General features: G+C 34.9%; 6 protein-coding genes across 21 annotated transcripts in view; 3 read left to right on the forward strand and 3 right to left on the reverse strand.

Annotated features, from left to right (window-relative positions):
- The first annotated feature begins 5,393 nt into the window (after nt 1-5,393).
- LOC18447063 (chorismate mutase 1, chloroplastic) lies at nt 5,394-10,055 on the forward strand. 2 transcript variants are annotated; one of them, XM_088854654.1, is made up of 6 exons: nt 5,394-5,775; nt 6,304-6,619; nt 8,724-8,810; nt 8,892-9,035; nt 9,212-9,304; nt 9,605-10,055. In XM_088854654.1, the coding sequence occupies exons 2-6, from the start codon at nt 6,587-6,589 to the stop codon at nt 9,833-9,835; spliced, it is 588 nt and encodes a 195-aa protein (XP_088710780.1). In that variant the 5' UTR covers nt 5,394-5,775; nt 6,304-6,586; the 3' UTR covers nt 9,836-10,055. The 2 variants fall into 2 exon arrangements, with proteins under 2 accessions (XP_088710780.1, XP_006857227.2); XM_006857165.4 differs by having other exon boundaries at nt 6,400-6,619.
- Nucleotides 10,056-12,959: 2,904 nt separating this feature from the next.
- Nucleotides 12,960-20,331, reverse strand: PUP5 (purine permease 5). Of its 4 annotated transcripts, none has more exons than XM_088854656.1 (3): nt 20,276-20,331; nt 19,791-19,858; nt 12,960-14,102 (listed from the first exon to the last, which is right to left on the reverse strand). In XM_088854656.1, the coding sequence occupies exon 3, from the start codon at nt 13,960-13,962 to the stop codon at nt 13,036-13,038; it is 927 nt and encodes a 308-aa protein (XP_088710782.1). In that variant the 5' UTR covers nt 13,963-14,102; nt 19,791-19,858; nt 20,276-20,331; the 3' UTR covers nt 12,960-13,035. The 4 variants fall into 4 exon arrangements, with proteins under 4 accessions (XP_088710782.1, XP_088710783.1, XP_020530891.1 ...); XM_088854657.1 differs by having other exon boundaries at nt 12,960-14,114; XM_020675232.2 differs by lacking the exon at nt 19,791-19,858.
- A 9,093-nt stretch (nt 20,332-29,424) lies between these two features.
- On the forward strand, nt 29,425-37,175 carry LOC18447065 (putative serine/threonine-protein kinase At1g54610). 5 transcript variants are annotated; one of them, XR_016046554.1, is made up of 8 exons: nt 29,425-29,646; nt 32,579-32,863; nt 33,261-33,578; nt 34,418-34,645; nt 36,275-36,360; nt 36,523-36,569; nt 36,686-36,836; nt 36,928-37,175. XR_016046554.1 is itself a non-coding variant. In XM_020675178.2 (7 exons), the coding sequence occupies exons 1-6, from the start codon at nt 29,614-29,616 to the stop codon at nt 36,548-36,550; spliced, it is 978 nt and encodes a 325-aa protein (XP_020530837.2). In that variant the 5' UTR covers nt 29,425-29,613; the 3' UTR covers nt 36,551-36,569; nt 36,686-37,175. The 5 variants fall into 5 exon arrangements, 1 of the variants encoding a protein (XP_020530837.2); XR_002283167.2 differs by having other exon boundaries at nt 36,686-36,777; nt 36,862-37,175; XR_002283168.2 differs by having other exon boundaries at nt 36,686-36,777; nt 36,883-37,175.
- Nucleotides 37,176-38,019: 844 nt separating this feature from the next.
- On the reverse strand, nt 38,020-46,027 carry LOC18447066 (uncharacterized). Its single transcript, XM_006857168.4, has 5 exons — nt 44,389-46,027; nt 39,330-39,387; nt 39,118-39,201; nt 38,899-39,040; nt 38,020-38,656 (listed from the first exon to the last, which is right to left on the reverse strand). Exons 1-5 carry the CDS (start codon nt 44,876-44,878, stop codon nt 38,237-38,239), a joined length of 1,194 nt encoding a protein of 397 aa, XP_006857230.1. The 5' UTR covers nt 44,879-46,027; the 3' UTR covers nt 38,020-38,236.
- Nucleotides 46,028-49,570: 3,543 nt separating this feature from the next.
- LOC18447068 (26S proteasome regulatory subunit) lies at nt 49,571-59,063 on the reverse strand. 8 transcript variants are annotated; one of them, XR_016046556.1, is made up of 5 exons: nt 58,697-59,050; nt 58,031-58,091; nt 57,050-57,157; nt 53,520-53,870; nt 49,571-49,816 (listed from the first exon to the last, which is right to left on the reverse strand). XR_016046556.1 is itself a non-coding variant. In XM_011629747.3 (5 exons), exons 1-5 carry the CDS (start codon nt 58,835-58,837, stop codon nt 49,795-49,797), a joined length of 702 nt encoding a protein of 233 aa, XP_011628049.1. In that variant the 5' UTR covers nt 58,838-59,063; the 3' UTR covers nt 49,571-49,794. The 8 variants fall into 8 exon arrangements, 7 of the variants coding, with proteins under 7 accessions (XP_011628049.1, XP_011628050.1, XP_011628051.1 ...); XM_011629747.3 differs by having other exon boundaries at nt 53,520-53,889; nt 58,697-59,063; XM_011629748.3 differs by having other exon boundaries at nt 53,520-53,889; nt 57,050-57,127.
- A 9,956-nt stretch (nt 59,064-69,019) lies between these two features.
- Nucleotides 69,020-71,169, forward strand: part of LAP1 (Cytosol aminopeptidase family protein) — a 6,942-nt gene continuing 4,792 nt past the window's right edge. Inside the window, exons 1-4 of the mRNA XM_006857171.4 lie at nt 69,020-69,245; nt 69,776-70,190; nt 70,487-70,681; nt 71,055-71,169. The exon at nt 71,055-71,169 is cut by the window's right edge and continues 111 nt beyond it. Of these exons, the coding sequence (XP_006857233.3) occupies nt 69,183-69,245; nt 69,776-70,190; nt 70,487-70,681; nt 71,055-71,169 (788 nt within the window). The 5' untranslated portion in view covers nt 69,020-69,182. The remainder of the gene's footprint in view (nt 69,246-69,775; nt 70,191-70,486; nt 70,682-71,054) is intronic.

The following is a 71,169-nucleotide window of genomic DNA, read 5'->3' on the forward strand; positions in this document are numbered from 1 at the left end:
TACAAATATTATATAATATTGCATAAATATTAAAATAATAACAATACATGATATAATAAATCTATACTATATAGGATTATATTGAATCAGCAGAAGTATTTCAAATACTGTCTATATGTTTATTATATTTGAATCATACTACAAAATTAATTGTAATAAAATATTATATCTTATTACTTACGCAAAATAATTATAACTATTTAAAATTATAACTAAAAATTATAGCTCTCTCCAAAATTAGCACGCACAAATTTTAGGAGGCAGCTCCTAAAATTAGAATGCACAAACTTTAGGGGGCTTCTTGTAGCGCCTAAGACATCTATTGGAATAGAGGAATAGATTATCATAAAGGAAGATGTAATTTTTATTTAAAATTAAAAAGAACATACCCATTTAAGAAAGATAAATATTCAATTATCTCTCTCTCTTTGATTTTCTCTCTATCTCATTCTCTCATGTACTCATATCTCTCTCTTCCCAAAATATGGAAATCTATTTTTATCCTCGATTTTTTCTATCTATCTTTATATTATAATTTCCTCCCTGTGTACTCTCTCCCTTTCTCCATATTCTCCTCGCAGCAGGGGCCTTTGGAAGATGATTTTCCTCCCTATTCAATATCTTTTTGGTGCCATCACTTTCTTATACTTCATTCCCATTCTATTTTCCAATCTTCCTCCTAGGTTGCTTCATCTCCTCCTCTCCCTTTTCACTGCTCAAAGACTCTGCTCTCCAAAAGGTGCTGAGAAATTTTCGGATGCGGCGAACAAGAGTGAAGGGGTAAACAGAACCCTCAGAAAGAAAAAAAGTGTAACGGAAATCGGAGCGATGAACCGCTGAGGCCAAGGCTGGTTTGGAAGATGATCTGTTGTGACTGCAATGCTTTCTAATAGGTTTTGAGAAACAGTCGGATGGGGCCCCGGAAAATAGAAATTTGATCTTTGATCCACTAGCCATTGCCAAGGTTCTATGTAGTCATGTCGAAAATAGAAATTTGATAATTGATCCACTAGCCATTGCCAAGGTTCATAGTTATGTTGAAGCTAATGTACTGTGGTTTCAAAGGTTTCAAAGAGGTGTTGAGGTGTTATCAGATTGGGCCAATAGTGAAAGTTTAAATGATAAATTGAAGGTTAAGCGACTAGCCATGATTGAATACAGTGTGGATTCAATGAGATCAAATATGGAGGTTCTTGTTAATGTCTTTCAGAATCTCGAAGCGCAAGGTTCTCCGATGGATGATCAGATATCTATCTTTTTTTCTCATATCGAGAATTTTAGTATGGAATGAATGTAACAGGATTCACCAAGTCATCTATGGTGTTGGAGCTCCTTCCTTTTGTGAGAAATACACTGAAAGCGTTGAGTTATGCCCAATTTGCTATGAAGAAACAAATGAGAATGAGAAACGCTTCAAGTTTATGCTGCGATGCCCGACATGTCGGTCCTCAAATTGCAAACCAGCCCTATGCCAAATTCGCTGATTATCTGGTAGCGATTTATGTGTCGAACTCTTCCAATGAACTCATATTTTTTTTTTTTATAAAGAGATCATTTCCCTTAAACGATTCAAACCCTCGTTTATTAGTTGAGATGTTGTGCAATGAGTTCCTGCCTTTTGCAATGCCATCACGGTATTTTAAGTGCCGTGGTGCCTCGGAAACATTAGGACCATCATGGCATCTATTCTACTATGATGTATTATAGTAAATGTCATCACGGTATTTTAAGTGCCATGATGCTTGTAAATAAAACATTAAGACCATCACGGTATTAAATCTATCATGATGTTGTTAAGTCTACTATGATGCATTTACTGTAATATGATTACCGTAAAGTTTATTTTGGTTCATGAAGGCTATTTTGGTTTTAAAAAAATAAGAAAGTGAAAAAAATGGGTATGGACGAGATTTTGGAAAATATGTGATTTATTTTTAATAAGCAAAAAATTAAGGTATATTTTTTATAATTTCCCTATATCTTTTAATCCCCAAGACCAACTTTACTTTATTTGACCCCACATTTTATCCCAAACAAAAGTCAAAAAAAAAAAAAAAAATCATTTTCTATTCTTTTCTAACCCTCTCACCCTCTATCTTCTAGATTTTTCTTCTTCTTCTTTTTTACTTATTTTGCGGAGTTTTATTTTGGGGAGATTAGAAAAGAATAGCAAATAATGTTTTCTACTTTTTTACTTATTTTGCGGAGTTTTATTTTGGGGAGATTAGAAAAGAATAGCAAATAATGTTTTCTACTTTTATTTGAGCAAAAAATGTGAGTTAAAAAAGGATAAATTTGGTCTAGGGGGCCAGCAAGAAATCTCTATACTGCCATATTTGAGAAATAGATCCTAAAAAGAAATATATGGTGATATTTTCCCTTGAAATAATCTCTTTGAAAATTTGAACGTTACATTCATAATTGTTTTTTATGTTATTTTGTTTTTATCAAAATTATCCTTACTTTGGATTGCCAAATTTGAAATTTCCACATAAAATTCATTGCCTCCAGCAAGCAAGGCCACACTGCAAGCCTGTAGGCTTTGTAGAATTTGTTTGACCCTAAAAGTCGCGCACACTCCCTATTTATCCTAATAATCATTCTAAAAAACTAAAATTCAATTTGCACTTTAGATATAGTCAAAATGAATCCCTTGCAACAATAAATCTAGACATCCATTTGGTAAAATTTCAAGATATAGAATTTAAGGAATTCAAAATCATTTATTTCTTTCTCAACCTTGTTCATCTAATATAAAACTTATCTAAGAAATTTGGAAAAGAAAAAAGTTTTAATAAGGCTTAGGCATCTCAATTGATCAAAATACCCCTAACAATTTATAGGGTTATTTTGGTCAATTTATATTTTTCGAAATTTTTTTTTTATATTTTTATTAGGTGTGCCTCACTAAGATGTATATATATATATATATATATATATATATATATATATATATATATATATGAAAAAGTTGGGGTTAGCCCACTAGCTCATATGAACATATGAGCCCAACGGCATCTGAGCCGATTTGACGATCACGGATGTCTGGTAGTGCTTGAATTTTATTTATTTTTTTACAAATCCAAATCACTTGAAAATTTAAGCTTGTGTTCATAAAAAATAGGTGAAACTTCAAAAAATATCAAAAAAATATTTTACATGAAATAAATTGACCAAACTACCCCCAAAAAGCTTCGGGGAGGTATTTTGATCATTTTTTTTCGTAAATAATTATTTTTATATTTTTATTAAGTGTGCCTTGATGAGAAGAATACACGCCTAATATTTCAAGTAATTTGAATTTATAAAAAATAAAATAAAATTCAAACACTACAAGACATCTGAGATCATCAGATCGGCCCAGATTCAATCTGGACCGTTGGACTCATATGTTCATATGAGCTAGTGGGCTAACCCCAGCTTTTTCTACACACACACACACATACACACACACATATATATATATATATATATATATATATATATATATATATATATATATATATATATATATATATGTATATATGAGCCCAACGGCTCTGATTGAATCTGGGCCGATCTGATGATCATGGATGTCCAGTAGTATTTGAATTTTTTTTTTTTTTTACAAATCCAAATCACTTGAAATTTTATGCGTGTATTTATCAAAAATAGGTGAATTTTTTAAAACTATCAAAAAAATATTTTACATGAAATAAATTGACCAAAATACCCCTGAAAAGTTTCAGGGGTATTTTGGTTCTTTTAATTTTCACGAATAAATTTTTTTTTATATTTTTATTAGGTGCACCTTGATGAGGGTAGGTGAAATCACGAATAATTTTTTTTATATTTCTATTAGGTGCGCCTTTATAATTTTTTTATATTTTACTTTTCATGAATAAAATTTTTTTTCTACAAATATGAATGATTTGAAATTTGGACCGTATGTACATCTTAGTGAGGCGCAACTAATAAAAATATATAAAAAATAATTCGTAAAAAATATATTGATCAAAATACCCCTAAAACATTTCGGGGGTATTTTGATCGATTTATTTCATGTAAAATATTTTTTTGATATTTTCCGTAGATTCTTCTATTTTTTATGAACACACATTCCAAATTTAAGATCATTTCAATTTGTAGAAAAAAAAATGAAAAATAAAATACTACCAGACAATCATGACCATGCAATGAACTTTGGGCAATGATGAGGATAAGCGAAATCATGTTTCATTTTCACCTATGCATTTTGTAGTATCTTATATATATATATATATGGGAAAATATCTTGTCAGCCCACGGGCTGATAGCTACAGTGTCAACCAATGACCCATATTGAATCTGGATCGATCTAATGGTCACGACCTCATTTTATGTTTGAATTTTTATTTATTTTTCTATATATCCAAATCACTTGAAATTTGAAGAATCTATTCTTCAAAAATAGAAGAATCTAATAAAAATATAAAAATAAAACTTCAAAAAATATAAATTGACCAAAATATAAAAAAAACTTAAGAGACTCTAAGTTTTCTCTAGGTTTTGCCTAGAGTGAATAACCTATCAAAATACAAAGGTTAATGTTAGAATGAATTGTATTGAGTGTATTTATAAAAACATCATTAAATTTTGTTTAAAAATTATTTTAACAGATAACTTAATTATTAAGTAATGACAAATTTGAAATTTTCGTAAAAATACAACACTATTTTAGAAATGGAAAAAGTTTATATAAGGTTGCAAGCTTAAAATGTAGAATTGCATATGCACCTCAAAAATTCGTCGAAAAATATTATTTTAATGTTGAGAAAAACCTCTAATTGATCATCTCGACATCGAGATATATGAATAGAAAAAACAAAAAGATTTTGAGTCTAAAAAATAGTGCATCTTGCAATACATTATCTAGATTATCTATTTTCAAGATTTTCATATATTTATAGATCTACTTGATTTTAACCAATTTTGGAGTTTAAAGTTTTATAATTAGATTTGAAAATAGATTTTGAGATAATCTTAATTATATTCTACATCAAAATTATACATTGTGATAAAATTTGAAAGTACGTCTTAAATGGATTGTTTTAGGTTGTAACTTTATGGAAACAACGCCTTTATAAAATTAAATAAAATGATATTTTTAAAATATTAAATTGTTAATCTCTCGTGAGTAATTGGATGATTTTTTTTTTTATATTTTTTAGATCAATTCAAGCGTATCTAGATTGCATGTCCAACAATCCCATTATAAGAGATCCGCCCTAGGCTTTGAAACACATGTAAATTGGAGGGACGGTGTCTCGTAGCAAATGGCAGCACATGTAAATTGGAGGGAGGGCAGCGTCTCGTTGTAAATCGCAAATGAAGCGTGGAATCAAACCGAAGCGTGGCGCACGTGAAAACTTGTTGCGTTTGCGGTACGATCTCTCTCAACTGTGAGACCTGCAGTCTCAGGTCGTTTTTTAGAGAGAGAGAGAACGAAGTCTTTTTAGAGAGAGAAAAAGAGAATCGCAGAGAGACAAAAATAAGCTGCCCTGAATAGGAAACGCAGCAGGCTTTCCCACGAAGGAACCTGCAAATGTATAGTTGTCTCTGTAGCTCTTAAATGGAACTGGGATTGAGCCTCCATAAAAGTATTTGTATTGAACCCAAAACCCATTTCTTTACTCGAACCTCCGTTTCCAGGATGCCCAAATTTATGGCCCCTTCTTGGGCTCCAATTTTGAACCACACTTCATCACTGCGCTTGCAACCCCTTCCCCCCTCTGCCGTTTCCATGGATTCTTCAAGGTATGGTGATTCTTTTGCGCTGAATACCGATGGGGTTCTGGTACTTTTGTGGGTTTCGTTTGTAGGTGCTTCTTGGTTTGTGGTCTGGTTTCATTATCACTGATAAAATTTCTGGGTCTTTTTGGTCCCTCTGTTTTTTTTTGCGGATTTGGTAATTCGTCTTGTTTTTTCTATTTTCTATCGATTCTTCACTGAGAAGTAAGAGTTGGGTTTTTGTTTGTCTGATTTTTTTTTTGTGGTGTTTTCTGTATATTCATCCCGATAGATGGTATGTATTCATTCAGATGGATGGTATGTATTCAATTTTCTTGGTAACATTTTATTAAGGTTTTATACTCTTATTGCTGATTTTTTCTTTTCTCAATTTCTGAGAATATGAATTACTTGTGTCTTTTCTTGTTTTTGGGCTTCTTTTGTCCATGGAATGCCTTCAAATTGGATGATTTATGGACAATAACTGAAATCTTAAACCTGATTTGTTACGGTTTCATGCTTTTCTCGGTGTTTTTGTTGCCTTCTGTTTGCCAGTTCTTCTTCTTGATTGTTATTAAGGCATCAGAGTGGACTGTTTTACTTCTTTGCTGACTTCGGGTTCTTTCCTTCCATTCATGGAATATCTTAAAGATTAGAGAATGAGAGGTTGGACCTCAGCAAAACATTGACTTTAGACAGTATAAGGGAGTCCTTGATTCGGCAAGAAGATAGCATAATCTACAACCTCATTGAGAGAGCACAATATTCATACAATGCTCCAACTTATGACCCAGAATCATTTCAGTTGCCTGGTTTCAATGGCTCGTTGGTAGAGTACATGCTTAAGGAGACAGAGGTTCTACACTCCAAGGCAAAGTCTCAAGTTTCTCACTTTTTCTTTAATTTATTTCTAACAGTGATTGGTTATACTTTCCTGGCCTTTTTTGAATTGAGAGACATGATTTAATGTTTGACAATCAAAAAGAAAAAGACATGGGTGTTTTTTCTCTTAGCTATTTTAGTCGCTGTACATAATTTTTGCAACTTAAATTGACTGGTTTGAAATCTGGTAGGATGGGCATCCCTTGCAATGCAAGGTGCCTAGCTTGAAAACTCTATTAGGTGATTACTAGGACATAATCATTTTTTGGGGGGATTTCTTATTTGGTTCACGAAGATGAATAATATTCAGAATAAGGAATTAAGGTTTCTTTAGGTCGTAGTAACCCATGCTTGTGCCATATGAGGCTTGTAATTAAGGTTGTCTCTCTATTCTCTGTCGCAAAAATTGTAATTATGATCACTGTAGCCCCTGAAGCATTTAATGTTGGGGTATTGTTGATGCTTGTAACATAATCTTGAAATGCTTTCTATCCACCAATATCTTCACTTCATGTATTACACTGATCGATTGAACTCAGGAATGTATTTTTGGTTGATTAAGAATTTCCATTCATCGCTTCAGTAACTATGATGTGATCTACATAAAGCAATTATGAGATAATCCTGAAATCTTGAAACTTATATAAATTGAACTGAGGTAATTATCTTGTTCAAGAGGGTTTCCAAATTTTGCAAACTATTTCATTGGAACCACAATTGTCCACAAGTTACTCTTCGCCTTTTGCGACAATAAAATTCTATTATCCACCCACTTTTTGTATAGAGATCAGTACAGAAATCTCATTTTCGTAAGTGTGTAGCATGCTCAACCTGTGGGACATCATACCTCTCTCTTGTCATGTTTTGGAATTTTAATGTTGTCCTTGACTTTCTCCCCTCCCAAAAAAAAAAAAACGTAAAAAGAAAATCCAAAAAAGCCTGATTAAATTCTATAAAGGATGTTTTTCTGTAGGGGTCAATGAGCTCCCTCCGAGCATAACCAATCAATTTCTATATCTACCTCAGCGTTTATAAGAAATGCTCTGAGAGTATCTTTACATTGTGTTAGTGTGTTACAATATGCAACAATTTTCATTCTCTAGACTGGGTCTTTATAATATTATTTTGAATATACAAGTTTCAGATTTTTCTTTGTACTGCTGATGCAAACCTAGATAATAATTTTTTGTTGGATGGGTGTGCTCGAGATTCAGGTCTATACCTTAGGGTTGTGATCAAGAGCTCCATACAACTAGGCTAAACAATAATATAAAATGGGAGATATGGAAGGCATGTAATGAAGTTGTCTTCTAGTTCGAAAATATCTTGCTTTATTGATTCAATGCCTAATATAGGTTCACACTGCAGAGTAGAAAAAAAAAGTTCTTTTAGGGTTGGTGAAAGAGTGATGATGATATGAAATACATGCATTTAGTAGTGATGGATGGGAAAATTAGATTCGAATTGGACAATTTATGGCCAATATGACAATCTTTTAAACCAAAATGTGGCAAACATCATTTGAAGCATTGCTACATTTAGCTGTCTACAAACATGAGCTGCAGGTCCGTCTGGAATTGCTTTCACTCTGTTCATGGGGGCTCTAAAACCATATGAATTGGATTAGGATTGGGGCAAATTTATGGTATATAACTAATAGTACAGGCTTTTTAACCCAAACATAGCAAAAACCATTTGAAGCATAGCAACAGCTCCATCTGGCAATATTGCTGTCTCTCTTTGCACTGGGGCTATAAAACCACATGAGTTGAAGTTTAAATCCAGCTCTTCATCCTCAAAGTGCATCTTGGCCATAAAGTGCTGCGCTTTGGTGTTTGGTTTTGTGCACATAGCAATTTTATTGTCAAAGGCATTATTTTGCTCCATGTTGCTATAAGTGAAATTGTCACTTTCTTGCAAATAGAGAATATTTATCTGCTATAAAGCATGGATACCTCCCACTATTGATACATGATCAATAAATCGATTAAGTGTATGATGTTAAACTATTCGTTGCCTTCCATTTCTATATCGCAACTCCAGTTCATAAAATGTACAATTCATTAAATACTCACTCCATCCTCATAATTCAGGTGGGCAGATACAAAAGCCCTGATGAGCAACCCTTCTTTCCAAATGATCTACCGGAGCCATTATTGCCACCTCTCAATTACCCACAGGTGAACTTAGTAGTCATTAATTTAACTATGTTTATGCATGTTATTTTTTAGTCTAACTCATTTCTTGTCACCGCATCATAGGTATTACATCCTGCAGCTGCCTCAATTAATATAAACGACACCATTTGGAAGATGTATTATGATGAACTTCTCCCAAGATTTGCTGCTGAGGGAGATGATGGCAACTATGGCTCTGCTGCTCTCTGTGATGCCTTGTCCTTGCAAGTAATAAGTCACAACTTCTCAGGGAAAATATACTAGGATGCAATGGATCTTGGAAAACTATAGTCCGTTGGATTACAATATACTTGGTTTTCCCAGTTTTTTTATCTCCATGTGCTTTGTCATTTTGGATACCAATAATTCTCTGTAGAATAAGTAGATGTCATGACACCTGGCAGGCACTCTCTAAAAGAATTCACTATGGCAAGTTTGTGGCAGAAGCCAAGTTTAGAGACTCCCCACAAGAATACACTCCTGCAATTCGTGCTCAGGTATGATTTGTTGCTTCTCAAGATTGATCGGATAAGCTTGAAAGCAAGTGTACCAGAACCCAATGGACTTAAAAATATCGTCACTTTTCTATGAAATAATGGGTGATGAATTACAAAGAGTGGAGCCCAACATTGGGGTCATGCCCTGTTTTCATGGGCGTCATTTTCTCTCTTTCACACTCCACTTCAATGAGCGGAGATGGCCTTATTGATTGTTGTTTTTCCATATCCCATCGTACTACTGTAAAATTCCCTTTATTTAGAAAAGGGCCTATCTGATTGTGATTTTGTGCCTTTCAGGATAAGGATGCACTTATGAAGATTTTAACATTCGAAGCTGTGGAAGCCATGGTTCTGCGAAGAGTGGAGCAAAAGGCTATGGTATTTGGGCAGGAAGTAAGCCTTGATGGCAAGGGTAGTGAAGCAGTCTACAAGATCAAACCATCAGTGGTTGCTCGACTCTATGGTGAGTGGGTCATGCCGCTTACAAAACAAGTTCAAGTTGAATATCTGCTTCGCCGGCTTGATTGAGACTTAGATGTCTTGTTGAAATAAATCCCCTGAATTGAAAGGCGCATCTGCAGTGCTCCTATATATTTTCTAGGATGGGATAGTATCTCTATCTTTGACCTTTTTTAATGATGTACCTTGGGTTCATTGTGGATCTGTTATCTGGTCCTGGATACAACTTGTTGTCATGGATTATGGAATTTGCTTTCATAATGGTTACGTGTCTGTCATTGTTCTGCAACATGATACCGATTGTATAAGGTAAGGGGCACTCTTAGTTAGCTGGGAATTGTAACAAAGAAAAGTCTACGTTTTCCTTGTAGAAGTGTCACACACACACACAGGTGTTCTTCAGCGTTTCTGTGTTTCCTTGTCTTCTTTTGTGGACCCTGGACCATGAGAGAAGTGTTCTCCAGCTTTTCTGTGTTTCCTTGTCTTCTTTTGTGGACCATGATACAGAGAGAGAGAGAGAGAGGTTCTCAGCTTCTCCGTGTTTCTTCCGTGGAAAATGATTGAAAACTTCGCTTTACCTCAATACAAGAAGTAAACATTCTAAAAAAAAATGATTCAAAAAATCTTTTTACTTCATGGCAAGCAAGAGGCCAAAATGTACGAGTGTCATAAAATTCTTGAATTAGATGTAGAAAAACTGGATGATAGATGTTGGTTTTGACATTAAAAGCTGTGAAAAACGGACGCCATTGCTAAAATTTGTACCAAAGCTGATGCCTATTAAAAACAGTCAAAATGTGTTAACAAAAGGCATCTAATAAATCTTTGAATGTAAAAGAAACTTGTATTGGACACTTGAGGAAGACAAAGATGAATTGTCACGCCCCAAGAATTTACAATATTGTTATTTTTGAGATGTGACAGGCAAAACATATATACATCTATTGATAAGACAAATTTACAATGGCGAGATCTTACATAGTAAATAAAGAAAGCTAGCACAACAACAGTATCTTCCAAGGTTGATCTTGACTAGCACTCAAAATGAATCCGTAGTTATCCTGAAAAAATGTTTACCATAGTTTGATGAGTTTGGCTACTCAGTAAGTGATCATCATAATCCTAAAAATAATCATGATTGAAAGATATCAATATTTTTCAAAATGAGATCTCTTAACAGAAATGCATCAACAGTTTCACTTTCAATAATTGCATAATTAAGTATAATTAGAGTAATTGAAATGCTTATAACACTTTTAACGGCAGTACATAATTCAAAGGATTTCACAAAATACCCTACTGGCGTCCCAAGTAGGTCACCTATATACTCCATCAGCGTCCTGATGGGTCCACTTAATCCCTATCGGCGTCCCAGATAGGTCTACTTAATCCCTGCAGGTCCACTTATACCTCACCGGCGTACCGGATCAGTCCACTTAATCCCTACCGGTGTCCCAGATAAGTCCACTTATACCTCACCGGCGAACCGGATGAGTCCACTTGCATACTTAAATTATTTCTAAATCTCTTTAAACATTCGAAAGCAGCAATATCATGTACTCAACATATCACTAAAATCATTAATATGAATTTCACTTAAACCATTAATAACAATCACTCTATATAACATTTCAAAAATAACCAATCAAATATTTTGGGCTCAAATTTAGAAAGGTAGCAGTTTGTAAAGGCATTCTAGCATAATTGTCAATTTAATATGTATAGAAAAACTCTTATAAAAATTCAAGAATACGGAATTATCACAATTTATGGGATATCAATCCACAAATAAAACATTTCACAACAATACTATAATCAATTGCAAAAATGTCAATTTTTTTAAATAATAAGGCAGTCATTTGCACATGAATTTTACAATGTCTAAATATTCAAAACAGTAGAAAGAAATATCACAATTTTACTAAATGCAGAAATATCACATTTATTTCTAACAATAAACAAGAAAATAATTATTTTTCTAATTTACTGCCTTCAAAATTTCTAACATAGATAAAATATCACAATTTTTATTAAATTGATTATTTTTTCAAGATAATGAGGTCACGTGCGCATAAAATTTATCGCGCCTAAAATTCATGATAATAAGCAGAAATAATTATTTCATTTCATTTTTAAAAAGAACGGATTATTTTTCGAGACAATGAGGTCACTTACACATAAAACTGATAAAATAAAGATCCTAGACGAAAATATCACTATTTATTAGAAATAGACTATTTTTCAGGAAGACGATGTCACTTACACACAAAACTTATAAAATAAATATCCTGAACGAAAATATCACTATTTATTAAAAACAGACTATTTTTCAGAAAGACGATGTCACTTACACACAAAACTGATAAAATAAAGATCCTAGACGGAAATATCACTATTTATTAAAAATAGACTATTTTTCAAGAAGACGAGGTCACTTACACACAAAACTTATAAAAATAAAGATCTAGACGGAAATATCACTATTTATTAAAAACATACTATTTTTCAGGAAGACGATATCACTTACACACAACTTACAAAATAAAGATCCTAGACGGAAATATCACTATTTATTAAAAACATATTATTTTTCAGGAAGACGATATCACTTACACACAAAACTTATAAAATAAAGATCCTAGACAAAAATATCACTATTTATTAAAAACATACTATTTTTCAGGAAGACGATATCACTTACCCACAATTATTTGAGAGGGAGCTTCCGATAAAAAAATTCGGTTCGAGAGAGAAGTTCACTGTGTTTCGACCAGAGAGAGAGATCTTAAAATTTTCTAGAGTGGGAGTGCCCACCTCCCCTATTTAAATTCTTATAACGTATTATTATAATATTTTGTTACGCTCTACCTCATACCTGAGGTGTCGTGTTAAGCGTCTGCTTTTAACATACGAAAACCACGTCCGTTAAAAGGCATTACCAACTGCAAGCAGCAAGCAAAAGCAAGCAAGCAAAATGAGGCAAGCAAAAGTTAAACCAAGTAAAACTTTTTGAAAATAGTGATGGTCCCCAAAGACCATCATACTCAAACAGACCATCACCTATTTAAAAGCATCTTTTTTTTTTTTTTTTTTTTTTTTTTTTTTTTTTTTTTTTTTTTTTTTTTTTTTTTTTTTTTTTTTTTTTTTTTTTTTTTTTTTTTTTTGAATTTTTACGATTGTTACATGAATCATCTTCATATAATTCGCTACCCAATACATTTTAATTACACGAAGTAGACTACAAGATTGAAGAAACAAAGGAACAATGCCTAAGAGGATTTGGTTTCAGGAGAGTTGCCATAGATATAGCATCCAAACCCCCAAACTGTCAAAACCAGTGAAAGGATCTTGAAACCACTCATGGGGTCATGAAAAACCACAACGGCTGCCACGCTAGTGAGAGGAACTCGCACTGCATTAAGAACTCCAGCCATTACAGTTGATGTAAGAAAAAGAACAGCAGTTCCACCAAGAACCCCTAATTGAAATGTAATGGCACCCCATAAAAGCACCATGATATATGAGACCTCTCCATTCTTAAAAGTTCTTGCCGCTTTTCTCATCGCTTTGAAATCATTGTTCAAAACCACCCCAATAGTAGTAAACACAAACCCAAAGAACGAGACCATGACCTGCTGCTCGAGCACCACATGGAAGGACCTTCTCCCCATTAACTTAACAAAAACCAGCTCTGATAGAGCAAAGATGAGGCCATGAAGGGCTGAACCCAATATGTCCCATAAGAAGCCTAAGGCATATTGGCCTTTACTGACACCCGGAGGCCTATCCGAGCTTGAGTCCAGTGCTATGATAACTGCTCCAGCCATGATTATCACTATTGAATTGATAGTTGAGAGGTTCAGCTTGTTCTTCACCAATAAGTAACCGAAAATTGCAGAGAAAGCAAGAGAAGTTGAAGAAAGGAGAGAGGCTGTAGAGGCTGGGAGGTAAGAGAAGGCCCAAGCAAACATGAGGTTATCGGCAGCACTGAGAAATCCGAGTCCAATGTAAGAGAGAGAAAGCTTTAGAGAGAGAGGGGTTGGCGAAATATTGGGCCTCAGGTAGAGAGGGAGGAGGAAGAGAGAGGTTAGAGGCCACCCTGCCACTGCGACCCAAGAGAGTATCCACCGGCTGGTGCCTCCATTGGAGTAGTAGAGGCGAGAGAGGAGGGTCGAAGCAGGGAAGGCAACAAGCATGGCAAGGCTACTTAAGAGTAGCAGTATCCAATGGTGTATTGGTTTCTTGTTATATGCATTCCAAATAGAGGCTTGGAGTTTGTGAATTCTTCCATGAATATTTGAGAGAGAACTTGGTGCCTGTTGGTGTTGTGTAGTCCCTGAAGAAAGTACTGGAAATTATGAAAAGGAAAAACTTAGAAGAAATGAATTTCAAATACTTGGAACTCAAAAAGCATGATGAATATCAATCTCACAACGTCCGATGGAAAGAACATAGGTGATCATGAAACTATTCGTGTGGTCCAATTATGGAAAATGTTTGTATAAGGTTGCGACCTTAAAATGCAGAATTAGAGATACAACTCAAAGATCCATTGGAAAAGGTGGTTTAATGTTGAAAAACCCTATCATCTCGACATCGAGAGGTATGAATATGAAAGAAAAAAGAATTTTGAATCCCAAAAACAATGCATCTTGCAACACATTATCTAGATCGTCCATTTTCAAGATTTTTATTTGTTTATAGATCTACTTGATTTTAACCATTATTTAAATTTAAAATTTTATAATTAGATATAAAAATAGTTTTTCAGATTATCCTAAGAATTTTTTACACTAAAGTTATTATAAAATTTGTAGGTGCACCTTGATTGGGTTGTCTAAAGTTGCAATGTTATAGAACACAATATGCAAGTTTTTCTCTCAGAGTTTGGAAAAGGTCATGGATCATATTTTACAATCTCTATAGAATTGGTTATCTGACACCTGAGGGTTGGGGAGTTCTTTAAACTGACATTTTTGTCAATCTGAAAAATCTTGTAAATTCCTTTTTTATCACGACCTGTCTCACTAGTATCTGGAAACCACCTCCTAAAAACTACCTCAAGGTTAATTTTGATGGCAGATCTCTTGATAAGCCGGGTCTGGCAAGTATTGGTGGGCTTCTACATGATAGCTCAGGATTGGTCCTTTGCTCTTTCTCTAGTCCATGTGGCTTTACGACTATCAATCAAGCTGAAATGTGCGCTTTACTACAAGGACTACAAATTACACTTGATAAGGGGTTGCCATGGAGATATCTTCATTGCGGGGGACTTCTTGAATGTTCTTAAATGGTGTAGGAGAGAGCAAAGAGGCATTTGATCCTTATTTTACCCCTTAGATTAAAATTCAGGATCTTTGTGCTCTTCCTAACATGGGGATTTTTTTTGGTCACACCTTTAGAGAACGACCTGGCTAAAAGTGGTGTTTATCTTCACTCTCTGCAGCTCTCTGACGCTCTAATGTAATTCTTTTGTAACCATGTTTTTTAAGTATCTTTTTAATAATAAAAACACATAACATTTGTCAAAAAAAAAAAAAAAAAGACAAAAAAAATATTACAACGTCATAGAAACCGCACCCTTTAATTACTAACGCATGTGCAAAGAGATTTTTTTTTCTTGAAGGACCTTAAATTCGGAAATGGAAAACTCAAGTAAGAGAGAGAGATATGATGACGTTTTCTTGTAAAAGAAACACGAGGTGATATTTTCATGGATATCGGGGAGAGAGAAAGAGATGATGAGCCGTCATAGGAAACAGATTTGGAAAATCTGAAACTAATATAACCATTTGTACAAGGTATAGTACAACTACAACATCCACATCATGTGGACATTGAAAGGGTGCACTAAGTATTCTTCAATAATTCAAATTGTAAGGAAAATAAGGATGTTCATAATTTAATAGAAAAAGTTTACATAAGGTTGCAACTTGTAATTTTAAATGTAGAATTACATATGCATCTAAAAAATCTATCGGAAAATGTTGTTTTAATGTTGAAAAATCCTCTAATTGATCATCTCAACAACGAGATATAGGAATATAAAAAAAAAAGGATTTTGAGTCCAAAAAATAATGCATGTTGTGACACATTATTTAGACCTTACATTTTCAAGATTTTCATATGTTTATAAATCTACTTGATTTTAACTATTTTTGGAGTTTAAAATTTTATAATTAGATATGAAAGTCGATTTTGAGATAACCCTATGAAATTTTTACACCAAAATTACATGTTATGATAAAATTTGGAGGTGCGTCTTAATTGGATTGTTTAAGGTTGCAATCTTATAGAACCCACACCCTAGTTTAATATAGTATCTAATTTTATTTTATTTTTTTAATAGTCTTAGTAGGACTAGAAAGACAGTTAATGTAAAACTCTGCCAAAACTATCCATGGATCATGCATCTACGTTATCTACTTATGCTAGGATGTTCCTCGTAAGCGACGCGCTGTAGCAGAATCTGGGTACAATAAAAAATGAGCAAGGGTTAGCTAGGGCATTCCCTTGAAGCGACCTCTTGCAACGCCACCCAATTCACGATAAAAAATAAGCAAAGGATCCCACGATAATCCAGACAAACTTGGGTAAAGAAGCTAGTCCAAGATCATAGGATTTATCTAATCACATGAAATGTAAGAACACCTAGGTAAGAGTATGAAGTTAGTGGACAGAATGGTATGAATGAGCTACTTGCATGGTCAAACCGGTAAACAGGTGGTTTAAAAAAAAAAACACATGGTCAAACTTTGGTTAAATTAGCTCCAAATAGTCATTTGAGGGTCCATAACTTTAATCTAAGGTCCCTCAAAAGTTTCCTCCAAAAATTAGGTCAATTCGATATAGGATGACCAAGATATAAGCCTACAAAGTTGAAGACCATTGAAGGAGCATAGTGGGGTCCAAATCGACCCCAAATTTACAAAGAAACCATGAGAAAACCTTGGCCAAATGACATGAAATTTTTATAGAATAGAGCACACTATTCCAAATAGCTTAAGTACCAAATTTGAGTTAATCCGACTGGGTGTGGCAATGGACCCCGACCCAGGAACCCACTGGGTATACCCAAATAGGTCCGGGTATGGGTCGAACATTTGGACCTGGCCGGTTGGGTCCAGGTCCAAAACCTAGACCCGAACATTATTTGGGTCTGGGTCTAGGTTCGATCCCATACCCGTAAACTGTTGGAGATAGAATACATCAAGCCCTAATCGTATGGGTATATTAAGGATCATATACAATAAACATTCATAATCATATGTAACTATTAACCGACAAACTTTGGTCAAATCAGCTCCAAATGGTCATTTCCGGGTTCATAACTTTAATCTATGGTCAAATTAGCTCCAAATGGTCATTTCCGGGTTCATAACTTTAATCTAAGGTCCCTCAAAAGTTTCCTCCAAAAATTAGGTCAATTCGACATACGATGACCAAGATATAAGCCTACAAAGTTGAAAACCATTGAGGGAGTATAGTGGGGTCCAAATCGACCCCAAATTTACAAAGAAACCATGAGAAATCCCTAGCCAAATGACATGAACTTTTATAGAACAGAATGCACTATTCCAAATAGCTTAAGCACCAAATTTGAGTTGATCCGACAAGGGGTGACAATGGACCCCGACCTGACCCAGGACCCACCGAGTATACCCGAACAAGTTCGGGTATGGGTCGAACATTTAGACCTGGTGGGTCAGGTCTGGATTCAAAACCTGGACCCGAACATTATTTGGGTCTAGGTCTAGGTTTGATCCCATACGCGTAAATTGTTGGATATAAAATACTTCAAGCCCTATTCGTTTGGATATATTAAAGATCATATACGTTAAACATTCATAATCATCTTTAGCTATTAACTGACAAATAAGATGGCTTGAAATCTAATGGCGGCTTGTGACCTTGTTGCCAATAATTTGGGTATATGATGGTAAAGAAAAGGCAAAAAAAAAAAAAAGAGCTCATAGTGAGAGTGGCAATGGATTCGATCAGACCTAGGACTCAACGGGTACGAGTATGGGTCCAACTTTTAGACCTGACGGGTTTGGTCCGGGTCCAAAACCTGGACCCGAATACATTTGGGTTTGGGTCCGGGTTCAGCCGGACCCGACCCATTGCCACCCCTAGATCTGACTTCAGGAAGAGCCATTTTAGAAGAAGGTTTGGGCGGACCATTGAGGGACCACCAGTTTTTAGAAGAAAATACTACACGGGAGGCATGCACTAGCAGTGAGGAACAATTGCCAACATCATGATGAACGTCTTGGCCTCAAAGATTTAATTATATTTCAACGAAATGAGCTCAGTTTTTGATATGTTGTTCCCTTTCATAAGAGCTTTCAGTCCATATAAATATCAACAAGGTATCTAACACGGATCATAGGAAGATCGAAAGAAAATGCATGGGCTTAAGAGTGGTTTCATGTGCATCAGTTACTATGACCTTGATCAACCTCATATCTCATGATTCGTGCATATTTTGAGTTTAAATTTTGCATATATCATCTTCACTCAACCTGTAAACATCTATATAATTTGTTGGAAGGTTTAAAACCAAATTGGGAGTTGGAGCGAGTTGCCCTATGGAGACTCATGATTAGGGAAAAAAAAAAGAAGGGAAAATTGCATAGATATTCGTTATATTTTGCGTTATTACGAATGTATCGAATAGTTTCTGTTATTACATGTCTGTCCGTTTTTTACCTTTCGTAACGTGAATTTAAAAAAAAGATGGCTTTATCCTTTTTCGGGTGTTGAACAACCGAGTTGAAGGGTTTTTCAGAACTCAATGTATTTTCGATTGTTGAACAATATCAGTCACATTTCAGAAAGCTTGCATTGCCAACATCCGAAAATATGACTACGAAATTCCAAAAACCATAAAGAGGGTAAAGTCGTATTTTTAAAAAAATTATGTTAAAAGTTGTAAAAAACAGACAGACATATAATAATAGAAACTATTTGGTACATCTGGAATATCACAAAGTATAACGGATATGTATGTAATTTTCCCAAAAAAAAATGCCAAAAGAAATTCTACTCTCGTGGGAGTAGAATGTTCATTTAAATCCCACTTTGAATTGACTTCACGACCCCAAAATTTAATCTGTTCAACCATAAATTAATCTCAACAAAAGAGACTCTAATTCTACCCTCTATTCACTAAAAAAAAAGATTCTCGAGAATGTATAGATATTATTTCATTTTTAGATAGTGAGATCTAAGTGTTAGAAAACTAAAATATTAATTTTTTTTAAGAATAATCATATGCTAACTATTAAATGGTTCGCAAAATATTTGAACGGAAAAAAAACTCCTAAATACTTATTATGACTGAGGGAGTAGAACTACACTATGCTCTCTCGGGACCATAGTACACGTGCTCAAGAAAAATTACACATTCCCTTCATTTTTCATTTCGGGTAAACTTTCTATGCTTTCCTACCACATAAAACTTATATACTTCTCCTTATCCAACCGTCCATTCTGAATGGAGGGCTAAGATTGTCTCAATCACAATGTCACGTCTCCACACTATTTTATATTTAATTTTCTTCTATAAACTATTTTGACAGTAAATTTTGTACGTCCAATCCTCTTTTAGACTCGCACTAGCAAAAAATATAAAAAAAATATTTTCAATCAAATAAGATGACTAAAATACCCCTAAAAGTTTCACAGGATACATTATATTTTATCAAATAATTATTTAAAATATTTTTTATAGGTGCATCCCAATGAAAAGATGGCACGTACAAATTTCATATTCATACAATTTGCATAAAAAAAACTAAAGATACAATAATTTGAGATGTCGAATTTACGATCAAACGATGAATGACTCTTTTGATCAAAATTGAACGGCTGGATGGCAAAGAAAGCGTAAATCTTTTATGGTGCAGGTAAAGTATAGAAACCTTTCATTTTCTTAACTAATGGGCTAATATGTCTTTAAAGAAAAAAAACATGGCACTATTGATAAGCTATAACGAACCACTAGGATCTCTGAACCTACCCGTTACTGGAAATGACAAAAATACCCTTCAGCCCTGCCATTTGCATGATCTCCGATGTTTCCTGTCACTGATATAAAATCCTATATTTCAATGGAAAATTACGTAATTTCCCTAATAAAAAAGAAACGAAGCGGAATAAAAATCCCAATTTCAAATTTCTTTAAAGCTCTGTTTTTTAACAATAATTCCATCAAAGCAGCATTCAAAACATGGGAATTAAAAGAATTTTTTTTTTAAAAAAAGAATTATAACATAAAACACCCAATACTGAGAAAGAGTTATCGCTGATTTCAGGGACTATAATGAACTGAAATTACATAGAATTCACACAAGACATGTAAAATACTTTTCTAGGTTTTTTTTTGCTTCATAATCAATAGCTGGAAATTTTCAAGAAACTGATGAAGTCGCCACAAAGCACAGAAGCAAAAAATTAAAATAAAACACCAAGAAAAAAATTTGATAAGTTTGAGAAAGTAATTACCTGAACTTTGGTGTGCATCGTTGTCCATGAGAGACGATGCCTACCTCTCTGCACACCAATGGAAACCAAACGCATTATGGTACTTAGAACCCCCGATTAGTTCTGACAAAAAATTATGTACCCTTGATGTCTCCATTTATATCGGAAATGCCACTGCTTTAATCATTACTTAGTTTGGGTAATGTAAGCTTTGAAATTTTGACATGTACGACATATAGTATAGAAACAAGCCTAGTTTTTTCTTTTTGTGGTACACCGTCAATTGCCATGATGGACGGTGCCAGTGGTCACCAATGGACGGTGGACACATCATATACAAATTAAAAATTACTCGCCATCATCATCATCATCATCACAATAGCTACAAATAGTATCAAAAAATATGGTTTCATTATTGAAAATATTTGTGGTAGCCTTAAAATTTAAAGTTTCAAATATATTCTAAATCGAACGAATCTATAAAAACTTGAAAATATATGTGGTAGCTTTAAAATTTAAAGTTTCAAATATATTCTAAATCGAACAAATCTATAACAACTTGAAAATCTTAATAATTGGCGGTTCAAAAATTCGTTATAAAAAACACCATTTTCAAAACGTGAAATCTTTTTTTTTTTTTTTTTCACGTCCATGCATATTGAGTTGGGCACTAATTTTTTTTCTCACTTACATGCATATTTAGTTGGGCACTATTTTTTTTTTCTCACGTGCATGCATATTGAGTTGGGCACTATTTTTTTTTCGCACGTGCATGCATATTTAAGCATTAAAACAACTTCTAGTAAACTTTTTGAGTTGGGCACTAATTTAATTGTTTAGAGTCTTAGCTCTATATAAACTTTTCCATTACAAAAAGATATTTGTGATATGGTTTGACTTGAACCATTGGGCATAGGTCTAAATTTAGTTAGGTTATTTAAAAGGGTGTGGTTTATACAAGGTGGTAACTTTACATTGTTTATTTTATTTGGATAAATTTATTAAAAATTGTCTGAAGGTGACATATCTTTTTTATATAATATCAAATCTATATTGTTCAAATAAAATAGATAGTGTGGACGAATGTTATCAAATTCTTTTCGCTTCAACTGAAGAGGCCGAAGCCTTTGGATTTTAAGCATAAACCGAAGTGAAAAGAAGCGTGGTGTTGCCGTTTCAGTCAGATTCAAGTCTCTTTGGGTCTGCTTCGGCCGAAACTTCGGGCTGCTTCAGCTAGAAAATAAATACCTATATAAAAGTATTTTTTTTATTTTTTTCCATTATTTTTATATATATTATATATAAATATGTAATTTATTTATATTAAATTTAAAAAAATCCAAAGTATTCCCCCGAATTGGCCGAAACGTCGAATTACTTCATTTTTCTCATTAAACCGTTATTTTTCTCATTAAACCGAAAAAAACTCTGAAGTGAATATGACAACATTGGTATAGACTACTGCAACATTACTTCAAACAAGTAACTTTGAAACTTTATATAAACCCTTTCCTATTTAACAAAAAGAACTTTGGCATAGAAAGGAAGATTATATTATTTTTTTAAAATTAAATGACTTGCACAAATTAAAATGGGAAGTGAAAAAGTTTTCGATGACAACTAACCCTAAAAGCGAATCTTCCTTTTCCTTTTTGGTTAAAGAATTTGAAATGAAAAAAAGAAAGGCCAACATTTAGTCAGCAAGAAAAAGTGATTTGGTCGGCAGAAACTTAGAAACATAATGGTTACTGATTTTATATTATATAAACGAAGATTCTAAGACACAACAAGAATAAGAAAGACGCATAAATGAAAGATGAGAAGAGCAGGAGTAACGAATGAAAATGAAAACCCATCAAAATCTAAAGAATTGGAAAAAATAAATAAAAACTAGATAAACGAAAGGGATTAGATTTTTTTATTTTTATTTTTGTTGGGTAATTTAGTGGGAAAGACAAGCCCTGCTTTTTTTTGAAGGTGTCCAAGGGTGGTGTCAACAGGATTGCAAACCATAACGTGTTAAATAGATATGAGGGTGCCTCCGCCACAACCCCCCTTTCGTATGAAAGGGATTGGACATGAACGACACGCAAGAAGGTATAGAAATTTACAAAGCGCACCGAGTTAAATTATGGAATGATATTTTGGTCTATATTTTTAAAAAATTTATAGCAAGTTTTTTTTTTTTATGTTTTTATGTTTTATTATCTTTTTTTCATTTTTTTCGTGGTTCGCTGTTGCAAACCGCTTTATTTTGTTCTATTTTTTGGCGTTTGTGGGGCAATCTAATTGATAAGATATTGGACTACCCCTTTTTTTTAGTCCGATAATAGGGACATCAAATTGCCCTACAATCTAATCTATTCTTTTGTATGTGTTGGTCCGATGTTCTAGTTTTTTTTTTTTTTTTTTTTTAAGTGTAGTGGTCCAATGATTGAAACATCATACTGTTTTTAATTTATAGAAAAGTAAATCATACTATTTTTAATTATAGAAAAAAAGAAAAGTTGACATCACATCACCCTAAACTTGAAAAAATTTCCAAGCATGGAAGTGGCCTGAAATTTTTGAAGTATTAACCAAACAATGATTGCATAAGTTTAACCGGGTAGGTACGCATATTTATCAAGGACGTAAAACCAACATTGTCATATTCGCTTCGGAGTCTTTTTCAGTTTTGGTGAAAAAAATGAAGCAATTCGGTGCTTCGGCCGATTCGGGAAAAGACTTCCGACTTTTGTCTTTTAATATTTATATAAAATATATATAAATGATTGAATTTTTTTAAAAAAGAGTAATAAAATTTAAATTTTTTAAAAAATACTTTTATAATAGGCATTTCTTTTTTAATCGAAGCAGCTCCGAATCTGACTAAAGCACCAGCACTACCACCCTTCTCTTCGCTTAGGTTTATGCTTAAAATCCGAAAGCTTCGGTCGACGCGAAACAAATTGGATAACATTCCATAAATCACATATAACATTGACCTTATGTAAATGCTAAAAAAAAAAAAACAAAAAAAAAAACTTTGTGAAGGTCCACAAGTTAGGGTTGATGGAGAACGGGGGTAAAAGTTCGATGGTGGAGGACAGAAAGAAACATACAATTCACGTTACATGACTCTTTGTTGAGAGAGAGAGTGTGTGTGATTAAAAAAGTTAGGAGTGACCCGAACGTGTTCTTTCAAGTAGAAACTTTATGAACAAACTAAAAGAGTATAGACATCTAGGCCTGCCAATGGGCCAATGGGCCTGCAGCCTGGGAAAACATTGACACTCTAAGATTGAATAGATATTACACAATTTTAAAGCAATTGGATTTAAGTGTTTAGATACTCAAATTTTTTTTTTTTTTTTTTTGTTGAAAAGACTTATCTAGCCGTTCTGAATTGCGCCCCAAAATTTTAGTTAGAGAAAATGGTTATTTACTCGAGAGAGTAAATATACAGTTTGCTTTAAGGGAGCACACCTGCATGGGCGTATCAGTTATTTTGTAAATTCAGCTCAACTTGAAAAAGAATAGAATAAGTTTGTAGGTAGCGCTTTACCATTCAACGACCAAAACCTAACCTTCTGTGCTTTTCCAACCACATGCCCCATTATATATTCAGTGTAGGTATTCTTTTGTGATAGAGAAATATTTTTTTGTTTCTTGTGTAATAGAGAAATATGTTTTTGCGTTTTCTTTGGTAATTTTGAGTTGATTTCTTAGGAAAATGTTTTGGTAGGACTGCGGCTCTATCAAAACAAACAAAGCCTCACCTCATAACTCATTGAAAATTACAATTTAAGCATTAGAAAATCCTTATATCAATCATCTTGGCCTGAACATTATGATTGTGGAAAAAAATATAGGATTTCAAGCTCTAAAAATAGTGTATATTTTAACAAATTATCTAGATTGTCCATTTCGTCTTAAAAATAAGTGTTCGTAGATCCGCAATATCTGTACCATTTTTTCTATTTTCAAATATCATTGTTGGTGTTGGAAATTGATTTTAGAGCCATCATGGAGATTTTCGTTGCCGAAAGTGCTTTCTGGACAAGGACTTGAGGTGAGGGTTTATTTTGTTTTCATAAAGCCTAGGCCTTATAGAAACCTCATCATTTTGTTTATTAGATAATTTTGGGTTGATTTGTTGCACAAATTTCTGATTGATGGAACAAAAGGAAAAAAAAGATTATTACCCCAGCGAATATCTTAAAATTATTTTTTTATTTTCTTTGCTTAGTGTCAAGGAAGGGTAAATACCATTAAACCATATCTTATAGTCTAAAATTTTAATAGTAGGGAAATTTCCTAAATGACCATTCACCTTGTTTCCTTCATATGCCAATTTAATTATCATCTCATGTTTTAGAGTTCATTATCATCATCATCATTAGAGCTTTTTTCCAATTATTTGGGGCCAACTACGCTTCAACACATCCTAACCCCTGGTAAAAGAGATGGGTTTGTGTTGGATAGGCAGCCAACATAAAACTTTGCCAAAATATTTCATGAATCTTGAATCTACGTCATCTGCTTTAGAATTATACGAAGCTAAATTATAAAGATCAAGGTAATTAAACTACATATATATATTCCTTATCTTTAGCAAGAGGTCAGGTAAACCGACTGAAGCTTGAAACTTCTTCAGTTTGAGGCGAGAGCAGTGATCCCTATTCACCATGATCAAGAGCTTTCATTCCTCCTTACAGGAGAAGCTTCTACACATTCCTCTTCTACCAATGTGAATGGGGGGCGTCACCCCTTATTTGTGCATCCAATTCAAGCCTAGCCTTAACGCTGTCAGTTTAGTGAGTGAGGCATATCACCCTAGTGAGAATGAGAGAAAATAAGAGATCCGGCTATAAATCCTATAGCCCATGGTCCTTATCAGTGAAAATACTCCATAAATCTATAGTCCCTTCTTCACCCTCTTTAACCACAAGGAGTCCATCATATCCAAGCTTTCTTCCAGCATTAATGGAGCGTCATAGAGCCTTAATGCTACTGAAATCTGAATCCTAATTCCATTTTACATCAAGTTATTCTAGTCTTCTTGACCTTTAAGACTTAAAAACTTTGTAGATTATAACATGCTATGATCATATAATGGCACATGGTCTACCCTTTTTTCCTACACCACACGCCATCCATTTGTGGTTATTAAGACCCCATTACCTTGCTATAATTTGTTTTATAAAATCAGCCAGGTAAGTTTTGTTTTCATGAGCATCATGGTCAAATTCCATGTCATATGATAGTCCATAACATGCCACATAGCCTAGTTTCCATTTCTATGATCTACGCCATCTATTTGTGAGATTTTGACATCCACAGCAATATAATGTGAATTACATAATATTCGTGGTCAATTATTATTCCGTATACTCATGATCTCATTCCTTACTTGCCTACTAGATCACGGTCATCTTTTATATGCATATTGATCTATTCGTCCAAAGTAACCTATTACTTTGTGAGATTGCTCTCTTATTTGGCTTTCCATACTTTGAAAAGTGTGGAGTCCGAGATCCCTGTGTTTTTGAAGGCGGAGATCAAATTTTGGGTGTATTAGTCTTGAGAGGTTGACATTGAGTATAAATCATCATCATCAAAGCCTTTTATCAATTAATTAGGGTCGACTACACAAATCTTGGTCCACATTCTATTTTGTCAAAGGTTGTATCCTTAGTGAGGCCATAAATCCTCATATATTTTATCACTATTTATAACTGTGTCCTTTTGGGACCATCCCTTACCCTTTTTGAGTTTTTCATTTGAACTAACTCGCATCTCTTAACATGTGGTGTTCGGGGTATGCACAGCATATGATCAACCCACCTAAATCTACTTTATTTCATCTTCTTGATTATTAGAGTTATACCTAAGTTCTCTCGAATGTGTTCATTTTGAATTCTATCATTTCTTGTCCTACCACTTATCCATCTCAACATCCTCATCAGCTACACCTATCCTATTGGTATGTTATTTCTCGACAGCCCACATTCCGCCTCATAAAGCAAAACTGGTCTCACAATTGTCCTGTAGAAATTTTTATTTAGCTTAATTGGTATGCAATGGTCATAAAAATCTGGTTGCACATCTTCACTTCACGCACCCAGCTTTAATTTTATATGTGATGTCTTTCTCAATTTCTCCATTTTTCTAAAATTAATTCTCCAAAAATTATGTTAGAGTTATTCCATATCGGTTTTGTGAAGCGAAGGAAAGCAAGTGTGTTGAATCCTTGATGTATTTGAAAGTGTATGCCATGTAATGAAATTGAATAATGCATAATTTCATAGTGCACACACTTTCTTGCATGCAATGCTTTCTTAACTAGTTTAGTTGAATGGAAATTGTGTGTGGGCAATGAGATCTTTTCCTCTTTTATTTTGAGTTGTAAAAGTGCCTTTGAAGTGGTGACAATAGTTCCACATTGCTATACTTTTGATATTATATGTGCATTTTTTTTTATGCATACTAGCCCCTCTTAATACATTTTTTAAAAAGTATACTCCAAGGGCCTAGTTCATATATCTAACACTAGTAGACTTGGATTCATTGAAATCGGATATCCAATGGCCATCGCTATATCTTCTAAGTTAGATGGTTTGCCCAAATAACGTATTCAATATTCCATGGTCCTTCTAAAATATCATAAGATCCTATTTGCCGCATTCCAAATGTTCTTGACCTAAACCTACTTTTACCCATCCATAAGCAAATATATGTTGGTCAAGAGTAAACATTGTATACATCATACGTTTATAATTCTTGGTCTAAGAAGGGTGAAGACTTTTCCTTAACTCATTTCAAGTCTGGGTAACGGCAGTAGAGTGTATTAGGTAGGCAGCCAACGTAAAATTTTGTCAAAACTTATCATGAATCTAGAACATAAGAGACCCAAAATAGAATAACAAACTAAGATTGGTGTAACCAATTCTAATTAGTTAAAAAAAAGCTTCGATGAAGGTGTTTATTATTCTGACATTACCTAATAAGACATTGAACTATTAATGTTCCTTCTTAATTGAATATGAGGATCATTGGAGGTGGGTGTTGGATTACACTTAAAAGAGGACAAACACCTTGAGGACTTTCTTTATACAGTATGATTTGGTTAAGGCATAACCACCCGATTTTTTTGAACAGCTTGATATGAAGAATCATGCGCCGGCTTCTCTTAGTCCTTATTATATTTACAGTACCATATGTTTTCAGCATCTTCAATGTATGTAGAATTACTACCAAAGTATAGTAATATCATCAACATCTAGGTATATAAGCATGACAACACCATCGACCACTTTGGCATAAAGTACAAATGTCAGATCGATCACCAGAAAATCCATGAGTAAAATGACTATATCAAATTTTTTATGTCATTATTTAGGTGCTTCAATCATTACAAAGACTTCACAAGTTTCTAAGCCTTGTATTATGTCCTCTTCAGACTAGTCATTCAAGTTGTTCTACATATATTTCTTCATTCAGTTGACCTTTTAGAAATGTTATCTTAATATCCTCCTTGTAAATCTCAAGATATTATGCAGAGACCGAGGCAATGAATACCCAAATGTTAATCATTCTATCCACTAATGCATAGGCATTGTAAGAAAATTTTCCTATATTTCCAAAATTCCTATGATTTGATATTAGACTTTGAATATGGTGATCCATCTTGTATCTTTGGCCTTAGAATGATCCATCTTCCATTCTTTTTAGATCTTTCTTTCAATTCTCTAAATATAATCAAACCTCCCCCACCATTCGAGTTCCAAATGAATGGAGCGAATTTAGAAACAGATTTACAGTAACTTGGGATGTGTTTCTAGTTGTGAAACCTTTGAAAGCTAGGGTAGATGCATGAGCCATCAGAATAACCACAAACTTCTTTTTTTTTAAAAAAAAAAAAGAGGGGAAAAAGGAACCTCACGCTCCTTGTATCTAAGGTTTAGAATTTACTTGGTTTGGATTCGAAACCTAAATTTTTAAACTTATCCGGATCCGGGGATAGTCGGAGATCTAAATAATAATTAAGATCGGATCTGGATACAGGTGGATCCGATCCAAATCCGACACACGGTTTCTATGAAGCCCGCCCGCATATTGTAGAAATGCGGGCTTGGCAATAAATATGTTTTTTAAATATAATTCGACCCTAATTTTTAGAGAGTATATAATCTTTAACATGGAGATCATGAATATAAAAAAAAATAACAATTTGAAAACTAAAAATAATAATCATATTAAAAAAACAATTGGACCGTTAGTTACACTTGTTTTTAGATGGACTACCTATTTGCATCCATCTGGACGCTTTATACCTTTGGACCGCATATTGTCGAAATGTAGTCCAGCCAGCATGAAGCAATTTTCCTTATAGATATGTTATATAGTTTTCTTTGTTATGTATTATGTTATAGATATAAATAATATATTAAATATATTTTTTAGATTCGATCCTGTCCGGATTCAGATTTAGATCTCGTATATACTTTTCAGATCTGGATCTAAAACCGAATATTGTGGATCCGATTGAATCCGGGTCCGACCCAATCATTTAATGAAAAGATTGGTGCTCTTTCTGTCAAAGAGTTATCGCAGAACAGCAGTGTTCAAACGCGGTATGCCTTGCTCATGTTGAGGTCTCCATGTTTCCCGGCAAATCTGTTTTGAATCTCTCTCTCTCTCTCTCTCTCTCTCTCTTAACGATTGTATTCTCTCTCTCTGGAAAAGACTCACTCTCCCTTAATCCATGGCCGACCTCTCCGAAAATGGCTTCCTCATGCCCAAGCAAAAACCACAAATTTCTCCACCCCAAAGTCCACAAAGACTGAAAATAACACTAAATTTAGAAAAAATGTTAGGAAAATCTTCCATTCTCACTCATTTCTCTTGCAACATGAATCATCCTGGTCAATTGTCTAGATTCTTCCCCTTCAATTCTTATGTGATCGTTCCCCTTAACTTCCAATGGGGTCCTCCCTCCCTTCAATTCCTATGTGATTCTACCCTCAATTCTGATCTGGTTATGTGATTCTTCTTCAATTCTAATGTAATTCTCCCCCCTTAATTCTAATGTGATGGGGTGTGCTTCTTCGAAGCAATTTCTTTATGAATTTGATGATTATACTGGTGAATTTAGAGAAATAGAACATGGGTCTCCTCTGAGGCAATATAATGGAGAATTGGAAGGACCCATAATCGGATCCAATGTAAATGATGCTGGGAATGATGAAATAGGGAGAATAAATCATGGGGTACCAAGAAATTTGCCCAATAATACCGGGGCAGAGCAGATTGCAGCTGGTTGGCCCCCTTGGTTGACTGCTTTTGCAGGGGATGCAATACAGGGATGGGTTCCTATGGGGCCCGATAATTTTTCTAACTTGAAAAAAGTAAGGCATGATCTCTCATTTCATCTTGCATTTGCTCTCTCTCTCTCTCTCTCTCTCTCTCTCTCTCTCTCTCTCTCTCTCTAACTCATTAAATATATGACATGCTTAAGTGATCAGGTCCATTCATCTTGAAAATCCTGATCTGTATGTGGTTTTGTAGCTTTTAAGTAACTTCAAATTGTATATTTGATAATAATTTTGTATGTAAATTGAGAAAGGAAGTAGGACTTTTAGATTTTTCATTTTTCATCTATTGTACATAGACAAGGAGCATATTTTCTGCAATAAACAAAAAGCAAACATAAATGTCCACTGTCTAGACAGAGGAGTCCTGAAAGAATTCTATATTTAACCTTGCTACCATTTCATCTGGATGACAAAATGAAGAGCTTTGGAATCCCTAATATTCAGAACTTCAAATCTCCTTTTAGGGGGAGAAATATTCAATATAAATTCCCCATGACTAACAGAGAACACATTTCAAAGGATGTGAGATTAATTGTAAGGTCATAGCTTCCATAGCTCACAAAATTATGTTGTCAAGCTTGACGTCTAGCCAATACCTAATGGCACATTTGGTTAGCATGAAAATGTTTTCTAAAAAATATTTTCACATGAAAAAATTCTCTCATGCAGTTAAGTGTGGAATATTTTCATACCAATTGGTCTTCATGTATTTTTTCACATCGATTGGCAACTAATTGATGTAAAAATATTCCCACACTTGACCGCATGAGAGAACTTTATCATGTGAAAATGTTTTTTCACACACTCCAAATGTGCCATAACTGCTTGGATTTTCTACCTTGCAAGCTTCACATTGTGATATTGTGATCTGAAGCTCTTAGTCTCATACCCTAGACTCTATGTCCGAGTACCATGCTCAAGAACAAAATGAAAAGTATTTGATTTAGTAGATTTGGTCTAGTTTTGAGCGATTGGTCCGTTAAGGCTGTTTATAGATCAAGTATACAAGTGATGCATACCAAGTTTATTTCTTGCTTTCTCAGTTCACATCACAATGGCCATGGAAATGTGGTTGGATAAAGTGTTCTTGAAAAATGGATGGACTAGCCTGAGTTATTCTTGATGTTTTTGACTTGGAGCATTGCATCTCTCAATGCTATAATAGCAAAACATTGTGGCCTAGGAAATATTCCCATTTAGAATAGAATTAGTCTATTATATGCATTTTTAGTGTCAATCTCATTTGACAAAAGAAGTTTTCTATAAGAAATTGTCAAACTACAGTTCATGGTCCCTAGACAAACCAGTTTGCCCACTTGAACTGCATAAGAAATATACAATCTGGTTATTGTCAAATGAAGGAGCTCTCAAACTTAAAACCTATAAGTGGGTGGGTCATAAAGATGCTCACAATCACTTGTTGGAAGCTTCATATTAAGCTTTGCTGGAGCCGCAAATGTTGTGGACTCATCCTCGTGAGCCCCAGAAGTAATGCCCTGCATACTTTTTCTATTCCAATTAGGTACCCTCTTGACATTGTAATTTCAAGTCATAGTTTAGAACTGCTATAAAATATCCTAAAACTTGCTATGGTTGAAGTGACATTACAAATAACAACAATATCATCTCTGTATACATTAAGCACAACCATCAGATCACCTGAAGACTAGACTAATAAAGAGAGAGACATCAGTCCTACATTGCGAACACTCCTGAAAGTCGCAATAGCACAAAATCTCTCAAACCAAGCCTTGGGAACTTAATTGAGAGCATAAATCAGTTTCTTGTGGAGGGGGCATGCATCTTATCGTGCAAGTTACCATTAAGAGATGCATTCTTATCTCTCGTGTGATAAAGATGCCATCTCTAGAATACCAGTTTGAAAAAAACGTGAATATCTATTTGTGTACAAATGAAGGAAAAGTGAAAAATTCCACATGAAATAGGTTTCCTGCAAGCTCAGATCTTTTTTACCTTGAACTCCTTCAATTCAACCATCTTAATCTCTGAATAAAATATTTTAGCTTTTGTTGAAATCTAACAATCCAATCTCTTGTTGTGATGTTTCTGATGCTGAAGCTGACACTCAAAAGGATGTTTTATTTGCGTGGCTGATTTCAGACAATTGTTTCCTCAGGCTCTTCTTTTCTTACTAGGATGTGAAACACATCATTTTTCTACATTGCTGTCTTGTCAGATTTTCTAGCCTTTAGTTTCAACTTGAGTTGGAACTTCTTATTATCATCAAAATAATTAGAGATGTGGATATGAATAATTGAAACACACTTGGCGCCTTGAGTGTTAAAATGGCAAAAGATAGTTTGATTGGATGCACATGTTCTAGTGTATGCTACAGGCAAATGTGTTAATTAAATTTTTAGTATATTTAACTAACGGTAGACAATGTACGTGTGATATTAGTAACAATGAACTAAATATCCATCTTGCATCATGAATTTTCTGTGGTAGGACATTCTCATTAGACATTATTGGGTATCCCGTATATTTTTTTAATACGAAAAATATGGCCGGTGGCATGAACTATTCCCTAAATTTACAGGCATTCTGTAGTATAATCATTTTCTCCATTAGTACTGGGCTGTCATTCAAATAGCTCACTAGTGGATTGAAACTTTACACTACTTTCAATGACCTTTCTTGTCTTTCTTTACTTTCAAGTTAGTTTGTTCACCATATCCTTCTCTCACAAATGAGCCCTTCAAAGAGCTGTAGCCAAAGTCCTGTTCTCATCCTCTTTAATGTGCTCAAGTAGAGGCCTTTACTCTTTTAATTTTTAGCATGATTCTGAAGGCTACTCACAGCACATGCTCAAGTGGTTACTTTTAATTTCAATGATCACATAAATTCATGCATGTAAAATATTTGGCTTGTTACATCTTGAGTTCTTTTATGTAATCTTCCTGAACTTTTCGACTCTGCTTGCTTGTGATATTTGCCATTCAAGATCGGGCAAGGTGCATATGGCAATGTGTATCGAGCTTCTGAAGTTAGGAGTGGGAGGTTTGTGGCACTCAAGAGAGTAGGTTTTGACAAGTGCATACCAGAGAGTATCCACTTTATGGCACGCGAGATAAAGATTTTGCGAAGATTAGATCATCCGAATATTGTGAAGTTAGAGGGATTGGTCCTTTCTCGCTTCTCTCGTAGCTTGTATCTTGTGTTTGAATACATGGAACATGATCTGGCCAGGTTGTTGTCCCGTCCAAATATCAAGTTTAATGAATCCCAGGTTTGTCAGTGATTAATGAATGGCTACTATATTATACAAAGCTGTATTTTTATGTTATGTACTATAGTATGATGGAGATGGGAAAATAAGGGTCCATTTGGGTTATCACCATCCAATGCAATTATGGATGGTGATGGAGAAAGAGTAGGACCCATGAGAACAGGACATGGGAGAATGGGTCCCACTCTCTCTCCCTAAATGTCCATTTTATTCGATGGCCTTTTGTGCTACTGCTTTCCATAGTCCATTGGATACTGGTACAGATACTTTGCCCTACATGTAATGGCTTTTGAGATTATTTCCAATTTCCAATTTCCGTTTATTCAAGGCATATAGCAATTTCTATGATCCCCTCTGAGCATTATATTATTTTGCCTTTTTCACTTGTGTTATGCAGATTAAATGTCTTATGCAACAATTATTTCTTGGACTTGACCATTGCCATTCTCGTGGTGTTATTCATCGGGACATCAAAGGATCAAATCTTTTGGTTGATGGAAACGGTGTTCTAAAAGTTGCTGATTTTGGTTTGGCTACCTTTATTAATCCTAGACAGAGGCGACCACTTACTAACCATGTAGTAACTCTTTGGTACCGACCTCCTGAACTTCTTCTAGGCTCTACAGATTATGGAAACACAGTGGATCTATGGAGCGTGGGATGCGTGTTTGCTGAAATGATTTTTGGAGAGCCTATATTTCAGGGGAGAACTGAGGTCATTACTGAAAATTTTTAATAAATGTCATTTGTTGAAGGTTGCTATGAACTATTTCTCTGTTCTAGTGTGTATACCCATACATATACATGCATTAATACGTATTTTATGGAAAACAAATCTTATTGGCCCAAGGGCCATACTTCAGAAATTGGCCCAAGGGCAAAAATGTCTAGTTATGAGGATTTGTTTGACCCCAAAACTCTGAAATCATATTTACTCCTCTCTAAGACCATTTAAAACTAAACTTTGATTTTGGAGCCAAAAAATGCTCAATAAACTCTCACTCCAAGAATGTTTCTAGACCGTCCATTTGTCACAATATCAAATCTGGGTTTCAACAGCTGAAAATCATTCTCTCTCTGAAATATATCACAAAGTTAATCCAAAATGTTAGAGAAGTAAATTTCAGCTGTTTAAGTTCTCCCTAAGTAACTAATTAACTCACCTAATAACTCTGTGCATGTGTGTGCGCACGTGTGTAGGTGGACATTTATCAAAATACATCTTACTTTTCAACTATTGAACATTTTACCTTTTTTCTGCCATTCCAACTCAGAATCATGTGCATTTCGATGAGAATTTTGAAATTAAGTCAAAATACATGGGTAAAATGTTAATAGTTAATGCCATTGATGCATTTTGACAAATTTCCCTATGCACGTGTATGTGCATGTGCAGGTTGAGAGAGTGAAAGAGCTTATAAACTAGTGGTATGGTAAAGATTGTAAAAAACAACCAATAATTTGGGTAGTTGTTCAACAGCTTATCTTGGGCTTAGATTCTTGCAGGATTCTGCTCATTTTAATGCCTTAAAAACCTTTTCATTCTTCTAACAGGTGGAACAACTATATGAAATTTTTAGACTTTGTGGTTCACCATCTGATGAGTATTGGAGGACATGCAAGCTGCCTTGGGCAGCTATCTTCAAATCCCAACAGCCTTATGAGCATCGTCTTACACAGACATTTAAATTTCTCCCACAAAGAAATTTGAATTTGTTGAATATGCTCCTTTCTGTTGACCCTACCAGGAGGGGCACTGCAAGAGCTGCTCTTGCATCTGAGGTAAGTTTTTTTTTTTTTTTTTTTTTTCAGATGCATTGATTCTATATGATTAATTGAATAAGTTTGTTTAAACATCTACTTGTTATTTGTTTAATTCACTCAAATGAGTTCTGCAGAAACTTAATTGTTGTTTGTTCATTTTTCCTTTACAATGCATGCAGATTCAGTTGTTTACTTCTGTACTGCTTATAACTATTTCGAATGTTTGGGTTTCTCTTCATAAAGCCATAACTTGCTGTAAGTTCAAATGTAAAAAAACATAAATAAAATGAAAAATGTGCTATAAAATGCCTTTATTGAATGGGATTGTGTGCAATGGGACCATTTACCTTTGGTACAAGGTGGTCACAATTAATCTTGATCGTTGGATGTGATATTGAGTGGCTACATTTATTCCATTGACCAAGCTCAAAGTTCAAAAGAAATTTTTTCGAACTTTGTGATACATCCAAGCTATCAAATTTCACATCGGATGGTTATAAGTAATTGTGATCACCTTGTACCAAAGGTAAATGGTCTCATTATATATTTCTCCGTATTTGAACAGCCTATTTATTGACTGGTGTATTCAATGACTGCCAAGATCCACACACTGTTACTTTCTGCCACATTTAACTTGAACTTAAAGAGAATGCACATGCATATATATTCTAACCAGAGAAGCAGAAATAAAACATTAAGAAGAGAAAGAAACCACATCTTTACTAACAGTCAGGGAGCGTCTCTCAGACAGCATTACTCCTCAAAGTACACCCACATTGCGCAAAAAACCAGCAAGATGACTGCCCTTCCAGTGTCTATACTCAATGCTTGCCATGCTGATAAGACCTCGAAAACAAAAGGGTCTCACCACTGCACAGAACTGGAAAATCTGTAGATGTCAAAAATGAATTGCTTTCAGTTATTGTTTAGTAGGTATATGTATGCCCTTCCTCAAGCTTGCATTACTCAGATCCTACAATGGTCGCAATCATCTGGTTATGTCTCTAACTATATCCTTCTTTGTGTTAAAGATGAATATAAGTATCAAGTTTCTTCTCAAGTAAAATTTCCAATATTGTCTTGGGATGAAAGATCTAGCTTAGTTTCCTTTGGTATTTTCTTGAATTTGAGTTTGCTTGATCTTCTAAATGTGATACCAATTGACTCTCAGTATTTTACTCTCTTTAGTGATTCTCTTTATTTAGGTAGGGCCAAAAGGAGAGTAGGAGTGTAATTTGGTTATTGGGAAGTCACCTGTATATACTATATAGCAACCATCGTGTTTTATATCGATAACATTGTTAAAGAAGAACGATATATTATAGCTTTTGTTCTTACAATCCAAAGTTGTTTTTAAGATGATAAAATTTATGAAATGTCTAGTCTGGTTCGCTAGCGTATCTCTTATTACTGCAAGAGCCAGTAACGGAACCAAAAATGGGTGGTAGTGAGGGCCTTCTGAACATGGCATCATGCGACATGGCATTGACCATGGCTTGGCTCGTCAAGGCCGATGTCATATAATTCATCATGTCATTCTTCTTCATTTTTTCCTTTCAATACTCTTTGTTTTCCATGTGGTTAGCTCACACCCCATATGGTGAGTTTGGAGGAGAATAACTGACGAGAAAAATTGTGTATGAACAGTACTTCCTCACAAAACCATACGCATGTGACCCATCAAGCATCTCAAATACTGAGGAGGATTTTAAACACCATGAAATGGAGCGCAGGTACGGCCACGAACAGTATAAGAATGCATGCAAGCATGTGTACTTACTGTAAAAATCATCATACATTCACTATGTTACATCATTTTATGGGCATGACTCAAGATGTGGAGAAGCACCAGGCTTAATTTTTTAAAAAAATTGAAATTGGGTTTGGTTACGCAGGAGAAGAGGTGGGAAAGCACATGGATAGTTATGTATGATTATGAAAGGTAACAAACTGAAAAACGCTCACCATGCATAAATATCGTTAACTCATCATGTTGTGGGTATAACTCAAGTAAGTGTGGCTCTCTCACTAAATTGAAGTTGGGTTTTTGTTGTTCAGGAGAATTGGAGCTGGGAAAGCACATGGATATGGAAGTTTTTCGGGCTTCCAAGAAATGGATGAGGACCAGAATCTTGCAGCTCCTCTGCGCGGTACTTCTACTGCAACTAATCTTCATATAAAAGCTTTACTCCAGCAAAACTCACAAGAGGTTACTTTCTATAATGATGTTGTAGTGCCTCTGTATGAGCTTACAGAAACTTGGATGGTTGGAAATGATAAAGATTGGTGACTTCAAACAGGCACAGGCGGTTGTCTAGAGCAAAACTGAGCTTGGGAGGAAAGTAGGTTCAATCAGGTTGAATTCAGAGCTGGCAAAGCATAATAATGCTAAATTTTGCAATTGAAGATGCAACGGGTTTTACTCAATTTTGATCACCGGTGCTACTTTTTACCAACAGTTACACTTGCAATTTTCCAATATATGTCATGGGATTGTATACAATGAGACCATTTACCATTAATACAAGGTAGTCACAATTATTTATAACCATCTTATGTGAATTTGATAGTTTGGGTGTACCACAAAATTCGAAAAAATTTCTTTTGAAGTTTGAACTTAGTCAATAGAATAAATGCAACCACCTAATCTCAAATCCAATCCAATGTTTAAAATCAATTGTGACAACCTCGTACAAAATTTCAAATCCAATCCTATATTTAAGATCAATTGTGACCACCTTATACAAAATGCAAAAAATCTCATTCTATATTTTTGATAATCTGTATATCTAAGAAATAAAAAATTTATTTTTGCTAGTCATAGAATGTGAGTTTTTTGATGAAATCTTTGTTTTGTCTTCCATTGCAGTTTTGTTGACAGGTGCAGTTTCTATAATGTTACAACCTTAAACAAACCCATTAAAGCACATCTCCAAATTTTATCATAACATATAATTTTGTTGTAATTTATTTTTAGAATTATCTTAAAAGCTATTTTCATATCTAATTAAAAAATTTTAAACTTCCAAAAAGATTAAAATCAAGTAGATCTATAAACATACGAAAATCTTGAAAATGTATGGTCTAGATAATGTGTTACAAGATGCATTACCTTTTAGACTCGAAAATTTTTTTTTTAATATTCATACATCTCAATGTCGAGATGAGATCAATTAGAGGGTTTTTCAACATTAAAACAACCTTCCCGATAGATTTTTGAGGTGCACCTGTCATTCTACATTTTAAGGTTGCAAACTCATAAACGCCTCCCTTTGTTGAAAGGCTTCTTTTTTCTTTTTCTTTTTCTTTTTTTTGAGGGGGAGGGGGAGGCGGAGTGGGAGGGGGCACAACGTCCATAGAAATTCAGAGGAATAGAAATCAACAGGCACCTATGCATGACAAAGGAAATCTTCAGAAGAAATTCAGAGGAATGTGAATCTACAAGAAAACATGCATAGAAATTCAGATTCTTTACATAATTCTCCATCAAAGAGCACCCAAGGTGGGACCCATCTTCAACCAACGAGGGCCCATCTGTGCATCAGGGTACACAAGGCAGCCAAATGCCACCAAACCCCTGGTTTCTTGAGAGAGAATTGTCGGTTGTTTCTAGAGAGCAATTGCCAATTCCTCGACTCCTTTCATAATATTCAGGCACGCCAATTCAGGTTTCTCGTCGATTTTGCTGCTCTCTCTGCTGATTCCAGTTTCTTTCCCATCAGAAGCAGCAGCACTTTCTCTCCCATCACAGGCAAAGGCAGTTTCCCTTCCATCAGAGGCAGAGAGACACTCCTCAAACCTGAAACAACTCACGAGATGGTCATTCGTTATGCCAGCAGCCTGCATGAATGAGTAGACAACGGTGGGACCCACATAACGAAACCCTCTCTTTACTAAATCTTTGCTTATGACATCGGCTTTGGGGGTCTTCACAGGGACCTTACGGGGATATCGGAATTTGTTGACAATTGGTTTGTTGTTAACAAAGCTCCAGCAATATCGATCAAAAGAGCCAAACTCTGTGATGATCTGCATTCAATCAGGAAGACAATTAGGCAAAACAAGTTGCAGATAGGCACGTAGAAAAAAAAAATGAATGGCTGAAACCGTAAGTACAGAAATGAGAAACAAAAAAAAAAGAAAAAGAACGAAGACCTGTCTCTCTCTCTCAACACAACCATGCCAGTGCCCTTCATCTTTCTTTTTTAAAATAAGCACTGTTTGCTCATTTAAGTTTGCCAGAGATGTTCTACAAAGCAACGTGGGCATACCTTTGAAATAAGCCGTGCATTTTCAATAACAGCACGCAGTTTTGGTTCTGATAATTGGAGACCTGCATTGTTTGCAATTGATATGATCTTTTTCTCACTCAGCTTGGCAACTGAAGCCGGGTCAAAATCCAAAAACACTTCCCTGTAGAAAGATTGGTTAGATGAATTCAACATATATGATTAACTTTGATTAATATATCTCTAAAGATAGAGGAGTACCGAAATGTGTGTCTTTTGCTAAGAATAGATGGCCAGGTAAGTTCTGCCAATGCTCCTGATAAAACCAGCAACTCAAAGAGTTTTCTGAAAGAATAAAAGATTAATCCAAAAAGAGAGTCAATTGTTTCTAATCTATCAAAAGAACGAAGTAGTTTTAGCTTTGAAAAGCATTGCATCACTGACAAGAAACAGCCAGCAAGAAAACCACATACTTGTCATCATGAACTGGAAGACCCCATTCTTCATCATGGAAAGCAGCATAACATGGTTCTGTTGTAACCAATCAATGTATGAGTTAAATATGTAGGTATATCACCAAAAACTAACGATATCACAAAGACAGATATCAAAACCCACCAAACTGGAGACAAGGCAAGTCTTAAGATAAGGAAAAAAGAACTTGACAAACAAAAACATGCATAGATAGAAAGAAAAATAAATAAATAGCTATAGGCCATAATCTTCTGAATTTTGTGACACATCTACCTAGAGAATTTTTCAAAAGCTTACTATACTTATTGCCCATCGAGTCTAGCATTATTAAGATGATTATCTCAGTGGTTGCTTACAAATTACTGAACTACATTGGATAGGCTCTGGTAACATTTGTTCACCCTTTTTTTTCTTTTTTTTTTGGTAATGACATTTGTTCACCCATATTAACATTCAAAAAATTATGTATATAACATGGAAATCATAGCATAATTTGGGAAACATGCTACCTTTTTCTGAAATTGACAATTCAGAAACAGGTAAGATGAATTTTTTTTTAATTGATTTTTGTTTTGGGAAACGATCTTCTGAAACAAATTCCTCCTCCCCACCACGGCATTGCAGCCACCACCCTTCAATTTCAAGAAGAGAAGGGGAAGCTCAGGGCAGTTTTCCCTTGCCCCACTGGGTGCCGAGAGAGAGAGTAGGTAATATGGCGGGTGCTGCAGCAGCAATGGTGTAGAGAGACCACAATATTTGCATGATATCAAAAAATAACAAAAATGCAACCGTGAAAAATCCATAGATGGCAATAGATTTCTGGATTAATTCACATGCAGCAAATGCCCAAACGTAGAATAATATATATCATAATACTATATGGCACCAAATCATTTATATCATTAAAGAGGATTATGACACCATGACACCATATCATTTATATCATTAAAGAGTATTATGACACCATATTGTTTATATCATAACAGTATATGCCACCATATTGTTTCTATATGTGCATGATAGAAAGATGACAAACAAAATCACAGAATCCTAGACAAGCCCCAAATTGCTTTCATTATACTAGAAAGCCTCCATGGAAAACCAGTTAAAGGGTGAACACTTAAATGGCAACATTGGAGTAGACATCGGGCCACAGATAGACGCATAGTCATGGAACCAAAATAGGATTTGATGAATATGTGTCAATTTGTTTAACCATGAAAAATTTTAATGTAGTGTTTTGTCAGTCTGCAGATAGTGCGACTAGATGTATATCTTCGTTATATTTTCTATATGAAAAATGAATGTGGGATCATAGTTGTTAACCCAATTCATGATGTAAACTTGTAAATTCATTTTCTGGGCCTCTAAAGCCCCTGGATATTGGAGCACATTTTCAATGAAAGTTTCCACATATGTAGGGATCTTCTCGTTTCCTGGAGACATATTTGGAGGGAGGCCAATGCAGCCGCCGACTCTCTTGTTCGGGAGGGTGCCTTGCGGATGGGTGCATCCTAGGGGGAACCATTTTCGTCACCTTAGTGATTGCCATTCTGGTTTTTTGTACACTCGCACTCACAGATCAAAATGTATAGCATTTTTCTAGATCCCTTAGGGTGGTGGATATCATTTTTTGGACCCCTTGGGGTTTTTGTACAGGGAGGCCTTTCTGTGGGTTCCTTTCTTTAATTCTCACCTTTGTAAGTTTTTCTTTAGTAATACAACAGTTAACAGTTTCAGTTTCAAAAAGAAATTAAGAAAAACAAAAACCTTGTAAGTTCATTTTCAGAATCACAAAAATACAGATACACAACAAAAAGATTTTGGGAGATCTACCCAAGCAATTATGCTCACCAAACCAGAGAAGACTCACCTTCATTAGCTTGCAAGGTTATAATTATAATTAATAAATTCAACAAGACATTGTTCACTATTTAGATAATATCTTTGTTCAGAGGGCATTGAAAAACAATAACTGAAATAACTTGAATTATATATAGTTGATGAGGACCATTGAGAATGACAATCTCCTTGAAATGTTTGCCAATAAAGCTAAGAGAATTAGCAATACCAATACTGCAACCAATGTTTGCGAAATTTTAGCCAATAATATTCATGACGCAGGCAATAATGTTAGGCTACAAATAATCGAGATCCATATATAAATATCTCTAGATGTTGCGTGAAGCGTATAGTCTTACACTAGGAAGAGTATCCTACATTGAATATGTGTACGCCAAAGATAATAAAAAGGAACCATCAGTTGGTGAATAGTTTCACTCGATGAATAGAGAAACAATGCAACAAAGAGACATGTAAAGCAACCAGAGGGAAACCACCAACCATCTCCTCTTGTTTGATGATTGAAAAAAGCAGCTTCAAGAATGTCAAAACATCCTTACTCGACCTTGTATAACAAGGTTTCAGATATCCATAAAAACCTCAAGCAGCTTGTAACACATCATGCTAAGTAGGCTTATTGCACTTAGTAACACATCATGCTAAGTAGGCTTATTGCACTTATTTTGTGAAAGTCAAGTTAATTTCCACAAGTTCTCCACAAGGTAATAAGGAATGGATAAACAGGATCGCAAGTCTTAGGAACAGTCAAAGGAGACTTGCTTGAATCTGATCAGAGATGCAAAAAAAATGAGTTCTACAATTTCAGGAAAAAAGAATTGCATAAAGTTGATTTGATACATCAAAGGAATACAAAATAAGAACGGAAAAGGTTGAGATACTGATGCAATGAGCTTTTTATTTTACTATTTTTTTATCTTTTTATTTTCTTGATTTTGGATTTGGTATTATTTAGGTTTTTAAGTTTATCAAGGGTTATTTTTGTATTTTTTTGTTGTAGAGATTTGAGGGATATTTAATTTAGAATTTTAATTACTTGTTTTGTTTTTGGGAAGCTTAGCCTGTGGTGGTTAGGGATGTGGGATTCATATTAGGCGGTGATTGATGATTGAGTAAAGAGTTTGATGTTTTAAAAACGTCTTGGGTGGACTCCCTTGCAAACCTAGAGAGGTTATAATATCTCAAAATCCTTTTTATTTTCCCTCCATGGGTTGGTATTTATTTTATTTTTATTTTCCTGTTATTATTTTCTCCTTGCATCCTTTGTTATTTTCCTGTTATTATTTTCTCCATGCATCAGTTGAGGTTATAATCTCTCAAAATCCTTTTTTTTTATTTTTTTTATTTTCCCACCATCAGTTGGTATTTATTTTATTTTTATTTTCCTATTATTATTTTCTCCCTGCATCCGTTGGTATTTTCCTGTTATTATTTTCTCCCTGCATCAGTTGGTATCAAAGCATACATGTTGATCACAAATAAATCAGTTGGTATCAAAGCCTTGAGATACATGTTGATCACAAATCAATCAGTTGGTATCAAAGCCTATTGATGATTGAGTAAAGAGTAACTCGGTTGGTATCAAAGTCTTGAGATACATGTTGATCACAAATAAATCAGTTGGGATCAAAGCCTATTGATGATTGAGTAAAAAGTTTGATCTTGATCTTGTGAAAAGATCTTGGGGTGCACTCCAATGCAAACCTAGAGAGGTTATAATCCCTTAAAATCCTTTTAATTTTATTTTTATTTTCCTGTTATTATTTCTCCCTGCATGAGTTGGTATCAAAGCTTTGAGATTGATCACAAGTAAATCAGTTGGTATCAAAGCCTTAATATCCATGTTGATCACAAATAACTGATGATCTAATTATGGAACGTATAGATCAAATATTTGAGCAAGTGGATAAAAAAATTGAGAGACTCAAGCAAAGTAATAGAACAAGGCCTACGAGATCTATTCCATAGATTCCAATCTGACCAAGAAGAATGAAGAGGTAACTCTCAGTGCAAAAGATGTTGACAATTTTTTGATTTGCGGTATGTGAAAATACCAAGAAGAATTGTCAAACTACATCACCAATTATTCGCTTGGACTCTCGAGGATGTAAGCTCGTAGTCGAGCTTCTCCCAACCCCGAGAGAATGATGCTATGAGTTTTTTATTTTTTATTTTTATATTTTCTTTATTTTAGATTTGGTATTATTTAGGTTTTTAGTTTATTTTGGGTTATTTTTGTATTTTTTGTTGGAGAGATTTGAGGGGTATAAAGGATATTTAGAATTTGGTATTTTGGGTTACTTATTTTTATTTTTGGGAGGTTTATCATGTGGTTAGGGATGTGGTACTAATAGGAGTTACCTTTTAGATAGAGAGAAATAGAAAGATATGGTAGGAGGTGGCGCGTGAGGAAAAGGAGGGAATTCCTAAATCTAAGAAGATACTATTTCATAGAGATTTTGGGGAGATTTATTTCCTAAAATCTAAGAATATATCATTTAGATTTTAGGGAGATAGGAATGGAGATAGGAAAAAACATGAGTAGGACTGAGGTGAGAAAAAATAGGAAAAGTAGGCAGAAAATATAGAGAGAGAGATTTGTGGGTTTGTTTTTTATTTATTTATTATTATTTTAGTTTATTTAAAGGGAAATACGCCCCTCTTTATTGGTGATTGAGTAAAGACTTTGATCTCCTTTACAGACTCAAATAGAGGCTATACTCTCTTAAAATCCTTTTTATTTTATTTTTATTTTCTTGTTATTATTATTTCGTGCATAAGATTCCTAAATAGAAAAAACACAATTTCACATTTTAGTTAGAAGGTTACCATTTTCATACTTGTAAAGGAACAATTTCATGATTAAACCCAGAAAATAGAAGTTCTTCGTAAGTATTGTTCAGAACCCTAATCTGCTATATCAAAGCAGAACAACGGTTGCACTGCACCACTATAACCATTAAAATCTGAATGTGCTTTATCACATCAGAAGGATGTAAGACTCTCTGGCAAGATAAGGAGCGAACAAGAGAAAATATTGCAAAAAAGAAAAACTAAACTGCATACGAAAAAGAAAAAGTATTAAACCGCAATTGATTGAGTGGTTAGAGAGGAGGGAAACTTTAAACAAGAAGACAACTACTAAAAATGGGAAATATGATATTAATCAATCATAACGGGGAGGGGAGGAAAACTCACCAGTATTTGCAGTGACCCAGTGGCACCTCCTCTTGCCCTCTAAAGGGGTCGGCAAAACCACTGCAGTGGCTGGAGCAACCTTTACAGGCTTTGGACCAGTTTGTTTCCTCTTACTCCCTGGACTTGATCGAAAAATCTTACCAGTAGAAGCACGACTATACACTGAATCGGACGAGGCATCTGACGAGCAAGATGCATTTAGAGAGAGGTTAGAGTGCAAAAGCAACTCCTGCCTCCTTAAAATCAAAGAAGCTCGAGGAGAAGGAGGCATTGGTTGAGAAGAAACAACAGCTGGGGGTGTCTTAGGCTCCTCAACTGAAGCTTTATTACTTGGAGGTGGTGTGATTTCAGGCTTCTCTTGTTTCCTTAAGGGTTTTGATGCAGGTTTTCGAGTTGCTATGGAGCGAGCCTTGTTCCCCGCTGGCCCAAGAACTGGCCTCACCTCTGCATCTGCTACATTCATAGACCTGATCTTTGGAGGTCCAGACATGGAAATTACCGCTCTTTTAAAGTCCTTATTGCCTCAAATCCCAGATGTTAGCTAATTAATTTCCGCCTTCCACTTCCTAATCCAGGTAGTATTCCCTTCTGTTTCCTAAACTAGCTCAGAACCAAAAAATGGGAAAGCATAACATGAAATCAATGATCCAAATGCACCCCAAAAGCCCTCGTATAAAGGATTTCACGCTGCATTTCAGCAAATTTTTATGAAGCTCGTCGAGGTCCAGAGAAAGCCCTAACTTTCACAGAATGAGATGATTTCTCCCTTCCTCTTCCAAACCTAACTCAGAATTGAGCGGTGAGAAAATGCAGTAAAAAAAAACACCTACCATTAAATACAGAACTCATTTTCTTAGTGCTAGAGAATGAAAATAGCTCTCACAGACTTCCCTTCCTCCAAGATCATATCTAACGCTGAACAGCATTAGAAAGTCATCATCAGCAATATTAAAGCCTATAATAAAAGATTTCTGACCGTTATTGCACAACGTGCTCAAAAACTCATCAAGGCCCAAAATAGACCCTAACTATCACAAAGTAACGATATCACCCTTCCTTTCACAAACTCGCTCCGAATTGAGCACTGAAAAGCTTAAAAAGCAAAATCCATGTACAAGCCCAAATGCCTACTGGCTTCACACCTCATTGTCACAAATTTCACTGAAACTCAAAAACCTCCACCAAAGGAGCTAGATAAAACCCGTCCTCTTCAAAACCAAGCCCTAATTTAACGATGAAAATGTACAACACATGATCTCTGCAAAATAGAAATCTCACCTCCCGTACAAAATCATGAAATGGAAACCGATTGTTCACCACATTGTGAGAGAAGAACCAACCAGAAACCCTAGAACCAGCTGGTACAAGTTCACTCCAAACGGCTTCTGAGCTCTTTCAAAACCCTAAAACTCGCCAAATGATCTGAAACCCTAGAACTGGCCGAGCGACCTCAAATCCATTTAACCTGTACACATATATAAGGTAGCTCTTCACACCTGTAACAGTGTCGCAGCAGAAAGCCAGAAACACAACAACCGCGATCTGAGGAGGGAGAGTTAGAGAGAGAGAGAGACTGAGAGTTAGAGAGAGTGGAAAAGGAGAGAGAGAGAGAGAGAGAGAGAGAGTGAGGAACACAAGGGAATGGAGTGTCGGAAAAGATTTCAGACAATTATATACTGGGGAACTGGGTGGTCCGGTCAGAGCAGGAGCGTGACCGGTTGTTGCCCGCTAACTGCCTTCGTGTCCGAACGTGTTGACCCCTCCGGGACTGTTTGTTTCATGTATATTTTATCGGGAATCTTTTCGTTCAAAATTCCAATTATATTTAGCTCTATTTATATAGAAGAAAATAGTTTTAGTGCATTTATAAAGTGTTTTTTTATTATAAAATTGATTATATTTTGGTGGGTTGGCTATGTCCTTATTTTAAATCGAGCCTGCCGAATCAGGATTTGTGTAATCCATTTTAAATTAATTAAAAAAAAAAAAAGCTATGATGATGAGGTCGGTTAGCTATATTTAGATTTAATACAACATTTGTTGAGAAGTATGAATTAAATATAATATTTATTATGAATTAAATATAATATTATTAAGAGATGTGAAATAATTCAAATTGAAAGCTAAAAAATGACAAGAGATAAGCCTAAATAAATATGTTAAAAAATAACGAAATAAAACATGAAGGCATACGGCAGCACTATGACTGCTCTCAATAAAGCAAAATGGCATTTTAGAATTTATGTAGCCGACCTTAATTGGAAAAAAAATTTGAGAATTTAGTATTTATTTTTGGTAAGAAAAAGAGAACAAGAGTTTCATGTTTGGAATTATGGGCTAAACGTCTTTATCAAGTATTTTTTTCCTTTTTTAAGGATGTATTTCTATTTTATTTGCTTATGAATATTGTATTGGATTTAAATAGGGCATAGATAATGGGGGAGGTGGGGAAGTCAGCCACCGTGAAAAAGTGAAATAAATTTTAGTGGTTTGGAAAGAAAAGCGATGTAGCCGTTATTTTTAAAACGGTAGGCAGAGTGAGGAAGGTAGCCGGTACTCTCTCTCTCTCTCTCTTCACGCATTGGATCCTCTCTCTCTCTCTCCTGCCTTTTTGGATGTACGCATTTCGTTCCGACCTTCAAAAACGTGATTCATTTTCGTATACTCACGCCCTTCGATCCCCGCCTCGGTTAATGGCCACCGAATTAGAGCCAAAGTTGACCCACCCTTTTCTCTCTCTCTCTCTCTCTTTCTCTCCATGTACCTGCTTTTTGTTTTCATGTATGTATTTGGTTCAGTACGTTAAAACGTCACTCATTTTCGTATTGTTTCCGGATGATTTAAAAAGTGGATTGGCCATCAGGATTGGGTATAGCAAAAAATGATTCACATCCGCTCGTCGTTTCACAGTGCGAAATAATTAGTGAACCGACAAAAAAAACACGTACAAAACAATGTTTTTACTGTCCAGATAGGTGGGTGAATTGGTATTTTTATTGCAACAAAACAATGTTGTTAGTGTAACAGATCATCGTTTTCCTTTTAAACCTAAACGATTTCTTACATATTGACAAAATTGATATGGGTGGATCGATTCTCGAATGATTCTGTACGGACCCAACATCTTTTAAATCATTTGTTTCAAGGTTGGACTCCGGCCAAAGTACAAAGGTATTATAACAACAATAGACCCAACTTCTGTCTCTCGAACTATATTTACCATAAACCCATTGTCTTGTTTAACTCCTCCCTCGAGACCACAAACCCGTTCTATTGTTTAACCCCTCTCTCTCTCTCTCTCTCTCTAACATTGCACATACTTGCATTATTGTTTAAATACTTGGGAAAAGATGATATTTTATGCTTAGAAACTATCGATTTATGCATTTATTTTGTTGGGGGATGGGAACACTTGGCAATTGAGTAACGTACCAAAAGAGTTGGATTAGTAGAATGCAGTAGTTGGATATTTATGATCAAGGATTGGGCCAACAATAAAATTATGCTTTTCCGTAGGTGTTTGGTGTTATAATCAGGCCCTCTGAAAAAGACACTCTCAAATATGATGAAAAAGACAATCCCTATATACACTTAGGGGTCATACCAACCTCAAACACTGATTTATTCTATTAATTTTAACCCACAGTTTTTTGTCTTTTGACTAACAGCTGATGATCTCCATTTATTTATGTTTTCGATTTTTCTAGTTTTTTCTCTTTCTTTCAATTTTCTTTTTGCTATAGTGGGATAAAGTGAATATTTTTGTGATGGTTGGTTGCTTCTCAAATACTGTACCTAACCCAGAAAAGGAAAAGAAAATAAAGGAGAAGCGATAATCACAAGTTTAGGAAATTTTTCCAAGGAAAATTCGAAGTCTTCTGGGATTCAGAAACATATTGGCCCGTCTTCTTTAAATAGATTTGCCTCAAATTGGTCTCATCCTTTTTCACTTGTGTGAGTGAGAGAAAGAGAGAGAGAGAGAGCATTCACAATGCGGGGAGAGAGAATTCACAAAACCTATTGGTATATTTCCCTCTTTAAGAAATTGCCATAGTAGCCTTATCTTTTTTTTTTTTTTTTGGGAAAATTACAAATAACTTACCCCAATCAAAATTTTTTCTCAATTTTTGCCCTAAAATATATTTTCCTAGCAAATAGCCCGAAAAAAAATAAAGAATTGACAAAAATACCTTTACTCGTACATCAAAATTTAATTTTGGCCCGATATTCACGTGGGACTACGCACAGTTCCAAAAGCTACATGGACTGTCAGACCACCATGTACCAATTGTCCGATCCAATTAAACTAAACAATTTGCCAAACCAATTTCATTATCTACCGGACTCTTCCCAATTCAAAACCACTTCCTGCCGGACCGCTATATAAATATGTCAGACCGCATGTACCAAACCACCATATAGATTTGCCAAACCCCATGTTTATTCAGGGACAGAAGTGTCGGACCACCATAAAGATAAGTCGAACCGTATTTTATCTAGGAAAAGAGGCGAGAGAGAGGCGTGGGTAAAAGTCAAGGGAAGATAGTTTAATCTTTTTTTTATTTATTTTTTGTGGTTGAAAGGTATTTGCTAAAAAACTATATTTTAGAGTAAAAAGTGAAAAAAAAAATTTGACTCGAGTAAGTTGCTTAGAAATAAGTTGCATAGAGAGAGAGAGAGAGAGAGGGGGGGCAAGAGAGAGACCTAATTGCCCTCCTGTGGTCCCTAACAAGAATCGAGAGAGAGAGATACTTGCCCGTCCTTTGTCCCCTAACAAGAATACTAAAATTACAAAATCTGTCATATTTGAATGTGTAAAAATACTAAATATCGGGTTTACCCAAAGGGGTAAATAGGCCATAGGCTCCAGCGGGAGCATAGAAGTCTTTTAACAAAATGTATAGCCCAAAACACTATTACCACCCTTCTTTGGTGGATAAAAGTAAAGTTTTCATAATCATGCTTTATTCTTGATAAATCATGCGTCTTAGTCCCATGATTGCAATCTTCATTCAATTTGTGCAGCCTCGTAACTTTACTCCATAACTTTTCCTTGGGAGTTAAATGTCATAAAGCACACAATAAAATTCCCTTACTTTTCCTTCTATAAAAAACTAATAACTGCAAGACTTAATACACATGATGACTGGATCTTCTAAAATTAAGGAAAAAAACAAGCAAATATTCGTCCAATCATTTCATTAAGGAAAAAAACACAACCTTTGGCTTTAGTATTCAATGCATTAAACCACTGCAAAAAGAGGGTAAAATTATGGGGAACATAAAAATCTCTCGAAAATCCCGACTTGGAAGTCCAAATACTGCACCAGCAAATACATGACTAGACCAGCAAATGACAATGCACCTTGCACAGTTCACTAAAATTGGCTTTTGCAATTGAACCCATCATAAGATTCGGAAATGGCATCTGTAACCAAGAAGAAAGATTATGAGAACCATGAATCTAGCCAGAATAAGTATGATGGAAGTGTCATCAAGAAAAGTGGAGAAGAAAGATGAAAACTTGATAGTACCAAATTATCCAACACTATGATTAGGTAATTAACAAGCATTTGACACATTCATCTTTGTGAACCGTGGTTGAATGTTCTTGGGGAATTTAAACCTCAGATTAAAACATAACTTGATCATTGTCGCCAACTTCAAGCCTAATTTAACACAAGCTCGAAAAATCAATATAAAAAGCCTTCAAATAAGGCCCCAACAAAATCCAGGCCCATGATGTATTGGGGAAGCACACAGAGGCAAAGGAAAAAGATACTTGGCGATAATTAACAAAAGAGAGAATATGTTGAACTTCAATTGATGGGCATCTTAAACTGTTTGATTCTACCTGGCCAATTGAAGTCCTTGTTGGACAGAATGTTCTTGTGTGTAAAGGACATGGGTAATCGAGTGTGAAACTGCCATGGACTATTGTTCACTAACCTAACTGTGTATCGTTGGCTCCTCTATATGACTGCATGGGGGCCAAATTCAGCCTACCAACCACAAATTCAGCCTACCAACCAACATACATACATACACACACACACAAAGGGACTCCAAAGGGTCAAGGGCTGTGGCCCAAATTTATTGCATCGTACACTTGCAAGTATATTGCACCAGATGCTCATCAAAGGTCTTGACCTGGGGTTTATATGGACTAGTCAGTTACATAGTTTTGAATTTCAAATTCATGGGCTACCCTAACAGCCAACCTCTAGTCTTGCATGGCCTTCTTGGCGCACCATTACACCCATGGCCTATGGTTGTTACAAAGCTCTCTCTCTAACCCACTTATGGTCTCTAGGCAGTATCACATCTGAGTCTCGAACTCAACTTATCAAGCGGTCAGCTAAGCCTGGGTCAATCAATGCCCTGACCAGCTAAGTAGCCCACTTGCGCACGTCTGACGATGACTCTAGCGCCTCATGCACCATGCACCACATCAGCCCTGCTTCCTACCAAACAGGGGAGATAAACGGGTTCAGTCGACCCACAAACCAGCAGTTGACCCAACCGAGAACCAGGTATGAAGTATGAACCAATTACTAGACTCGGCGGGTTGGGTCCTGGTCCACTTGACTTGAAGCCAACAAGTATTAGGTCGTAATCATGGTACAGGTCTAGCCTAGACCATATCGGGTCTGGTCAGCCCGACCTAACCCCATCACATTTTTTTCATTTTGGAAATGCTAACATTATATACAATACATAATCTTTATATTATTATTATCATTATATTATAAAAGTTATGACATTTTTATACAAATCATCATCATCATTTTAGCCTTTTCCCAATTAATTGAGGTTGGCTACATGAATCCTGATTCTTCACTGTGCTCTATCAAAAGCCATATCCTCAATGAAGTCATAAGTCCCCATATCTTTTCAAACTACTTCCAACCACGTCCTTTTGAGCCTATTTTTTTATACAATTATATATAATATATATTTTTTTATTTTTTATATTTTGACACAAAGCCAGCTGATCGTCCAAATCAAATTGACCTTAGATGCCATTCGGTTCAGGTCTCACTTGGACCCTATTGGGTCAAGTCCAAGTCGATGTTGACCTGACCCAAACTCAACGATTTTATAGCCCTACCACCAAAGGTCACTCCAAGGCCGAAGATCCTCCCTCATGGAGGTTTGTCAATCTAAAAAGTTCACAGGTCTTTTTGGATCTATGCAAGGACCTGCAGGCCATTCTTTGCTTGTCGATTGCGCCAAGGGAGCTTGACGCACCGAGTCCTTGACCAGTATGCAAGCACCCACCCAGTAAGGGATCAGATAAGTCTCCCCCACCACATTTCGAAATAATCCTATTGGGGGGCTTAGTTTAAGAACTCCTCGCATGGACCCTCGTATTCACAAAAGTCGCATCCTTTTCCCAACTAGCTGATTCTTCTGGCAAGCCCTTCCTCTTAACCTGAAAGTCAACTCTTCTATCCTTATTGCTTGGGAGCAACATCTGCCCAGCCAAGATAGTTTCACCTCGCGTTAGCATATTCATGAAAAACTAACTGCATGAACCTTTGTCCTATGATGTTGCTTCAAGAAGCATATATGGAATGCCAAATGAACCTTAATAGCCAAGCAGTAAGATCGCTCGCCAATTCATATGATCACCTCAAAGGGACCATTATATCTTCGGATCAGCCGACAAATTGCAGTCTCGGCATTAGCCTCCTGTCATATTTGAGAAGTAAGTTTTAGTATCAACCAAACCCCACATTGAAAAGGCATCGTTGATCGGTATTTGCATACTTTTCCATCCACCCAACTGCCTGATGAAGATAGTCATGCATTTCCCCAAACTGTTCCAAGGTGGCGTCAAGGTGGAGGAGCAAGTTAGAGCAACGTGACCAGTTGGTTGTTCATATTGCTGCCTTGGAGGAGGGCATTCTCACAACACAGCTCAATCATTTGGTGGGACTCATGAGGAGCAAATCAATGCTTGGGAACCTGCAAGGGGGAGCTTGAGATTGATATCGCTTCCCTTGCCTACCTGTTCAAAAAAAACCTCAAGACACTGGCTGAGGAGTTTGACGTTGTCAAAAGGGCTCCAAGCAACTCACCAGGTGTGCTTTAGCCATTAACATCTATATGCCTGAGCCCAAGCCATTTGAAGGGACAAGGAATGCCAAAGAGTTGGAGAACTTCCTCTTGGACATGCAGTCCTACTTCAAAATCGGAGATGTAGAACTCGAGAGGAAGACCAATTGACCCTGACCACCATGTACTTCATTGGAGATGCAAAGCTCTAGTGGTGCACTAATGATGAGGTGAGGCCTCCTATGGAAGGCTGAGAGGACCCCAAAAGGGAGTTCAAGAAGTAGTTTTTACCAGGGAATCTTGCCGAGACCGAGAGAAGCCATAAGAAAATTCAAGCGCATAGCCACAGTGCATGAGTACGTCAAGCAATTTTCAAGCTTGAGGCTGGGCATAAAGAATGTGTCCTAGGAAAACAATCTCTTCAGCTCCATGCCTAGTTTGCAGCTTCGGGCTCAAGCTAGCTAAGGCAGCAAGGAGTGAAGGATCTCCCCACAGCTGCAGCGGTCATGGAGAGCCTTGGGGACTATAAGTTCAATGCCTTGAAAGAGGGTTCACATCAAGGCAAAGGTAAAGATAAAGGGAAGAAAGATGGAGTGGAACAGAAGCAGCAGGCTGTGGCGCACCACAAGAGGAAGTCTTCTGGTAAGCCACGTGCCAAGAATAACTTCTCGGCCTACTTCATATGAGAATGCCCCCACAGAGCCAATTTTGCCCCTTCACTGCACAGCTTGTTCTTATATAAAATGTTTAACCAATAGCTGAAGGTTATCCTCCATACTAGTCACACATTCAACACGAGCATCCTCCAAAAGAAACACTGCATGATTTCTTAAATACAAGGATTAGGTAACGGAGTGCCTTCAACAGAGTAAAGAAATTTTAATGCTCGGCAAATGCTACAACATATGACAATATTCAAAATCACACGTCTTTAACCAAGTGATTAGCAAAGGAGAAATAAGAGGCAGCCATAACTATAAGATGATAATCATTTCACAAAAGCATCCTTCCATATTCAATAGAAATTAAGGCGAAAAAGAATGAAATATGTAATAAGTGAGCGAGCATACCCCAGTAGGCCCCGACCATGCCATGGTCTTGGTGTTACAGCCAAATTGATGAACATACCCTGTCTCACTATCACCAAAGGTAAAGCACAACCCTGGTTTGATTGAGCTTCAGAAGCAAGTCTTGCAAGTAATTGCTCACCACCTTCCACATTACTGAATTTCACAATCTGATCTCCAAGCTGAAGTCCATCATCCGAAGCAGGCGATCCATCAGCAATTTCATCAACAATTGCAAAAGGCACACCAACAACAGGATCCTCATCCATGGCAGTATAAAAGTTTTCTTGAGATGTCCCTTGCCCATGCAAAGGGGAAGATTCAGCCATAACAATAGCATTCGGTACTTGAGTACTTGATTCACCACCAATAGCTTGCCAAATAAATGAAACGAAATAATTTTCAAAAAAATAAAAATAAATGAAAAGAAATACCAGCATGTCAGACTGGGTTATCACATGTCCTTCTGAATTTCCATTTTTACTTGGAACAAGTTACTATTTAACTATAAATGTATCTTTTCAACAAGCAAAGTATTCCCAGGTATTCTTTCTTTCGAGTAATTCTGCTACAATTAGAAAGATTCCCCCCCATACATACATCAGTGATATAAATAAGTACAGGATTTGCAAAAAAAAAGGAACCAATCACACTGAAAATACTCAACAACTCCAAACAAAACCTACCAAGTATTGAAGAATAATAGATTCCTATATAATCGATAAAGGAAATCTCCAATTAGGAGGCAAAACCATTGATCAATTTTCCCTAATTCATTTTCAATGATCGGAAGGCAAAGGTATCGAGGTTTGCAAACATAGAGAAGACAATAAGCTCATTTATTGAACTAACTTCAATTACAGTAACAAAATCACATAGGGGCATGTTTTGGTGCATAAGATACTCCTGACAAGCGGTGAGAAATTTACCCAAAGTACCTCTATGTTGTTTGGTAGTATGCCTAAAAAGATATGGGAAAGCTTTCTATGTTCCCCCTACAACATAGAAGTTCTATCCTCCCTCTTATCCAACCGTCCATTTTTTAATGGAGGGCTAAGATTGCCCCAATCACAATATCACGATTCTATAAACTGTTTTGACACCAAATTTGGCCGTCCATTCCTCTATTAAACTCGCACTAACGAAAAATATAAAAAAAATATTTTCAATAAAATAAAATGACCAAAATACCCCTGAAAGTATCAAGGGGTACAAGTCGCAGCGATGTGGAGTGCATTTGACCAAGCCGGTAGATACAATTGTATCCGCCTGAACATAAGCGGCATAGGCATCTGAGAAAACATCCATGTGGTGTGGCAAACTTCCTGTAGCCGTAGTAGGTCCTGTACCCGTAGTTGGGACAGAGGCGGCAGTTCCCCCATCCAATTCCATTCCCTGTTCCAATGCTGGATCGATACGGCACCACTGCTAACAGCAGCAAGTTGGAGAAAGTCAATTCGGCGGTTCCATGGCCCCCTCCCTAAGTGCCTATATACCAAGCTATCATACCTTCCATTAAGTCCAACCGTCCCAACACGGTCTCGATGTTGAGAGTCACATCCCTGCCTGGGTTGTGTCTTCATTCCCCCGCGTTTGTGCAACCAAACCTCTTCTCCCTCGCTTTAGTGCTTTGACTCCAGCAAGCGTAGTCTCGAAAGCCGTTTTCTTCGCTGGCTCGAAAGCAAGAAGCAAGGGCGCTAAAGCATCGCTAGCGCATCCGTTTTATCGAAAAATTATTGTTAATATTTTTTATAGGTGCACCCCAATGAGAAGATGGCTCGTACCAAATTTCATATTCAGAAAAAATGTATTAAAAAAACTAAAAATAAAATACTTTTAGACATCGGATCTAAGATCAAACGGTGAGTGGCTCTCTTGCTCAAAAATGGACGACTGGATGGTAGGGGGAGGATAGAACTTCCACGTTGTAGGGGGAACATAGAAAGCTTTCCCAAAAGATATTCAAGATAGGCTTTTACACCATATCCCAATAAGCCTATAAGACCAAAAAGGTATTTTATCTCTAACCGAGTAGAGGCCTATTAATTTTTCAAGCTAAGGGCAAACCAAATGGAACCTTTCATTGAACCAAAAACCTAAAGAAATTCATCCTCCCTCTCTCCCAATTTGTAACCCACATTGAAACGAGAGAGAAAATCAAAGGGTTCAACTCTTACTCATGTTCAACTCTTACTCATCAATCTCCCCTTCAATCCCTCTCGTACCTCAAATCAAGATCATTGTATCAAAGAGAGGGATGAAACAGAGAGAAAGCAGATGAGTTTGCAGGGGTCATGGGCCCCATTTGTAACACACATTGAAACGACACAGAAAATCAAAGTGTTCATCTCTCCCTCCTCAATTTAACCCAATTCCTCTCATACCCCAAATCAAGTTCATTGATCAAAGAGAGAGAGAGAGAGAGTGAAGAGAGAGAGCTCCCATGGTCTTTGTGGATTATGGTTGTGTTTTGCCTGATAACAAAGAAGGTGAGAAAATTAAGGGAAATTCAGGGTTTTTTACGGTTAATTTTTCTTTTAGTTTCCATTGCAGATCATGGGATTTTCGCTATATGCTTTAGGGTTTTCAATGGAGCATATTTCAACATGCATTTGCATAGCTAGAGTTTTGTGGTAATTTTCTTCTAGGAAATTTAAAGAAGGGAATTATGGCTTAATTTACAAGTAGTTCTTATTTTGTTTGTGATATCAGAGCAAGGGTTTTGGGACATTTTCCTTTAGGAAAGTTTGGACCTCAGCATCACGTCTTAATAGCTTAAGAATTGCTCGCATTTGTTTCATAACTCAGAATATGAATGAAATGATCAAAGGCTTACAGTAAAAAAGGTGATCTAGCCTTCATTCTGAATTTATTTATGGGCTCCAAAGTCTAATTTTTAGATGTGTATTATCCCTTTCAAGGAGAATCATTTGCAAGGCTTGGTCCTTTTGTTATTGGGATGCAAGGAAAAATTGTAATTCAGGTTGTTCAATTTTTACAATAGATGTTTGTGGTGCAAAAAAGGCCAGTTGGGTATTTGGTCTACAGTTTTGGGGTTTGCAGACGATTATTATTCTGGGGGTAGGGGATTTGACAAAAATGGGGATTAAGATTTTGCAGGCTGGATGGTTGCAGAAAGGATGATTCTATATTTACGCAGAGAGAGAGAGAGAGAGAGAAGTAGAGGTAATGAAACTCTATGCTTAAGTTTTGAGCTAATCAATGACTAGAGAGAGCAAGTGTTCACCTTATAGCCGAATGGTTTGCTGACCTCACCAAAATGACATATAAAACAATACTTAGATAGACTTGCATAAATAATACCTTGTAGAACAACTAAAAAAGTAAGATCATACAAAATACACACGTTCCAGACAAATTGATATACTCTTGATGAAATTAATTTAATCCAATCAGACTTTTAAAGTTTGAAAAAGCAAGAAACATGTATCCGATCTACAAAGCAGGTATTTTAACTACAATTTATTTCTCCAACAAAAGCTCCATGCCAGGACTTAAAACCGTTTGCTTACCTGATACTTTTGGGGGCAAAGATATATCTTGAGCTAGTCTTGTTGAATGAAGAAGCTGCAGGTTTTGATCAATTTTTGCTGTAATATCCTTATGGTCATTACGTAATACTGCAAAAAAAAAATGAATACAGGATCTAATATGGACACAGAAAATAATAGGAAAAGCCTATTTACAAGCATAGAGCATTAAAAATGTTATGAAAGAGGTAGGTTAAAAAAAAAAAAGCAAATAATAATAGAATATCACTAATTAGTTACTTGACCAAGAATTCCTGATATGGCTGCAACACATAAATGGGAAAACCCTCTTTACAAGCATAGAACATTAAAGATGATAAAAAAGAAGGAACTTTATGAAATGCAAATAACAATAGCATATCGGTAATTAGAAACTCGACCATAAACCCTACGTACACTGCTAGTTCCAAAAGAAAGTAAGCCCAATATGTATCCACTGTTCTAACCATATACCTAACAGAGTTCAAGTATTACTATGATTCCTAGGTAAAAATATTCAGAATAACGACAGATTTAAGGCTTTAAAATTTTAAATTCTATAGTAAATATCATTAGTAAAAATCAGGCATGACAATCCCATTAACCACAAAGAGGCTGCTTTCACTTTGAACTTACAGAAATACAAGCCCTATCGTAAATTCCCATATCACCATCAAACTCATTAACGTAATCAAGGCACATGGTTCATTGTTTCATATTACTCAAGCTTTTCATTCATAATGACTGAAATGTCATGAATAATCTTCGCATTAACTAATAAAAACATTCTCCAATAAAGCTTGAAATATCTTTGAATAACTATAGAGGTAAATTTCAGGTACAATATTCCAATGGACAATTAATAGTTTAACAAAGTTTTTGAGTAATCATATAGGTGAAGATAAAACTTGCCCTTCAAATCTAATAAGACTTGTGAGCAATTGTAAAACCCCTATATTGACATTCAAATAGAAAATAACTTACCAGCGAGATTATTGCGTTCCAAACGCACAGCTGCAATGTCAATATCAGCTCGTGGGAATCCCTATTTATTAAGACCACCATTGAAATCAGAAATTTTGCATATGGTCCAAACTGCATCAGATAACAAAACTAAGGCACAGCATTTCATAGCAAGCTTTGAACAGAAAAACTCTCTGATACATCTAGAAACAAGCCTTGTAAATCATTAGTGAGAATCTAATGTATTCGAAATAAAGAAGGAATCGATCTCCAAGATAACATAGAGGGCTTGGGACAAGCCTGATTGACTGTTGTATTGTGTGTGTGTGAGAGAGAGTGTGCTAGGATCCAAGACAGAAATCAACATGAGGCCCAGATGTACATTTCAAAGTTACCAATTCCAGAAACAAATCGAAGCAGAAAAGACATTAATTTTTCCCGAAAAATACCCATTAAAATAAGTGAAAAGAAAGAGAAAGGGAATGCAATCCAATTAACAAATCCATATGAGGTCCATCCACGTCCTTGAATTTTCTTAATCTCAATAAAATTAGAACAGGATAAATTTTAATGATTTCACATACAGGGATTATATACAAAGAAAGAGATCCAAGAAGAAAAACAATATGAGAAACAGATAACAACTTCGATTCCCATAGCCGAAATTTCTGAGAAGGAAAGCGATACCTCGGAATCCAGGAGATTTCCAGAGAGACCAGGGCCTCCAGGAACACAGAGACGAGAGATAATTGCGCTCATTTGCTCCTCTAATAAGCTCCTCTTCTCCATTAGAGCCGTCGTCTCTGCTTTCAAGTTCGTTCCAACCATTTTCAAGGGTTTTTTCTTCTTCCAGTCTAGGGTTTTGAGTTCAAGAGGCTGGAACAAATTTGAGGTTTAAAGGTGAGACCGCCTCAAGAAAGGAATGGTTTCTGGTGCGTCTCAGTTCAAGCGCGGATTTCTTCCAGAGATCCATAAGACATAATTCTCTGTAGGAGAAGTGTTTGGTTTAGTGAGTCTGCCGACTCACACTATTGTTAAGTGGTCTCCCTACAAAAATTTTCAAAGATATACTTTCCATCAGGGTTCTATAATCTCAACCGCGACAATGATTTAAATTTGGAATTTTTTAAAAAATATATATAAATTTTTTATTTTTTTTAATTCCTTTCTTCATCTTTCATTTTAAGTCATGTTCAAATTGATCTTCTTGCATGACATGACCTCAATTACTAAAAATTTAATAATAATTGTAAATAAGACAGGGTACACGAGATTCCCTTATCTAATACCTCCCGAAGCTTGAGAAATCAACGGTGGAGAGGCCATCTTTTATCCAACTTCTTTATATTTTACCAAAACCACTAATAAAGGATGAGTTTGTCTACTGTGATGGTTGTTTACCTTTAGTATAAAGAGGTCACGATACATGTATCATTAAATGTAAATTTTGACAACTTGGAGTGTATCACAAAATTTAAAAAATTTTCTAGGAACTTTGTGCCCAATCAACACACATCTAGCAGCCTGATGTTACATACAATGGTTGATGATGAATGTGACTTCCTTATTTTTTTTAAAAAAAATGTGACTTCTTTGTAGTGAAAATAAATAGTCTTATTTTATGCTTTTCCATTAAAGATACACACATTCAACATTATCATATGCCTGATCAAATCAAAGTTGTAAACGATCACAAAAACATTACTTTTTACCTGGAACGAACACAATCATGTGCAACCAAAACACTATCAAGGATCTGATAATTCATATCAAAATCATATTGTGGCAAAGACTCCAGTCATAAAGAATTGACCTTAGCCTCATGGTCATTACCTTGTGTATTTGAAAATATCAAATCATATTTATGGCTTTTCTAAAAAATAAAATTAATTTCCATGGAGGAGCCAAATTGAAAATCACCCCTCCAACAATTTTTGCACTCTTATTGTATGTATCTTGATGGGCTTTTCAAAAGCAAAACAAAGGGAATAGTTGAAATATTAAATAGTAAATATATTGGTGTGGTTTGATAAGTTCTCTATCTTTACTATTTTCTTTCCTTACGAAGATATTTTTTTGAAAAAAAATGGACTGCCTTTGCATAGGAAATGTAATTCTTTTGGCAGGTGGAGGATTGATTTAGTCCAAAAAGTATGTGTTATTATTTCCCTTTCCTTAAAACATCGTGCAATTTCTCTAATTATTAATATTTTGTACATTTACAACCACCCACAACAACATAAAAATCTCAATTGCCTTCATACTCCCAATAAACTCCAATCAATAATTCTCATTCCATTACTAGAACTAGCTAATCACACATGCATTGCATGATGCTCCTACTAAGATATTATATGTAATATGATTTTTTAATCCTTCAATCAAAAAATTGATTTAAACTTTTAATTCATTTGACATTTTTTTTTATATTGGTTCAATTTTCCATCTGACATGTTCTCTTTTCTTGGAAGTTTTCTTTTGGACAAGCCGAATACTATCATAGAAATTATTATTTTTACAATTCTTATTTTAAGTAGGCATGATTAATAGGGAAACCTTAGCACATGACACCACCTGCATCTAAACATACGATATTACTCTTCCGAAACATGGTATCCAAATGCACAACTAAGGCATAATGTCACAGGCATATCTTCCCAACCATGTTATCTAAATGCACAACTAAGTGATAATGTGCATATGAGCATATAATCTTGATCGAATGACTCAAAATATTTCATTTTCTATTTTTTAAAAATCATTTGACATAAAATTTGAGGACTGCACGCTTCTCATAAGGGCGCACTAAGAAAATAAGAAAAATAAATATTTTAATAAAATATCCAAAATGCCCCTACGGCTTGCAATTGTATTTATTTGACATTTTTTTGTATCATATTTTTTTGTTTTTTTGTTAAGTGAGTGTCTAAGGAGTGGGCATATACCCCAAACTTCATGTCAATGTAAGTTATATAAAAAAATTTGAAAATAAAACATTATTAGGTTTCACGTTTATAATTGAAGATGTCTTAGTTGTCCAACATTTGTGCTTACTCTGTGGTCACAACACAAAAAATATCACAATTTATTTGGAGCATAAAATAAAATATAAATAATACTCAACACAAGAACTACATTAATAGATAACAAGAACTGTAAACTAAGATATAGGATTATTGTTTGAAGAGAAAAAAAACACACGAAAAAGACCCTCACTATATGATTGCAATTAACTAAAACAAAATACATACCCAAATACATAAAATAGTAGTCCATCCAAAATGCTATGTTATATACAACAATAAAATAAAAAATAAAATTAATCAAATTTCTCTATATATGAAGAAAGCAACAAAATGTTTAAGCAAATTCAAATCTCATGCTAAATTCCTAGCTTCTTAAATCTTTAGTATACAAAATCTTTAAGCAATTTCGAATCTTACACAAAATGCTCTTTATAAGAATGCATTAGGTTTAAAGAAAAAAAAAAGATTTTTCGTTAGAAATAAAGTTATAGGGAAGATGTTTTTTTGAAAAAAAGATAAGTACAGGTTTACATCAGTTCCATGAAAAAAACACGATTTTTTGAAGATCTTTTAAAAAAAACACATAGTTCTAAACAGATTCCAAAAAATAGGAGATTTTTTGAAAAAATCGTGTTTTAAGCGGAGACTTGCTAACTATGGTATGCCACATATAAAGATTTCCCTAATTAGCATAAAAAACACCTTTTTATTTCTCATTGTGTTTTTTTTTTCTCTTTGCTCCTAGTGTTTCTTTTCTTCTTTTTTTAACGTTACCAAAAAATTCCCATTAAAAGAAAACCAAGTTACAAGATGCAGACAAATTCACTACAAGGAAGTAATCACCAACGAAGATTGGTGTACTCCTTCTTTTGCAAGACAATCAGCCTCGGCATAAAACCCCCAGTAGCAATGGCGGATTTCAGCAGTTATAGTTTTGAGAATATCCCATATCTCATGAAAAATTGTAGTCAACTTCCATGGTATATTAGCTTCGTCTTTACTCCAAGCTATAATGTTTGTTGAATCCCCTCGTATGATCTTCTCTCCTTCAAATCTTAACAAGAGTTTAATATCTTCCAAAAGGCCTCTAGCTTCAGCTTCATTAACTGTAGTAATACCACAAGGGCCAAAATATGAACAAATATATGGTTTCTTATCAATCCACCAAAACCCACTGCATCTGAGTTTTCAAAAGAACTTCCTTCAAATCAATTTGTGTGCATTAGCAGGTGGTGGTGTCCAAACAGCGCCCATTGGACTTGATCTACGAGAAGATAAACTAGTCATTGCTCTAGAATTAGTAAAAATCTGGCTTTCTGGGATGAATTTAGCATCTTTATATGTAGAAAACCAGTTCGCTGCCAGTGCCAATATATTGGTTTTCAACATCAAAGTATCAGTGCTCAACTTCAAATACTCTTTTATTTCTTTCCTTCCATAACCCCAAATAATACTCAGCACATTATATACCCATCTTTGAGATACCAGGAGTAAGCCATTGGTGAAGAAGTTGACTTATATTTTCAAGAGTATATATCGAAAGATTTAGACTCTGACGAGCTCAATCCCATAGATTTATCACAAAGGGACAATCAAGAAAAAGATGTTGGGTCCTCTCATTATCAGCTTTGCAAAAAATATAGACATTGGTTATAATGAAACCCTTTTTTCTCAAGTTATCAATAGTAACTAGTTTATCTTGGCACAAAATCCATTAGAATAATTGTATTTTTAAAGGCATGATATCCTTTGATCTATAATTTGGGATCTTAATCACAAAAAGTACTTTTATCCATAAGAATAATTATACTTTTAAAATTTCCAACATTTAACTGTCGACTACAATCACAAAAAAGGAGATCATAGGCTGACTTAACTGAAAAGGCCCCGGAGATATTAAGATCCCAAATGATAACATCTTCTTTATTTAGTGAGGTATAAACACTTTGAAGCATTTCCATAAGCTTTGGTATTTATCAATAAATCTGTCAAAAACTCATTTATACTTGCAAGGTAAAGACCAAGCAATGTTAGTAGAAAAACTCCCACCAGCTTCTTTATCATAAGCTAATGGGTTAGTAACTTTGGCAAAGACTTATGGAAATAAATATCTCAGTGGGAAGTCACCAAGTCATTTATCAAACCAGAATAAAGTATTTTTCCTATTCCCAATTACTTTTCGAAAATGTATCAGATATATAGGTCTATCATAATCAATATCCCTCCAAACATGATGCAAAGATGACTTATTTCTCAAACTTTTGATTAAGCCATAGAAAATATTCATGCCATACTTTCTTTGAAGAATCTCCACCCAAAAAGAATTATGTTGGCTGTGAATTCTCCACCACCATTTGATAAGCGAGGCAATTTTTTTTTTTAACTTTCTAAATTCCAAACCTCATTATCTCATCGTTGCACATATTTTCTCCCAGCTTACTAGATGCAATTTCTTCTTCTTTTCATCATTACGCGAAATGAAGTTTCTCATTAACTCTTCTAGACGCTTAACAATCAGTTTAGGCATCCTGAATAAATATATATAATAAATTGATAAATTTGATAAAGTTGATTTGATAAGAGTATACCTCCATCCTAGAGAGAGAGTTTTAGCTTTCCATAAATCTAACTTTTTGAGAAATCTTTCAATGATTGGATCCCATATAGACCTTAGAGGATTTGAATTCACAAGAGGAATCCCCATATACTTACAAGTTAAACTTTCCACTCCGAAACCCAACAAATCAGCCAACCTTTCCACTGTATTCTTTGGACAACCTATTCCAATCAGTTAGGTCTTGTCGAAGTTAACTTTTAGTCCTATTACCAGTTCTACACATTTAAGAAAAATCCACAGACTTGTAATCTTCCTTTTACATGGATCGCAAAATATGATAGTATCATCTGCATACTGAAGATGTGAAACTATCAATCCATTATTTCCAACCTTCACACCAAATATACCACATTTTGAAACTACTTCTTTAAGCATATCACTTAAGCTCTCAGCCACCAGAATATACAAGAAATGTGATAAAGGTTCACCTTGTCTTAAACCTCTAGAAGCTTTATAGAATACAACAACTTTCCCATTAATTAAGAACAAAAAATGAATGGAAATTAAACACCCTTAAATCCATGGTCTCCATCTTGATCTAAAACCCATTTTTCCCATTATGCAATGTAAAACTTTCCAATCAACTTTATCATGTGCCTTCCGAAAATCTAATTTGCATATTAACCCAGTTCTATTCTCCTTAATTCTGGAATAGATGCATTCTTGGGCTACCAAAATACTATCCATAATCTGCATGTCTTTCAAGAATGCTGATTGAGGTCTTTTGAAACTTGGTGTAACCTGTTAGCAAGGACTTTGGCAATGATTTTGTAAAAATTCCCCAACAAACTAATGGGACAGATATCCTTCACCTCCTCTATGACTTTTTTCTTGGGGATTAAAGCAATGAAAGTAGAATTCATAGCTCTAATAATCTTGCCTCTCCATGATAAATTTTTTTACAAACAAAAAGAACTTTGGTAAAACATAAAAAAAGATTTTTAAGAAGAGATGGATACGATTCTTTTGGCAATAGACCAACACTAAATTTAATACCTAGTTTCACGAGGACTATGAGAAAATGCAAAGTTTGGTAACTCAACTCATGGGATTCATATAGGAAATGAAACATATATTTTGGTAAAAATATATTATGAATGAGAGGTTAGATAAAGGATAATAGAGAAAGAAACCTTAGAAGTTTTGGTGAACAGGGCAGTCGTGAAATTCAAAAAATACACTGAATATTTATTTTCTCTACACATATAACTCTTGAATAGCACATGTTTTGCGCATTGTGTATGAAAACTAAATATTAATATTACATAACACGTGAAATTTTTTCAAACCAAAATTTAAAAAATCAATGATAAATACAGTGGAGGACGAAGACAATTAATTACCACACCAAATCGACTACTCATACAAAATGTAGCCTACTAATTCGTTCCAAAATGATAATTCCTCTTCAAAATGATGAAAGTAACATACATATATAGGTTTCCATTCCCACTGACTTATTGAAAACCACTAAATATTTCTAAAATAGGTAGGAGGTTGTATTCCCCAGTGATCTACCAAAAAAAAAAAAATTTGGAAGGATATAGTTTAGCTATGTAAATTGCAGAAAGGAAAGTAAAATTGTGACAAAATGAAAAGAGAATAAAAATCCCCTTAATAAATAGAAAAATCAAAATTTTATATCGCACAAATTATGGAAAGTCAACTACAATTACGATAAAAATGAGTTCGCCAAAAATCCTCTCAAGAAATAAAGAATTCCCAAATTTATGGAGGTTTACTCGCAAATTAAAATCCATATTGAACAACCTACGCTAAAATCTTTATTCGCGAAGTATTCTACCCTATATTCTCTAACACAACAGGGTTCTTTCATCATTGAATGACATGTATCCTACCCTTAACTACAACTTCAATGTGTGGCATAGATAATGTGATAGAGTGTGTGCTTTTAGACTATATGTAGTGTCCCCATTTTATTATATATATACATATATATATATAGGAAGATGCTAGGGTGAGCCCATTAGCTCACAAGAAAAAATGAGCTCAATGGTCTAGATTGAATCTGGTACGTACTGACGATCACAGATATCTGGTAGTGTTTGAATTTTAATTTTTTTTCTACAAATATAAATCACTTGAAATTTGGATCATGTGTACATAAAAAATAGATGAATCTTAAAAAAATATCAAAAAAATATTTTACATGAAATAAATTGACTAAAATACCCTAAAAAAGCTTCAGGAGTATTTTGGTCAATGTTTTTTCACGAATTATTTTTTTTATATTTTATTAGGTACCGTTGATGAAAAGAACACACACCTAAAATTTCAAATAATTTGGATTTATAAAAAATAAATTAAAATTTAAATACTACTAGATATCTGTGTTCGTCAGATAGGCCCAGATTCAATAGTTAGATTGTTGGACTTAAAGCTAGTGGGCTCACCCAAGCTTTATATATATATATATATATATATATATATATATATATATATATATATATATATGAGTTATGGGGTTTAGTCATGGTTTTGATTGATTGATCAACATCATCCAACCATGTTTAATAGTGTAGACTCTAAGAAGATTAATCTTTCGACTTCCTTTTTTCTCATTGTAAATATGAGATTGGAGCTATGTTACAAGGATACATATATGAGAGTTAGCATCATACACACTATTAGAAATATCAATGAAAAATTGTTTCTTTCAGGCATGACATATTTATACATCATCTATAAATACGATCATAAGTAATGTTGAAAGATTTTATAAATCAAATTTAACGATGATAGTTTAGTAAGTGTAGAGTTTCCAATGTGAACACATGCCCAAGCTTTGAACTTTCATGTCCATGTTGCACAATATTAGAAAGATGGAGACTGTTATTCCTAAAACCAAATCGTTATTTTATTGTTGGGTTGGTAAAATATATATCTGGATTGGAACCAGTTGATCTAGATTAAAACCGATGGGTGGACAATCTAGTTCTCAAAAGTATTTAAATCACCTTATTCCATCCGGTTTTTATTTATCATGTTGTTATTATTATTATTATTATTATTATTACTATTATTATTATTATTATTATAATAATAATAATAATAATAATAATATTATTATTATTATTACTATTATTATTATTATTATTAAGTATTATTTATTTATTATTCTGTAAAATTATCAAAATACTATGAACTATTTAAATATCTTATCATCTATCAAGACCATGCACTTTTGATGGGTATTTTGAAATTTGTATAAAGTGTTAAATGTTTATTTCTCGTAGATATTTTTTATTATTATTAATGTTTTAACTTTCTTTATCTCTTTCCTGATCTGTCGAGGTGGTGACGATTTCAAAGTTTCTTAAACATTGCCCCATCATAAAGATGGTCAACATTGAATTTTAAAATAATTTGTTTTGAAAATACCCTATAAATAACATTTTTTTTAATCTTCTCTTTCTTAGTACGTATTGGAAACCTTCACTAAGTGGATGCATTCTCACCATCGAAGGAAAACGGGGCTTTGGGGTCACGAAATAATAATAGAAAACCACATATTTATACATTGATACATGTAACAAATGAACCCTATGGCTCATATCTTGTTCTTATGCACATGAAGCGTTTTGAAAGCATGCTTCATGCATATTCTTTCCCTCATTTATACAGTGGTGCTTCATTCATATTCTTTCCCCTCACTATAGGTGCTTTGTTCTTTTGCAAGAAGTCAAGGATTATGATTTAGGAGAAGATTTTGCACGAAATTTTTACAACACAGTCATCAAATTCAACGGAGTTGAATTGATGGACTTTGAGTAGAGGAATGACACACACCACTTGTCCATTGTGATCGTCAATTGCTAGGGTGGCATGGAATTTTTGTAGAATTTTATGACACCCATTGTATACCAACTTCTTTTATTATCATTATCAAAACATTTTTTCAAATATTTAGGGTCGGCTATAGGAATCTTAATTTGCTATTCTGCTATATCAATGGCCATACTATCAGTAAGAACATATAGCATTTGGGTTTCTTACTGATAGTTAGCACCTCCTAAGTCCTAAGTCATCAAATAGAAATAGCTATGGAGCATAATTTATCAAATTCGAAGATCATTAATGACGGACCTTGAGCAGAGGAACGAAACTCTTACCATAGTTGACATATAAAAATTTTGTCCGAATTTTAAAATAGGAAAAACACTCCCCAATCATCCTAGGGTAATGTCAAATAATTTTGAAGATGATGTCAATTTGTAGAAGATCCAACTCATGGCATATAATATTTTCTCCATAGTCCATGGTATGGTAGATTGTCCTTTTCTTTTTGGATGAGGGCTGTATAAGTTGGCCCCTTATACCATCGAAGTAAAGCATACCTATAGATTTTGTTTGGAGATGTAGTTCTCGTGTTAGATATTTTGTAAGGGCTTAAAAACTATTTTTAATCCCTAGTTACAAAATTTGAATTTAGAAATGATACAGAACGAGTAGATTTATAAATACTTAAAAATCTTGAAAATAATTATCCAAATAATTATCACAAAATATAATATTTTTATTACTTAATTTTTTTTATTTTTTTCATATTCATGCATCTTGCGGTCGAGATGATCAAATTGGAAGCTTTTTCTACATCAGAACGTTATCTTCTATAGCATTTTTTAGGCAAGTCGTACTTGAATAGTATAAGGTTGATACCTTATATAAACTTTTTCAGGTTGGGGTTTATATAATATGCCCGCAGTATACCTATAAATTTTGACAAAAGAAGTAGTTCAGGTATCCTAAACTTATGATGGCTATAAATCCACGTTCAATCCTAATTATGAAAGCTAAAATTTTCAAATCAGTGTAGATTGAGTAAATATACCAATATATAAAATTTTTGAAATAAACGGTCCATATAACTTATTCTAAGATGCACTATTTTTAATATTTAAATTTTTTTATTTTTTTAATCTCGATTGACTCTTTTATGTCATTTTTGAAGTGCATATAGAAGTTTATAGAATAAGCTTGCAACCATATGTATGTATTTATTTATTATGTATTTATTTATTATTATTGTTTATAAAATAGGGTAGGCTATTCAAATCCATACATAAAGTCTATTTCAATCAATTATACAAAGTCTTCATCTCAGCATTGAAATTCTCACCAACTTCCCCAAAACCCAAAATAATTCCAACCCTTAATTAATAACATCCATTAATTAAAGTCATCGTTTCAAGCATAATCAAACGGGTCCCCTCTCTCTTCATGCTTCACGCCACGTGCAAGAGAACAAACAGTTTGCATCACACGTGCCAAAACTCACATTAAGAAGAGCAAAATTCACGCCCTCTGATACTATAAAGTGGGCACGAAAATGGCTTTTACAAAAACAGCAACTTGGGCTATATTTAGGCCTCCATTTGTCCTGCGTTCTCCTTCTTTCTCTCATTTTTCTCTCTCGTCTTATTTTTCTCTCTCTTCTTCTATTTATTCTTCTCGTTCTGTTGGGCCTCTTTACTATCGAAGTCGATTGTTGTTGTCGAGGAAGGTTCAGATGTCGGCTATGGCGAACGTCAACTTGGGGCTCACAAAGCCTGCAACTGTTTCTTTGCCTGAGGTGGGGTGTACACATTTTCTCTTTCTTCTGAGCATTAATGTATTTCTTTTGTTTTGGTCTTTGAATGGGAAGTATTTGATGAAATTGCAGAGAGAGAGAGGGCAGGATCCATTTAGTGTGGGTAGTAACCACCATGAGTTTGAGAGAAAGAAAGAGGAGCATGACAAGTGTGTGTGAGATAGAGAGAGAGAGAGAGTTGAAAACCCACCATACATTTGCGAGCATTCCTGAACCTGTTCATCTATCACTTCATTTTTGCTCTGATGTCAAATGTTTCGAAAAGCCCGTTTGAGAGAGACATGGACTTTTGAAAACCAACCCCACCAAATATTTGCGAGAATTTCTGAACCTTTTCATCTATCACTACAATTTTTTGCTCTTATGGCAAATGATTCAAAATTCCCAGCCAAAAAAAAAAGGAAACAGTTTTGTCTCTCTTGGAAGGGGATTCCTACCAAAATTTTGATCAAATTAATGCTTCTCAATCCAATTTGGGTTCACCCATCTTATGATCTTTGTCCATGATGCAGATTGATCTTTCAGTAAAAGACATAGATTTTGCAGAATGGAAAGGAGATGTATTGGCGGTTGGTGTTTCAGAGAAAGACATGGCAAGAGACGAGAAAGGAGCATTCGAGAACTTGGTTCTTCAAAAGCTCGATGGCTTACTGAGTGGCCTATTGGCTGAAGCCTCAAAAGAAGAAGATTTCACTGGAAAACCTGGTCAATCAACAGTTCTTAGGTTTCCTGGTTTGGGTTTTCGAAGGGTGGGTCTAATTGGTCTAGGCCAAGGGAGCTTGACCACTGCTACTTTTAAAGGTTTTGGTGAAGCTGTTGCTTCTTCTGCTAAAGCTGCTCAAGCAGCTAATGTGGGTGTTCTTCTTGCTTCTTCTGATTGTCTTTCTTCAGAGGCTAAACTGAACACTGCATCAGCAATAGTTTCGGGTTAGTAATGGATCACCAAAAAGAAGTTTGGGATTAACAACAATTTTTATGTTCAATGCATAAAATGAATTATTTTGGGTTAGTAACAATATTTTGTTTCAATCAATTGTCGTAACAATGGGTTATTTAATGAAGAAAAAATAACTTTGGGTTGGTAGCACTTTTTTTAAAAAATAAAAAAAAAATCAATTGCAGAAACAATGCATGTTGGCTTCGAAGATCTCCCTATTACTTGGTTACTTGAAGATTTGATTTGAATCATTTTTCTGATGGACTGTCTACATTGTATTATACAGGTACAATTTTGGGTATTTATGAAGATAATAGATTCAAGTCAGAGTCAAAGAAACCAGTGCTGAAGTCTTTGGATATTATTGGTCTAGGGACTGGTCCTGATATAGAGAAGAAGCTCAAGTACACAGAGGAATTTTGTTCGGGGGTGATTTTGGCTAGAGAGCTTGTAAATGCACCGGCCAATGTGCTCACTCCGGGTAAATATAAAATATATGTTATCAATTGATATGGCTTTGTTTTCTGATCTATTTATTCCTTTCACATGCAATATTTTTGTATGCAAATCTGGTTAGTGGTTATTCTTGTGGTCGGCTTCTCATTGTATTGCCATGCTCTTTCTTGTTCCTTTATGTTGCATCTTGGGTTTGTGTTGACTTAAACTCTCTCTCTCTCTCTCTCTCTCTCTCTCTCTCTCTCTCTCTCTCTCTCTCTCTCTCTCTCTCTTTATCCATGCTCCATCTCTTCCTTGCTGGTAGCTGCTTTGGTTGGGGTTGGCTTAAATTCCCTTCCTCCCGCTCTCTCTCTCTCATTCATGTCTTATTTCTTATATTGTTCAAACTTTTCTCACAGGTGCATTGGCGGAGGAGGCTCAAAAGATTGCATCCACATACAGTGATGTTTTGACTGCCACAATATTGAACGAGGATCAATGCAGGGAGTTGAAGATGGGTTCTTATTTGGGTGT

This window comes from Amborella trichopoda, chromosome 12, assembly GCF_054954075.1.
Source record: "Amborella trichopoda isolate Santa Cruz 75 chromosome 12, AtrichopodaSantaCruz75HAP2 v2.0, whole genome shotgun sequence".
Taxonomy (NCBI): domain Eukaryota; kingdom Viridiplantae; phylum Streptophyta; class Magnoliopsida; order Amborellales; family Amborellaceae; genus Amborella; species Amborella trichopoda.

What these genes read in the sequence shown, in the direction of transcription:
- PUP5 (XM_006857166.4), bottom strand. Translation starts at nt 20,303, where the DNA reads ATGGACAACGATGCACACCAAAGTTCAG. An exon ending in CGATGCACACCAAAGTTCAG is followed by an intron (nt 14,115 to 20,275) that starts GTAATTACTTTC and finishes CATAATTTCCAG; the next exon opens with TACTTTCTTCAGGGACTACA.
- LOC18447068 (XM_011629747.3), bottom strand. Translation starts at nt 58,837, where the DNA reads ATGGTTGGAACGAACTTGAAAGCAGAGACGACGGCTCTAATGGAGAAG. An exon ending in TTTGCCCCCAAAAGTATCAG is followed by an intron (nt 53,890 to 57,049) that starts GTAAGCAAACGG and finishes TTATTTGGCAAG; the next exon opens with CTATTGGTGGTGAATCAAGT. An exon ending in CATGGTCGGGGCCTACTGGG is followed by an intron (nt 49,817 to 53,519) that starts GTATGCTCGCTC and finishes TCTTGGTTACAG; the next exon opens with ATGCCATTTCCGAATCTTAT.
- LOC18447066 (XM_006857168.4), bottom strand. Translation starts at nt 44,878, where the DNA reads ATGTCTGGACCTCCAAAGATCAGGTCTATGAATGTAGCAGATGCAGAG. An exon ending in CTGGGTCACTGCAAATACTG is followed by an intron (nt 39,388 to 44,388) that starts GTGAGTTTTCCT and finishes TGGTTACAACAG; the next exon opens with AACCATGTTATGCTGCTTTC. An exon ending in ATGCACGGCTTATTTCAAAG is followed by an intron (nt 38,657 to 38,898) that starts GTATGCCCACGT and finishes GATTGAATGCAG; the next exon opens with ATCATCACAGAGTTTGGCTC.
- LOC18447063 (XM_006857165.4), top strand. Translation starts at nt 5,591, where the DNA reads ATGGAACTGGGATTGAGCCTCCATAAAAGTATTTGTATTGAACCCAAA. An exon ending in GTTTCCATGGATTCTTCAAG is followed by an intron (nt 5,776 to 6,399) that starts GTATGGTGATTC and finishes AATATCTTAAAG; the next exon opens with ATTAGAGAATGAGAGGTTGG. An exon ending in CTCCTGCAATTCGTGCTCAG is followed by an intron (nt 9,305 to 9,604) that starts GTATGATTTGTT and finishes TGTGCCTTTCAG; the next exon opens with GATAAGGATGCACTTATGAA.
- LOC18447065 (XM_020675178.2), top strand. Translation starts at nt 29,614, where the DNA reads ATGGGGCCCGATAATTTTTCTAACTTGAAAAAA. An exon ending in ATTTTTCTAACTTGAAAAAA is followed by an intron (nt 29,647 to 32,578) that starts GTAAGGCATGAT and finishes TTGCCATTCAAG; the next exon opens with ATCGGGCAAGGTGCATATGG. An exon ending in GAGCTGCTCTTGCATCTGAG is followed by an intron (nt 34,646 to 36,274) that starts GTAAGTTTTTTT and finishes GTGTATGAACAG; the next exon opens with TACTTCCTCACAAAACCATA.